Source organism: Cololabis saira, chromosome 17 (genome assembly GCF_033807715.1).
Source record: "Cololabis saira isolate AMF1-May2022 chromosome 17, fColSai1.1, whole genome shotgun sequence".
In the NCBI taxonomy this organism is placed as follows: domain Eukaryota; kingdom Metazoa; phylum Chordata; class Actinopteri; order Beloniformes; family Belonidae; genus Cololabis; species Cololabis saira.
The window spans coordinates 774,951-842,935 of NC_084603.1; the positions used below are offsets into that span (position 1 = coordinate 774,951).

At 45.3% G+C, this 67,985-nt stretch overlaps 4 protein-coding genes across 7 annotated transcripts in view; 2 read left to right on the plus strand and 2 right to left on the minus strand.

Annotated features, from left to right (window-relative positions):
* Positions 1-2,435, plus strand: part of dlk2 (delta-like 2 homolog (Drosophila)) — a 14,781-nt gene extending 12,346 nt beyond the window's left edge. Inside the window, exon 6 of the mRNA XM_061745022.1 lies at positions 938-2,435. Within this exon, the coding sequence (XP_061601006.1) occupies positions 938-1,571 (634 nt within the window). The 3' untranslated portion in view covers positions 1,572-2,435. The remainder of the gene's footprint in view (positions 1-937) is intronic.
* Positions 2,436-8,081: 5,646 nt separating this feature from the next.
* Positions 8,082-23,342, minus strand: lrrc73 (leucine rich repeat containing 73). 3 transcript variants are annotated; one of them, XM_061745387.1, is made up of 7 exons: positions 23,135-23,342; positions 21,547-21,880; positions 21,253-21,413; positions 20,300-20,422; positions 19,875-19,975; positions 18,342-18,618; positions 8,082-8,368 (listed from the first exon to the last, which is right to left on the minus strand). In XM_061745387.1, exons 2-7 carry the CDS (start codon positions 21,816-21,818, stop codon positions 8,304-8,306), a joined length of 999 nt encoding a protein of 332 aa, XP_061601371.1. In that variant the 5' UTR covers positions 21,819-21,880; positions 23,135-23,342; the 3' UTR covers positions 8,082-8,303. The 3 variants fall into 3 exon arrangements, with proteins under 3 accessions (XP_061601371.1, XP_061601368.1, XP_061601372.1); XM_061745384.1 differs by having other exon boundaries at positions 18,342-18,633; XM_061745388.1 differs by lacking the exon at positions 20,300-20,422 and having other exon boundaries at positions 18,342-18,633.
* Positions 23,343-26,837: 3,495 nt separating this feature from the next.
* Positions 26,838-32,321, plus strand: mea1 (male-enhanced antigen 1). Its single transcript, XM_061745585.1, has 4 exons — positions 26,838-26,949; positions 29,610-29,925; positions 30,865-30,973; positions 31,402-32,321. Exons 2-4 carry the CDS (start codon positions 29,620-29,622, stop codon positions 31,584-31,586), a joined length of 600 nt encoding a protein of 199 aa, XP_061601569.1. The 5' UTR covers positions 26,838-26,949; positions 29,610-29,619; the 3' UTR covers positions 31,587-32,321.
* A 1,885-nt stretch (positions 32,322-34,206) lies between these two features.
* Positions 34,207-60,600, minus strand: ppp2r5d (protein phosphatase 2, regulatory subunit B', delta). 2 transcript variants are annotated; one of them, XM_061745249.1, is made up of 17 exons: positions 60,230-60,600; positions 56,581-56,661; positions 48,487-48,697; positions 46,605-46,804; positions 46,352-46,462; positions 45,349-45,441; positions 45,068-45,198; positions 43,202-43,261; positions 42,799-42,907; positions 42,224-42,277; positions 41,252-41,422; positions 38,598-38,725; positions 37,344-37,445; positions 37,138-37,210; positions 36,530-36,577; positions 35,543-35,629; positions 34,207-35,198 (listed from the first exon to the last, which is right to left on the minus strand). In XM_061745249.1, the coding sequence occupies exons 1-17, from the start codon at positions 60,254-60,256 to the stop codon at positions 35,061-35,063; spliced, it is 1,824 nt and encodes a 607-aa protein (XP_061601233.1). In that variant the 5' UTR covers positions 60,257-60,600; the 3' UTR covers positions 34,207-35,060. The 2 variants fall into 2 exon arrangements, with proteins under 2 accessions (XP_061601233.1, XP_061601232.1); XM_061745248.1 differs by having other exon boundaries at positions 48,487-48,700.
* Between the last annotated feature and the right edge of the window lie 7,385 nt (positions 60,601-67,985).

Here is a 67,985-nt window from a genome sequence, read left to right on the forward strand (position 1 = left end):
CGTTACCCTGACCGGACCGTCACCCTGACCAGGCCGTTACCCTGACCGGGCCGTTACTCTGACCGGGCCGTTACCCTGACCGGGCCGTCACCCTGACCGGGCCGTTACCCTGACCGGGCCGTTACCCTGCCCCTCTCACTCCCACGCTGCAGGATCCGGTGTTGTGCATTCAGAGATGCTCTTCTCCACCGGCAGAGGATGCTGCAAACATGCACAAAAGAGAAAAAAGGGGGGCCAGCACAAGAAACTACAGGAACGATGAACAAAAACGATAGCTATGAGATATTTATAATAGATAAAAATGGTAATGGAGAAGAGAGGAAGGGAAGAGGAGAGGAGAAGAAGGGTGAGAGGCACCGCCCAGCGGATCATGTCGGTCCCCCCTGCAGCATAGGCCTATAGCAGCATATCTACCACCAAGCTATATTTGAGACTAACTATTATAGTCTTGTTCTATAGCTGCAACTATGACTACTGACTCTAACACACTAGAGTTTACACTACCTAGAGATTTACCAACACCAGCTAGAGGTTTACTAAACACTAACTATAGGCTTTACTAAACAGAAAGGTTTTAAGTTTAGTTTTAAAGGTGGAGGTGGTGTCAGCCTCCTTAACCCAGATTGGAAGTTGGTTCCATAGTAGTGGTGCCTGATAGCAGAACGCCCGCCCTCCAAATCTACATTTAGATACTCTAGGAACTACGAGTAAACCTGCACCCTGAGAGCGGAGAGCTCTGCCAGGAACATAAGGCACTATCAGGTCTTGTAAATACTGCGGAGCTAAGCCGTTTTGGGCTTTATATGCAAGTAATACAATTTTAAATTGGATTCTGAATTTTACGGGTTACATTAAATGTTTATATTTTTTTTTCCGATCTGCTGGAATTTGTCGCCATGTGACCTGCCTGACTCTACTTCTCTTCTTCTCCCCCCAGGTCTCCCTGCAGGAACGGCGGTCTCTGCGAAGACGCCGACGGCTTCGCGGCCGAGCTAACGTGCCGCTGCCTGGCCGGCTTCACGGGCCGGCGCTGCGAGACCGACGTGGACGACTGCGCGCTGAGCCCGTGTGCTAATGGCGCCACCTGCCTGGACGGCGCTAACCGCTTCTCCTGCGCCTGCCCGCCCGGCTTCAGCGGCCGCTTCTGCACCGTCAACCTGGACGACTGCGCGCGGCGGCCGTGCCGCCACGGCGGCCGCTGCCTGGACCGGGCCGGCGGGTTCCACTGCGTGTGCCGGCCCGGGTTCACCGGAGCCACCTGCCAGGAGCCGGCGGGCCGCCACCAGGCCGCCCCCCCGGGGCCGGAGGGGGGCGGGAACTCCAGTCTCCATGGCGACGAGCAGCTGAAGGTCACGGTTAGCGAACGCAGCGCCGCCGGACTCTCCGTCCTGCAGCTGGTTCTGGTTCTGGTGCTGGCCGGCGTCACGGTGGGCGTGGTCGCGCTGACCGCCGCCCTGGTCCTGGGGGACCGCTGCTCAGGCCACGCCCCCTCCTGCACAGGCCACGCCCCCCCGGCCGACGGCCCGGACGCAGCAGAACCACAGAAGAAGAAGCTCAACGTGGAGGTCTGATGATTGACAGCTGTGTGAGGGGGGGTGGGGGGCACCAGGACCCAGCATGCACCTGGACTGTGACATCATCACAGACAATGCACGCTCAGTTAGCCTCTGTTTCCCAGAATGCTCCTGTGGCGGCGGCTCAGAGAGACGTGGAGGACTCTGTGATGTCATCAGCTCCTGGAGGCGCTGACTCCGCCCCTTCTCTCAGCCAATCACACGGCGGCTACACGGCTAGTACTAGCCAGTGAACTCGTAGCTACGCTAACGACGGTCCCGCCCACCGGGCGTTTGAACAGGACCAGCGGTTCGCTGGAACACTTTACCTCCATCACTACACGCTAGCGTAGCCCCACCTAGCCCATGCTAAGCTATGATGCTAACCAGCATTAGCCTATGTTCATGACTGAATCCGTCCAAACAAACGAGCCTGGAACCTCCACACTAGGACGACTGGAGGTCCAGAGTCCGCCCCCTGGGTAGCAGGTTATCTGTCAGCTAGCTGGTTAGCTGTCAGCTAGCTGGTTAGCTGTCAGCTAGCTGCTGGTTAGCTGCCAGCTAGCTGCACCATCCAAGCATTAGTGGTTTTGATGTGTATTATCTGATGAAATGACGTAAACGTTTCCTCCCCTGAACCGTCGACACGGACGTGAACTCTGGAGAGTAATGAACCAGAATCCCGCTCCGACATGTTTTCAGGTTTCTAAAATGAATTAAATAAAGATGAAAAGCAGAAAAAGAAACTGATATTAAAATGTTTTAAGTCTTCATAATTCAATTCAATTCAATGTTATTTATAAAGCATCTATTACAACAGAAGTGTCTCCAGGATCCTTAAAAATTCCCCTTTAGGCACTTGTTTACTAACTACATATAGATCTGCCCTATATATATATATATATATATATATATATATATATATATATATATATATATATATATATATATATATATATGTATATGTATATATATATATATATATATATATATATATATATATATATATATATAAATATACATATATATATATATATATATATATATATATATATATACATACATACACATATATATATAAAATTAGAATATTGTGATAAAGTTCATTATTTTCTGTAATGCAATTAAAAAAACTAAAATGTCATACATTCTGGATTCATTACAAATCAACTGAAATATTGCAAGCTTTTTATTATTTTAATATTTATGGTTTACAGTTTAAGATTAAGATTCCCAGAATATTGTAATTTTTTGAGATAGGATATTTGAGTTTTCTTAAGCTGTAAGCCATGATCAGCAATATTAAAATAATAATATTTATACCGGTGGTTTAAATGTGTTTTTTTCTATTGCTACATTGTTCTCCGTTCTACTTGTAAATCCTAAACTCCACTGAAACAACAAGCATGGAGAGATGGGAGAGATTAGCCCACCAGCTCAGAGTCGTTTTTCATCTCCAGGACACGTATCGGGACTTTTTGTATCGCAAAATTTCGTGGCAGATATATTGTTACACCCCTAATGATGTGACAGGAATTTTGGAAAGTGTAATTTAAAGGGAATGGTGTCAAAACTTACAAAGAACCTACTTAAGGCAATACAGGTGACTTTACAGAACAAGTAGGAAGGAGGAACCTGGAGCTGCAGCCACGGCCGATCAATACTGGTCGCAGCTTTAGTTATTATTATTATTATTATTATTATTATTATTATTATTATTATTATTATTATTATTATTATTATTATTAATAATAATAATGATGATGTTATTATTATTATTATTATTATTATTACTATTATACTGGTCGCAGCTTTAGTTATTATTATTATTATTATTATACTGGTCGCAGCTTTAGTTGTTATTATTATTATTATTATTATTATACTGGTCGCAGCCTTAGTTATTATTATTATTATTATTATTATTATTATTATTATTATTATTATTATTATTATTATTATTATTATTATTATTATTATTATACTGGTCGCAGCCTTAGTTATTATTATTATTATTATTATTATTATACTGGTCGCAGCTTTAGTTATTATTATTATTATTATTATTATTATTATTATTATTATTATTATTATTATTATTATTATTATTATTATTATTATTATACTGGTCGCAGCTTTAGTTATTATTATTATTATTATTATTATTATTATTATACTGGTCGCAGCTTTAGCTATTATTATTATTATTATTATTATTATTATTATTATTATTATTATTATTATTATTATTATTATTATTATTATTATTATCATTATTATACTGATCGCAGCTTTGGTTATTATTATTATTATTATTATACTGGTCGCAGCTTTAGTTATTATTATTATTATTACTATTATTATTATTATTATTATTATTATTATTATTATTATTATTATTATTATTATTATTATTATTATCATACTGGTCGCAGCTTTGGTTATTATTATTATTCGCCTTAATTAATCGTCTTTTTGGACCCTTGTGTGTGCTTGAAACCTCACAAAATTTGCACACATCATGTGACACATCAGTTGCATCAGGCGTCATATAAAGTTACGTATTTTACAGGTATGGGTGTAGAGAAATGGGCTTGTTAGCGCCACCCACTTGACCTGATGATACGCTCGTTGGCGTCATTAAACCTTGTGATTCACCTCGTTAGCACCGACTGGATACTGATTTGTTCCCCCGGTAGTTTGATGGCTCCACCTCTGATTCTCGGAGGGTAAACTGAACATTACGGTGATTTTCTTCACCGTCAGTCTTGATGGATTTATCTCGTTGGTGTTCCATCAAACTTACTTTTGGTGGATGTGAAACAAGTTTACCACAAACATCAGATGAATTCATAATAACTCTGCAGGTTATTGTTGAAACTGAAACATACTCCCTGTTTTCTAATGATGTGATGATGAAATAATTCAGCAGGAAGTTTTTTTATTAATATTATCATTCAGGTGGTTCTGTTAAACCAGCGTATGTTTCTACCTCTGGATCACTTAGGCCAGTGATTCTTAACCATAGGGCCGCGGCCCACACTTGGGCCGCGAGCGCCATCTAGTGGGCCGCCAAAAAAATTCAGTTTTGTACGTGTGGGCCGCGGGGGCCGCGGGACTGCATAGCAACTCCCGACCAAATGAGGAGAAGAAGACACTCAGCTAGTACATGTAATAGTAAGAGAAATGGTGTGTATTTACAGAAAAAATCATTTATTTTGCACAGAGTTTGTTAAGATCCACCAGGATCAGGGATTCTACGGCGTAGGCTCTGCGTCGATTTACGCGGAACCATAATTCAGGCTTGAAGCCACCATGAGAAGGGGGAAGGGGGGCGGGATTTGCCAGTGATTGCCCGGCGGCGGCTCCGCAGAGGCGGGCCGGAGAGCGGGAGGAGCCGCCCGACTGAGCGGGAGCCGACGCGTCCCCGCGGCCGCGGAACCCGCTGCCGCTCGGGCGGCGGCGGGCTCCGTCGTTACTGCTGAAGGATGGTAGATGCGTGGGCTGAAGTGTCTGCTGGACTGGACTGTTGTTGCAAAAGAATCGGAAAGTGACTGGGCTGCAGCGCGGAGACCTGCGGGCTCGTCCCCGTCGCAGCTGATCAGGCTCGGATGAAGCCCGACACGCTGAGTCCTGACAACTGATTAATTTAATATCTTAAATAAATAAAATCTTAAAACACCCATGTTTGAGTCCAGATACAGCTGTGAGGCAGCTTTCTCCACAATGAACATAATTAAAACTAAATATGAGCACCTTCTCATGTGTATGAGAACCTGACAGCATCCAGACCAGATTTAAAGTCCTGACAGGAGAAATTAGAGCTCAGTTCTCTCACTCTGAACAACAGAAAGTGGGGGCATAAGATTATAAGAGGGGAAGAAAGACAAACTGTTCAATTGTTAAGATGTGTTATATTCATTTATTATAAAAATGTGTGAGACAAGTAACAAAGAAAAGGGGAAATTCAAACTGCTGGTAGAGAAATAAAATAAGATAGCATTTGAAAAATAAGATAAAATCAATTTTATTTTTAAGAGAAAAAAATATGTGTAATTCAAGTTACACATGTTAAGTGTTAAATATTTTTGAAATGTACTTTTTTTAATATAACAGTCAGATGCAGATGTGGATACAACTACTACATATATATATATATATATATATATATATATATATATATATATATATATATATATATATATATATATATATATATATATATATATATACATACATACATACATACATACATACATACATACATACATACATACATACATACATACATACATACATACATACATACATACATATATATATATTATGATGTTCTGGACCTTCGCTTGAGTAAATCTTCTCTAAATGGACCTCTTAAAGTTTTAGTTGAATACCCCAGCTATACAATTTTAATATTTAATGGGCCCCGGGCCACTCTGTACTGGAAAAATTGGGCCCCAAGGTCAGAAAGGTTAAGAACCCCTGACTTAGGCCACGTTTCCACGTAGCCGGTATTTACAAAAACTGATATTTCCCCCTCTACGTTTATAAAAATCCCATCATTTCCAGGAACCTGCATAAATATCTGTTAAGGTGCTATGAGCAGCCAAACCTACAGGGGGCAGTGTAACGAGAAGATAAAGTCATTTTTTCTTTTTTCTCGACTTTTTTCTCAATATTTCGACTTTTTTCTCAAAATTCTGACTTTTTTCTCAAAATTTCAACTTTTTTCTCGACTTTTTTCTCAAAATTTTGACTTTTTCTCGACTTCTTTCTCAAAATTTTGACTTCTCGACATTTCGACTTTTTTCTCAAAAATGTCGACTTTTTCTCAACTTTCTTCTCAAAATTCTGACTTTTTTCTCAAAATGGCGACTTTTTTCTCAAAATTTCTCAAAAACGGATATTTCCCCCTCTACGTTTCTAAAAATCCCATCATTTCCAGGAACCTGCATAAATATCTGTTAAGGTGCTATGAGCAGCCAAACCTACAGGGGGCAGTGTAACGAGAAGATAAAGTCATGCTAGCCAATCAGAATCCTGGAAAAAAACATCAACAAATGACACGAGTAACTTCCAGTTACTTCCAAGATGAACCAGAGTCTTTGGTTTGGAGTGACAGAGAAGTGGAGTTACTTTTAACTGTGACGTTTGAAAATATGGAATTTGTGAAAAAATATAACGGAATTTGTGAAAAAATAAAATGGAATTTGAGGAAAAATAAAATGGAATTTGAGGAAAAATAAAATGGAATTTGTGGAAAAATAAAACAGAATTTGTGGAAAAATAAAACTGAATTTGGGGAAAAATAAAATGGAATTTGTGGAAAAATAAAATGGAATTTGGGGAAAAATAAAATGGAATTTGGGGAAAAATAAAATGGAATTTGGGGAAAAATACTATGGAATTTGGGGAAAAATAAAATGGAATTTGTGGAAAAATAAAACCGAATTTGTGAAAAAATTAAATGGAATTTGGGGAAAAATTAAATGGAATTTGGGGAAAAATAAAATGGAATTTGGGGAAAAATAATATGGAATTTGGGGAAAAGTAAAATGGAATTTGTGGAAAAATAAAACCGAATTTGTGAAAAAATAAAATGGAATTTGGGGAAAAATCAAATGGAATTTGGGGAAAAATCAAATGGAATTTGGGGAAAAATAATATGGAATTTGTGGAAAAATAAAATGGAATTTGTGGAAAAATAAAACAGAATTTGTAGAAAAATAAAACGGAATTTGTGGAAAAATAACATGGAATTTGTGGAAAAATAAAACGGAATTTGTGGAAAAAATAAAACGGAATTTCGGGAAAAACAGGTAAAATACAAGAAAATATTGACGGTTACAAACTAATTGTAACCACAGGTGTCACTCATGACGCTGGTGACGTTTCTGTCTCATAATGTGACGTTCTGAAGCCTAAATGTCCGTTTCTCTCCGTTTACAAGCAAACGTGAAGACGGAGGTTTGAAAAATCTACACTTTGGCCGGAGTTTTCAGAAATTATGGTTTTTGGAGACTTTGAGCTTCGTTTTCGTGTAAACGAATCAACAAAACGCATGAAAACACCAGCGTTTCTGATACGTGGAAACGTGGTGTTCCATTTACCTCGGAAATCGGAACTGGGAACTAGGAATGGCAGCCATCTTGGAATGGTAACTCGGGGGTGGTGAAGCTTCTCCCACTTTCCCAGTAGGAAATCCCACTTCGAGGGACGTTCCAGTTGAAAATTCCGACTGGGAACTGGGAAATTCCGACTTCCGAGGACAAATGGAACGCGGCATTAGACACGTGGAAAAAGAGACGGTGACGGCTCCGACTGAACACCAAGTTGAAGGACAGGAAATCCCCACAAACATGACACAACCCCTTTTACGGTCAGAGTGAACTCAGGTGTGACCGCAGGTGAGGTCAGGGGTCACAGGTGAGGTCAGGGGTCACAGGTGAGGTCAGGGGTCACCTGGTCCACGTTTACCGCGTTTCAGGACAGAAACAACCAGAGCCCTGGGTTCTTAAGAAGTTGTAAACAGTTTTATTATTGTGACATCATAGCAGCAAACGAATCAACAGAAATGAAGGTACATTCATCAGGAACACACCTGTCCGCAGGCCCCGCCCCCTCCTCCCTGGAGGGGGCGGGGCCTCGCAGAGGGCGTGGCCGGCTGTCGTCAGGTGAAGTGCAGAGCAGAGAGACACATTCAAACCAGGACAACTGTCTGACAGGAAGTGGGCGTGTCTGTGGGCGGAGTCACATCTCAGTCTCGGCCAATAAACTCTCGCCTAGACCTGAGGTCAGAGTGACGGTGTGGAGGCCTGTGGAGTCAGAGAACGAATGTTTAATCTGGAGTCAGAGAACGAATGTTTAATCTGGAGTCAGAGAATGTTTAATCTGGAGTCAGAGAACGACACGTTTAATCTGGAGTCAGAGAACGTTTAATCTGGAGTCAGAGAACGATGTTTAATCTGGAGTCAGAGAACGATGTTTAATCTGGAGTCAGAGAACGTTTAATCTGGAGTCAGAGAACGACACGTTTAATCTGGAGTCAGAGAACGAATGTTTAATCTGGAGTCAGAGAACGAATGTTTAATCTGGAGTCAGAGAACGTTTAATCTGGAGTCAGAGAACGTTTAATCTGGAGTCAGAGAACGTTTAATCTGGAGTCAGAGAACGACACGTTTAATCTGGAGTCAGAGAACGACACGTTTAATCTGGAGTCAGAGAACGACACGTTTAATCTGGAGTCAGAGAACGTTTAATCTGGAGTCAGAGAACGTTTAATCTGGAGTCAGAGAACGACACGTTTAATCTGGAGTCAGAGAACGTTTAATCTGGAGTCAGAGAATGTTTAATCTGGAGTCAGAGAACGACACGTTTAATCTGGAGTCAGAGAACGAATGTTTAATCTGGAGTCAGAGAACGTTTAATCTGGAGTCAGAGAACGGACGTTTAATCTGGAGTCAGAGAACGACACGTTTAATCTGGAGTCAGAGAACGAATGTTTAATCTGGAGTCAGAGAACGAAACGTTTAATCTGGAGTCAGAGAACGAAACGTTTAATCTGGAGTCAGAGAACGAAACGTTTAATCTGGAGTCAGAGAACGTTTAATCTGGAGTCAGAGAACGAATGTTTAATCTGGAGTCAGAGAACGAACGTTTAATCTGGAGTCAGAGAACGTTTAATCTGGAGTCAGAGAACGACACGTTTAATCTGGAGTCAGAGAACGACACGTTTAATCTGGAGTCAGAGAACGACACGTTTAATCTGGAGTCAGAGAACGAATGTTTAATCTGGAGTCAGAGAACGAATGTTTAATCTGGAGTCAGAGAACGACACGTTTAATCTGGAGTCAGAGAACGAATGTTTAATCTGGAGTCAGAGAACGAATGTTTAATCTGGAGTCAGAGAACGAATGTTTAATCTGGAGTCAGAGAACGTTTAATCTGGAGTCAGAGAACGACACGTTTAATCTGGAGTCAGAGAACGAATGTTTAATCTGGAGTCAGAGAACGAATGTTTAATCTGGAGTCAGAGAACGAATGTTTAATCTGGAGTCAGAGAACGTTTAATCTGGAGTCAGAGAACGATGTTTAATCTGGAGTCAGAGAACGAATGTTTAATCTGGAGTCAGAGAACGAATGTTTAATCTGGAGTCAGAGAATGTTTAATCTGGAGTCAGAGAACGTTTAATCTGGAGTCAGAGAACGAATGTTTAATCTGGAGTCAGAGAACGACACGTTTAATCTGGAGTCAGAGAACGACACGTTTAATCTGGAGTCAGAGAACGACACGTTTATCTGGAGTCAGAGAACGACACGTTTAATCTGGAGTCAGAGAACGACACGTTTAATCTGGAGTCAGAGAACGTTTAATCTGGAGTCAGAGAACGACACGTTTAATCTGGAGTCAGAGAACGACACGTTTAATCTGGAGTCAGAGAACGTTTAATCTGGAGTCAGAGAACGTTTAATCTGGAGTCAGAGAACGACACGTTTAATCTGGAGTCAGAGAACGACACGTTTAATCTGGAGTCAGAGAACGAATGTTTAATCTGGAGTCAGAGAACGTTTAATCTGGAGTCAGAGAACGTTTAATCTGGAGTCAGAGAACGAATGTTTAATCTGGAGTCAGAGAACGACACGTTTAATCTGGAGTCAGAGAACGAATGTTTAATCTGGAGTCAGAGAACGAATGTTTAATCTGGAGTCAGAGAACGACACGTTTAATCTGGAATCAGAGAACGTTTAATCTGGAGTCAGAGAACGGATGTTTAATCTGGAGTCAGAGAACGACACGTTTAATCTGGAGTCAGAGAACGTTTAATCTGGAGTCAGAGAACGACACGTTTAATCTGGAGTCAGAGAACGACACGTTTAATCTGGAGTCAGAGAACGACACGTTTAATCTGGAGTCAGAGAACGAATGTTTAATCTGGAGTCAGAGAACGACACGTTTAATCTGGAGTCAGAGAACGACACGTTTAATCTGGAGTCAGAGAACGATACGTTTAATCTGGAGTCAGAGAACGACACGTTTAATCTGGAGTCAGAGAACAAATGTTTAATCTGGAGTCAGAGAACGACACGTTTAATCTGGAGTCAGAGAACGATGTTTAATCTGGAGTCAGAGAACGACACGTTTAATCTGGAGTCAGAGAACGATATGTTTAATCTGGAGTCAGAGAACGTTTAATCTGGAGTCAGAGAACGACACGTTTAATCTGGAGTCAGAGAACGTTTAATCTGGAGTCAGAGAACGACACGTTTAATCTGGAGTCAGAGAACGAATGTTTAATCTGGAGTCAGAGAACGACACGTTTAATCTGGAGTCAGAGAACGACACGTTTAATCTGGAGTCAGAGAACGAATGTTTAATCTGGAGTCAGAGAACGAATGTTTAATCTGGAATCAGAGAACGAATGTTTAATCTGGAGTCAGAGAACGACACGTTTAATCTGGAGTCAGAGAACGTTTAATCTGGAGTCAGAGAACGAATGTTTAATCTGGAGTCAGAGAACGTTTAATCTGGAGTCAGAGAACGACAAGTTTAATCTGGAGTCAGAGAACGACACGTTTAATCTGGAGTCAGAGAACATTTAATCTGGAGTCAGAGAACGAATGTTTAATCTGGAGTCAGAGAACGAATGTTTAATCTGGAGTCAGAGAACGAATGTTTAATCTGGAGTCAGAGAACGAATGTTTAATCTGGAGTCAGAGAACGGATGTTTAATCTGGAGTCAGAGAACGTTTAATCTGGAGTCAGAGAACGAATGTTTAATCTGGAGTCAGAGAACGGATGTTTAATCTGGAGTCAGAGAACGTTTAATCTGGAGTCAGAGAACGAATGTTTAATCTGGAGTCAGAGAACGTTTAATCTGGAGTCAGAGAACGACACGTTTAATCTGGAGTCAGAGAACGACACGTTTAATCTGGAGTCAGAGAACGAATGTTTAATCTGGAGTCAGAGAACGTTACGTTTAATCTGGAGTCAGAGAACGGATGTTTAATCTGGAGTCAGAGAACGTTTAATCTGGAGTCAGAGAACGACACGTTTAATCTGGAGTCAGAGAACGAATGTTTAATCTGGAGTCAGAGAAAGAACGTTTAATCTGGAGTCAGAGAACGTTTAATCTGGAGTCAGAGAACGGATGTTTAATCTGGAGTCAGAGAACGTTTAATCTGGAGTCAGAGAACGATACGTTTAATCTGGAGTCAGAGAACGACACGTTTAATCTGGAGTCAGAGAACGATACGTTTAATCTGGAGTCAGAGAACGATGTTTAATCTGGAGTCAGAGAACGTTTAATCTGGAGTCAGAGAACGATACGTTTAATCTGGAGTCAGAGAACGACACGTTTAATCTGGAGTCAGAGAACGACACGTTTAATCTGGAGTCAGAGAACGAATGTTTAATCTGGAGTCAGAGAACGTTTAATCTGGAGTCAGAGAACGACACGTTTAATCTGGAGTCAGAGAACGACACGTTTAATCTGGAGTCAGAGAACGACACGTTTAATCTGGAGTCAGAGAACGTTTAATCTGGAGTCAGAGAACGAACGTTTAATCTGGAGTCAGAGAACGACACGTTTAATCTGGAGTCAGAGAACGAATGTTTAATCTGGAGTCAGAGAACGTTTAATCTGGAGTCAGAGAACGAATGTTTAATCTGGAGTCAGAGAACGACACGTTTAATCTGGAGTCAGAGAACGACACGTTTAATCTGGAGTCAGAGAACGACACGTTTAATCTGGAGTCAGAGAACGACACGTTTAATCTGGAGTCAGAGAACGACACGTTTAATCTGGAGTCAGAGAACGAATGTTTAATCTGGAGTCAGAGAACGTTTAATCTGGAGTCAGAGAACGATACGTTTAATCTGGAGTCAGAGAACGACACGTTTAATCTGGAGTCAGAGAACGATACGTTTAATCTGGAGTCAGAGAACGTTTAATCTGGAGTCAGAGAACGAACGTTTAATCTGGAGTCAGAGAACGACACGTTTAATCTGGAGTCAGAGAACGATACGTTTAATCTGGAGTCAGAGAACGAATGTTTAATCTGGAGTCAGAGAACAACACGTTTAATCTGGAGTCAGAGAACGAATGTTTAATCTGGAGTCAGAGAACGTTTAATCTGGAGTCAGAGAACGAATGTTTAATCTGGAGTCAGAGAACGACAAGTTTAATCTGGAGTCAGAGAACGAATGTTTAATCTGGAGTCAGAGAACGAATGTTTAATCTGGAGTCAGAGAACGACACGTTTAATCTGGAGTCAGAGAACGACACGTTTAATCTGGAGTCAGAGAACGAATGTTTAATCTGGAGTCAGAGAACGACACGTTTAATCTGGAGTCAGAGAACGAATGTTTAATCTGGAGTCAGAGAACGAACGTTTAATCTGGAGTCAGAGAACGAATGTTTAATCTGGAGTCAGAGAACGAACGTTTAATCTGGAGTCAGAGAACGATGTTTAATCTGGAGTCAGAGAACGACACGTTTAATCTGGAGTCAGAGAACGACACGTTTAATCTGGAGTCAGAGAACGAATGTTTAATCTGGAGTCAGAGAACGACATGTTTAATCTGGAGTCAGAGAACAAATGTTTAATCTGGAGTCAGAGAACGACACGTTTAATCTGGAGTCAGAGAACGACACGTTTAATCTGGAGTCAGAGAACGACACGTTTAATCTGTGGAGTCAGAGAACGATACGTTTAATCTGGAGTCAGAGAACGAATGTTTAATCTGGAGTCAGAGAACGAACGTTTAATCTGGAGTCAGAGAACGAACGTTTAATCTGGAGTCAGAGAACGTTTAATCTGGAGTCAGAGAACGGATGTTTAATCTGGAGTCAGAGAACGTTTAATCTGGAGTCAGAGAACGACACGTTTAATCTGGAGTCAGAGAACGACACGTTTAATCTGGAGTCAGAGAACGACACGTTTAATCTGTGGAGTCAGAGAACGATACGTTTAATCTGGAGTCAGAGAACGAATGTTTAATCTGGAGTCAGAGAACGAACGTTTAATCTGGAGTCAGAGAACGAATGTTTAATCTGGAGTCAGAGAACGACACGTTTAATCTGGAGTCAGAGAACGAACGTTTAATCTGGAGTCAGAGAACGACACGTTTAATCTGGAGTCAGAGAACGTTTAATCTGGAGTCAGAGAACGAATGATTAATCTGGAGTCAGAGAACGTTTAATCTGGAGTCAGAGAACGTTTAATCTGGAGTCAGAGAACGTTTAATCTGGAGTCAGAGAACGGATGTTTAATCTGGAGTCAGAGAACGTTTAATCTGGAGTCAGAGAACGAATGTTTAATCTGGAGTCAGAGAACGACACGTTTAATCTGGAGTCAGAGAACGACACGTTTAATCTGGAGTCAGAGAACGACACGTTTAATCTGTGGAGTCAGAGAACGATACGTTTAATCTGGAGTCAGAGAACGAATGTTTAATCTGGAGTCAGAGAACGACACGTTTAATCTGGAGTCAGAGAACGTTTAATCTGGAGTCAGAGAACGAATGTTTAATCTGGAGTCAGAGAACGACACGTTTAATCTGTGGAGTCAGAGAACGATACGTTTAATCTGGAGTCAGAGAACGACACGTTTAATCTGGAGTCAGAGAACGACACGTTTAATCTGGAGTCAGAGAACGACACGTTTAATCTGGAGTCAGAGAACGACACGTTTAATCTGGAGTCAGAGAACGAATGTTTAATCTGGAGTCAGAGAACGACACGTTTAATCTGGAGTCAGAGAACGACACGTTTAATCTGGAGTCAGAGAACGACACGTTTAATCTGGAGTCAGAGAATGTTTAATCTGGAGTCAGAGAACGACACGTTTAATCTGGAGTCAGAGAACGACACGTTTAATCTGGAGTCAGAGAATGTTTAATCTGGAGTCAGAGAATGTTTAATCTGGAGTCAGAGAACGAATGTTTAATCTGGAGTCAGAGAACGACACGTTTAATCTGGAGTCAGAGAACGACACGTTTAATCTGGAGTCAGAGAACGAATGTTTAATCTGGAGTCAGAGAAGGTTTAATCTGGAGTCAGAGAACGACACGTTTAATCTGGAGTCAGAGAACGAATGTTTAATCTGGAGTCAGAGAACGACACGTTTAATCTGGAGTCAGAGAACAAATGTTTAATCTGGAGTCAGAGAACGAATGTTTAATCTGGAGTCAGAGAACGTTTAATCTGGAGTCAGAGAACGACACGTTTAATCTGGAGTCAGAGAACGAATGTTTAATCTGGAGTCAGAGAACGAATGTTTAATCTGGAGTCAGAGAAGGTTTAATCTGGAGTCAGAGAAGGTTTAATCTGGAGTCAGAGAACGAATGTTTAATCTGGAGTCAGAGAACGTTTAATCTGGAGTCAGAGAACGACACGTTTAATCTGGAGTCAGAGAACGAATGTTTAATCTGGAGTCAGAGAACGACACGTTTAATCTGGAGTCAGAGAACGTTTAATCTGGAGTCAGAGAACGAATGTTTAATCTGGAGTCAGAGAACGAATGTTTAATCTGGAGTCAGAGAACAAATGTTTAATCTGGAGTCAGAGAATGACACGTTTAATCTGGAGTCAGAGAACGACACGTTTAATCTGGAGTCAGAGAACGAATGTTTAATCTGGAGTCAGAGAACGACACGTTTAATCTGGAGTCAGAGAACGAATGTTTAATCTGGAGTCAGAGAACGAACGTTTAATCTGGAGTCAGAGAACGAATGTTTAATCTGGAGTCAGAGAACGAACGTTTAATCTGGAGTCAGAGAACGATGTTTAATCTGGAGTCAGAGAACGACACGTTTAATCTGGAGTCAGAGAACGACACGTTTAATCTGGAGTCAGAGAACGAATGTTTAATCTGGAGTCAGAGAACGACACGTTTAATCTGGAGTCAGAGAACGTTTAATCTGGAGTCAGAGAACGACACGTTTAATCTGTGGAGTCAGAGAACGATACGTTTAATCTGGAGTCAGAGAACGAATGTTTAATCTGGAGTCAGAGAACGAACGTTTAATCTGGAGTCAGAGAACGTTTAATCTGGAGTCAGAGAACGACACGTTTAATCTGGAGTCAGAGAACGAACGTTTAATCTGGAGTCAGAGAACGACACGTTTAATCTGGAGTCAGAGAACGACACGTTTAATCTGGAGTCAGAGAACGTTTAATCTGGAGTCAGAGAACGAATGTTTAATCTGGAGTCAGAGAACGACACGTTTAATCTGGAGTCAGAGAACGACACGTTTAATCTGGAGTCAGAGAACGACACGTTTAATCTGTGGAGTCAGAGAACGATACGTTTAATCTGGAGTCAGAGAACGAATGTTTAATCTGGAGTCAGAGAACGACACGTTTAATCTGGAGTCAGAGAACGTTTAATCTGGAGTCAGAGAACGAATGTTTAATCTGGAGTCAGAGAACGACACGTTTAATCTGTGGAGTCAGAGAACGATACGTTTAATCTGGAGTCAGAGAACGACACGTTTAATCTGGAGTCAGAGAACGACACGTTTAATCTGGAGTCAGAGAACGACACGTTTAATCTGGAGTCAGAGAACGACATGTTTAATCTGGAGTCAGAGAACGACACGTTTAATCTGGAGTCAGAGAACGACACGTTTAATCTGGAGTCAGAGAACGACACGTTTAATCTGGAGTCAGAGAATGTTTAATCTGGAGTCAGAGAACGACACGTTTAATCTGGAGTCAGAGAACGACACGTTTAATCTGGAGTCAGAGAACGACACGTTTAATCTGGAGTCAGAGAACGTTTAATCTGGAGTCAGAGAATGTTTAATCTGGAGTCAGAGAACGAATGTTTAATCTGGAGTCAGAGAACGACACGTTTAATCTGGAGTCAGAGAACAAATGTTTAATCTGGAGTCAGAGAACGAATGTTTAATCTGGAGTCAGAGAACGTTTAATCTGGAGTCAGAGAACGACACGTTTAATCTGGAGTCAGAGAACGAATGTTTAATCTGGAGTCAGAGAACGAAACGTTTAATCTGGAGTCAGAGAACGAATGTTTAATCTGGAGTCAGAGAAGGTTTAATCTGGAGTCAGAGAAGGTTTAATCTGGAGTCAGAGAACGAATGTTTAATCTGGAGTCAGAGAACGTTTAATCTGGAGTCAGAGAACGACACGTTTAATCTGGAGTCAGAGAACGAATGTTTAATCTGGAGTCAGAGAACGACACGTTTAATCTGGAGTCAGAGAACGTTTAATCTGGAGTCAGAGAACGATACGTTTAATCTGGAGTCAGAGAACGACATGTTTAATCTGGAGTCAGAGAACGACACGTTTTGAGCTTCATAGCAAAGTTCCGGGTCCAAACGTTGCTGAGTTCTTACTTTCAACTGGAAAAACTCACCAAGTCAGAACTCCGGTTCAGGAAGTCGGGGAACGACGGCTACGCTAACCTCAGAATCCAACATGGCTGCCGTTAACGACTCGTCAAACTAAGCTAATGTTCACTCACACACGTTAAATCTGTGGTCCAGTCGCTACGATGCTTCTGTCTCTGCTAATCGGGATTCCAAAATAACATTCGGCTCTCCTGTAAACATTGATCACGTGACCAGAACCTACGGGCCAGAGACGGAACATTTGATGAAGTTGGAGATTAAAACCCCGTCCACACGTAGCCGGGTATCTGCTAAACCGAAGATATTTTCCTACGTTTGGACCTGTCATCCACATGAAAACGCAGATCTTCGGTTATGTGTGGAAGGGTTTTTTTTTTTAAAACGATGTAATGTGGATACAAATTATTTTATAAACGGAGGGGGGAAACATTCGGTTTTAAAAATACCCGGCTACGTGTGTACATAGCCCAAAACGATAGATGAACCGGTGGGTCCGGGTCCTGTACTACAGAGTTTCTCACTGTACATTTAATGCTGGGGTGCAGCATGAAATGTATTTCTAATACGATTCTAATACGACTGATCAACAGTTGAATCAGCCAACGACCAGCCGTCATCACTTCCTGGTCGGTAGTCGTCATGCTACCACCGTTAGCTCGGCGGTAGTCGTCATGCTACCACCGTTAGCTCGTCGGTAGTCGTCATGCTACCACCGTTAGCTCGGCGGTAGTCGTCATGCTACCACCGTTAGCTCGGCAGTAGTCGCCATGCTAACACCGTTAGCTCGTCGGTAGTCGTCATGCTACCACCGTTAGCTCGGCGGTAGTCGTCATGCTACCACCGTTAGCATCAATGCTAAACACCTCGGTCAGTTCTAATTTCACCGTTAAACGTTTTATCGCCTGACGGAAAATATGAAACTATTTGAACGAGGTTCGGCTGGAAGGAGCTGCGAGCAAATCCGTCTTTGATTGACATGTGGTGGGCGTGTCCACGCCGGTCTCCATGGCAACGCGGCTGCAGCAAAGCCGGTCTCCACAAATCAGCGGGTCATGTGACCTGACGCTCCCTCAGTTATTTTTACAGTCGGGTTTTAAAGAGACAATAAACTCTGACGATTATTGATCTTCTAAAATTCTTATTCTTCATTTTTGGGGATAAATAAATAATAATAATAAATAAATAATCCAAGATGAAGCAACACAAGCATCTCACAGGAGACACGACCAGGTCTGTTCCAGGTCCAAACTGGTCCAAACTGGTCTGAACTGGTCTGAACTGGTCTGAGCTGGTCTGAACCGGTCTGAAGTCAGTAAAGGGGGACAGTCTTTAGGGGATTGGGGGTCTGGTCTGGGTTGGGGGTTTTGGGGGGTCTGGGTTGAGGGTCTGGGTTTTGGGGGGTCATCCCTTACTGCTGTGAGCGAGCCAGTTGGGCGGCTGGTACTTGTCTCTGATTGGCTGCAGCGCCCTGCTGGAGGCGGGGCGTCGCTGCAGGGGCGGGGCCTCCCAGTCCCGGTCCTGGTCCTGGTCCTGGTACTGGTCCTGGTCCCGGTCCTGGTCCTGGTCCGGGTCCTCGTCCCCCTCCAGCAGGTCTCTGATCTGCTGCTGCAGATCCAGACTGATCTGGTTCTCCACCAGGACCAGGACCCTCAGGCTGGTGGGGAAGTTCTGCACCATGTCCAGGAAGACCTGCAACCAGAGACCCTTTCAACCAAATAAATAATAATAATAATAATAATAATAATAATAATAATAATAATAATAATAATAATAATAATAATAATAATAATAATAATAATAATAATTAAAGCTGCGATCAGTATAATGACAATAACTAGACAATTTCCTCGCAGAAATTTGGAGAGTGCCACGGGGGGCTGCTGCCCATTTGTGTACATTGCTGCATCCCAGAGCTTTGCAGAGATCATTATTCATTAATTCATTCTCCCCGGTGGAAAGCTACGTTTGTAGCCACGGCTGCTACGTTTGTAGCCACAGCTGCTACATTTGTAGCCACAGCTGCTACGTTTGTAGCAGCTGCTACGTTTGTAGCCACAGCTGCTACGTTTCTAGCCACGGCTGCTATGTTTGTAGCCACAGCTGCTACGTTTCTAGCCACGGCTGCTACGTTTGTAGCCACAGCTGCTACGTTTGTAGCCACAGCTGCTACGTTTGTAGCCACAGCTGCCACGTTTGTAGCCACAGCTGCCACGTTTGTAGCCACAGCTGCCACGTTTGTAACCACAGCTGCTACGTTTGTAGCCACAGCTGCTACGTTTGTAGCCACGGCTGCTACGTTTGTAGCCACGGCTGCTACGTTTGTAGCCACGGCTGCTACGTTTGTAGCCACAGCTGCTACGTTTGTAGCCACGGCTGCTACGTTTGTAGCCACAGCTGCTACGTTTGTAGCCACAGCTGCTACGTTTGTATCAGCTGCTACGTTCGTAGCCACAGCTGCTACGTTTGTAGCCACAGCTGCTACGTTTGTATCAGCTGCTACGTTTGTAGCCACAGCTGCTACGTTTGTATCAGCTGCTACGTTTGTAGCCACAGCTGCTACGTTTCTAGCCACGGCTGCTAGGTTTGTAGCCACAGCTGCTACGTTTGTAGCCACAGCTGCTACGTTTGTAGCCACAGCTGCTACGTTTGTAGCCACAGCTGCTACGTTTGTATCAGCTGCTACGTTTGTAGCCACGGCTGCTACGTTTGTAGCCACAGCTGCTACGTTTGTATCAGCTGCTATGTTTGTAGCCACAGCTGCTACGTTTGTAGCCACAGCTGCTACGTTTGTATCAGCTGCTACGTTTGTAGCCACAGCTGCTACGTTTGTAGCCACAGCTGCTACGTTTGTATCAGCTGCTACGTTTGTAGCCACGGCTGCTACGTTTCTATCCACGGCTGCTAGGTTTGGACCTGGTCTCAGCAGGACCAGGTCTCAGACTCACCTGGGCCGACTGGTTGGTGAGTCCGGTTCCCTCCAGGTCCAGAACCTCCAGGGTTCTGCTGGACGCCACGGCAACCGACAGCATCCCTGCGATCGGGTCACCTGGAACCAGAACCAGAACCAGAATCAGAATCAGAACCAGAATCAGAACCAGAATCAGAACCAGAACCAGAACCAGAATCAGAATCAGAATCAGAATCAGAATCAGAACCAGAACCAGAACCAGTTAGGGCTAGAGACGCCGGGGGGTCGTTACCCAGAGGGTTGTGTGTGTGTGTGTGTGTGTGTGTGTGTGTGTGTGTGTGTGTGTGTGTGTGTGTGTGTGTGTGTGTGTGTGTGTGTGTGAGTGTGTGTGTGTGTGTGTGTGTGTGTATGGTTGCCGTGGTTACCCAGGGGGCCGTGTGTGTGTGTGGTTGCCGTGGTTACCCAGCGGGTTGTAGTCCAGGTTCAGGACCCTCAACTGGGAACTGTGGGCGACGGCGATGGAGAGACGAGCCCAGCCCTTGGAGCTGATCCCCGGGTTAGCGCTTAGCGTTAGCTCCCTCAGACCTGCACACACACATATAACCCATGAGTACTGATGGTTGTCATGGTGATCCAATAATCAGATCTACTGAGGAGTGACGGGTCTGCGGTACCAGCTGCTACGCTGCATGTTGTCTGAGTTTAGAAAACGCTCTCCAGGGAACGAGGTCTTTAAGGATTCATGACCTGAGGAGCCTCTGACTGACACCTGACACCTGGGCAGGTGTTTGGTGTCACCTGATGATTCAGGCTGGATCAGCAGCAGACCAGGGTTTAATGGCTGCGGTCCCCAAGCCCCCCCCCCCATTTTTTAGTGATGGAAACACCTTTTTCAAACACTCGGCTGTATTGCTAACAGAGGAGTTCCACAAGGCTCAGAACCGGGCCCTGCTTGTTTGACTCATCTGTTGGTCAAGTACCCGGGTTATTAACCCCGACCTCCGTCTGGGAGGCTCCTGGCGTGTGCTTGGTCTGGTGCAGGACCGAGTGGTGCAGGTGCAGCTACAGGTGCAGGTGCAGGTGCAGGTGCAGCTACAGGTGCAGCTACAGGTGCAGCTACAGGTGCAGGTGCAGGTACAGGTGCAGCTACAGGTGCAGGTGCAGCTACAGGTGCAGCTACAGGTGCAGCTACAGGTGCAGGTGCAGGTACAGGTGCAGCTACAGGTGCAGGTGCAGCTACAGGTGCAGGTCCAGGTGCAGGTACAGGTGCAGCTACAGGTGCAGGTCCAGGTGCAGCTACAGGTGCAGCTACAGGTGCAGGTGCAGGTACAGGTGCAGCTACAGGTGCAGCTACAGGTGCAGGTCCAGGTGCAGGTGCAGGTACAGGTGCAGCTACAGGTGCAGGTGCGGCTCACCTGACTTGGCCCCGTCGGGCGGCAGCATCCCGCAGATTAGCGCTAGCGCCTCGTCCCCCAGCATGCAGTCCCCCAGGTCCAGACAGACCAGCGCCGGGTGCGTTGCTAGCGCTGCGTTCAGGGCCACCAGGCCGGCGTCCAGTAGCGGGCTGCCGTGGAGGCTGGGGGCGGAGTCACAGGCTTCATTTCTATTTCAATTGACTTTATTTGTTGAACAGGGGCCGTACATATTAATGAACACGAGTGTAAATATTCACGGTTGTAGCCAGAGGTTAATTAATGCCTCGTACTCACAACAGCGTCTGCAGCGAGCGGTTGTTGCGCAGCGCGTCGGCTAGCTGGCGCGTGCGGCCGATGCCGGAGACGACGCCCAGGTTCAGGTTGAGCTGCGCTAGCGAGTGCGACTCGGCGACGCCGCGGCAGACGCGGCCGAAGTCGCGGTCCGACAGCTGGCAGCCGCGCACCGACAGCAGCCGCACGCCGTCCTCCTTCAGGCTCTCCACGATGTCCTGCACCTCGGCCGCCGACAGCAGCTCCCCGGTGATCTGGATGGAGGCCGGCAGCATCTGGAGAGGGGGGGGGGGGGCGGACCGGGACCAGGACCGGGACCAGGACCAGGAACCAGGACCTGCAGGGAACCAGGACCAAGTAATTTGCTGAATAGGCTCCAGCTGATCCAGAATGCAGCAGCACGAGTGCTGACAGGAATTAGCAGGAGAGACCACGTCTCTCCAGTGTTAGCGTCGCTCCATTGGTTACCCGTAAAATTCAGAATCCAATTTAAAATTTTATTACTTGCATATAAAGCCCAAAACGGCTTAGCTCTGCAGTATTTACAAGACCTGATAGTGCCTTATGTTCCTGGCAGAGCTCTCCGCTCCCAGGGTGCAGGTTTACTCGTAGTTCCTAGAGTATCTAAATGTAGATTTGGAGGGCGGGCGTTCTGCTATCAGTAGGGGTGTAACGATACACTAATATCACGATACGGTACGATACACGATATTGAGGTCACGATAACGATACGATACGATATTATAGCAGTATTTTTTAACAACCTTGCATGAGGAACATATGGCTGGAAAAAATTGTATTTTATTTGAAAGACACAAAATACAAAACAATCCTGTGCATTTGCCCTATTGTTACAGTTTGTAATGCTTTATAACTGTTTAGACCAGTTCAGACCAGTTCAATAAACCGATCTAAACCCACCAGAACCAGTTTCCCCAGCGGCGGATCAATAAAATACTTATGGTCATAAACATAAATAAATGTGCAAATTTGTAAGAAAATCTCCAAAGTCCAGATTTACAGTAAAAATAAAAATAAAACCAGAACTTCTAACTTGTAAGTTTGAAACAAAAAATTAAGACAAACTTTTAAGTTAAAAAATGTCCAAACTTGAGTTTTTGGACAAAATAAATCTGAATCTTTGCCAGAAAAAATGAAATAAAAAACTGATATTTTAACTGAGAAAAGCCGGTGACGTCACGGATCTCTTCAGCTCGTGCAGGTTCGTGTGTGAGTGACGTCACCCTCGTCAGGTCCCGGATGTGGCGCCTCCTGGCGGCGGCGGCGCGTTACTGCAGCTGTAATCCGGATCTATGTTCTAATCTATCAATGACGGTGTAATCAATAAGTGTTCACACTCACTGATCAGAAAAACGTGTTAAAAACATTTCAGAGGATCGATAGTCCGTCATGTTTGATTAAAAAAAAAAATAAAAAAAAAATGCACCTGCAACATGATCGGATCAATAAGAACTGATCATGTTACAGTCACGTGATCAATGGAAACCTGCGTGACAGCTGATCAATAACCTGATCAATAACCCGTACATGTCCAGAGCGGATCGATCGTCCCGACCAGAGTCTCCCTCACCTGATATGTGATCGATCAGCTCAGCGGGGATCGATGCTGTCAGGCTGACGTCATCACCTGGTCCGGTTCTGGTCTGGTCTGGTCTGACATCAGGGATTGATCCGGATCGATGCTCTGATCGGGGGTGCGGGTCCAGCAGCGGGTCCGCGGGTCTGCAGGTGACCGGGACTCGGTACTCCGGTGCTCCGTTACTCGTTACTCGTTACTACGGCAGAGATGCGGGAGGAGAGAGAGGATGCTCCACGAGGATTCAGGAACCGGGACGGTGACGTCACTGCGGGTTACGCAATATATATATATATATATATATATATATATATATATATATATATATATATATATATATATATATATATGAATGAATGAATGAATGAATGAATGAATGAATGAATGAATGATTTTATTTTCGTGTCCGGACATTTAAATGACCCATCCCTCATGGGATTACACACATTAATTACATCAAAATATAACATTCCGGTGTGTAAACCACCTATTATATATATATAAGCAGCAATAAATAATAATAATAAATAAAATTAAAATTAAAACAAAATAAAATAAAATATCCCACACTAGAAAATGAAAAAAAAATACAAAAAGAATTCCCCCAACAGAAATACCGCCCCACATGCACACAGCCCCCCATACCCAGGTCCAGAGCCGTCTGGGAGATTTGCGAGGCCCTGTGCGAAATGGCTCGGGGGGGCCCTCGTGCGTGAGCGCAGCGAGCGCGTGCAAAATTTTTGGGTTTTTTGGGTTTTTTGGGTCGGATCGGGTGTCTATATGCGCAATTTTAACTCTCCAATTAGCAAAATACTGGACACCTTCCCCTGCCTCATCATCATTTGCCTCGACGCGGGGCCCCACGGCTGCTTGAGACCCGGTTGATCGGTGATTTTTCTAACAGATTTATCAAACGAGCCTTTCAGAGAGACATTAAACTCTTCCATTTTCTTTAGTTTTTTTCTGTTTTCATCCCCTGATGGAAATTTCCTGAATCTGTCTCGTTCTCTCGACATTGTGTGACAGTTTGTTCCAACTCCACCGTCTGGATCAGAGCAGCTTGTGTCTGCGCTTGGTCTGAGCAGTTGTATTGAACCACAGACACGCGCATCATTGCACATATATTTTATTGATATGCACAGACTAGTACACATTTAGGTCTGTAATGGAATGTGACTTGATATTTATAAGGGAAAAAACGAAAAAAAAAAAAACGAAAAAAAAAAAAATTTTTTTTTTTTTTTTTTTTCAAAAACGGCCCATAGCGCGAAGCCCCTTGGGGCGCGAGGCCCCGTGCGGTCGCACGGTTCGCACACCCCTTGCGGCGGCTCTGCCCAGGTCCATAATTAGATCATAACTCACTCCACAACAGCCAAACCAACCCTTACAGACAATTAACCCATCCATACAATAATAATATGCAGTCCATGTCACAGAGAAACACACACACATTGAGGATTTTATCCCATATAAGTTTCCTTTCTCCTTCTATCCCAGGCTTTAAATAAAAACTCAGAAAAAACAAAAATATTTTCAAAAAGATATTCAGTTAAAACGCCTTCCTCCATACTTAACAGATCTAAATCAGGATTATAAATTATTTCAAACAAAAGGTGACGTAAATCATGATATAAAGGACAATATAAACGAAAATGAATTTCACTCTCCACCACATTTATTTCACAGTACTGACATATTATTTATTTTTATATATATATATATATATATATATATATATATATATATATATATATATATATATATATATATATATATATATATATATTATCTGTTTATTGATTTTATCTCAAATAACCAACATACAAAACATTCATAACAACAACCCCCCCCTCTCCCCCACAAGGTCCTCAGCAAAAATACTCGACAGAAAATATGTGAATACATAAAATAGATTGTAATAATAATCAAAAATAAAGAATAAAAGAAAATGTGAAAAAATAAAAGGACTTAAATCAAGGGGGAAAAAAAGAAAAAAAAGATGCAGGTATAAATACATATATACATACAATACAATCCATTTGTCAATTGCAATTAAAATTAGCCCATTTCCTGTATAAGAACAGCAAAGTCACAAGAAACTATCATACTAAACCGATCTTTATTCTTCAAAAAAGAGCGGTAAGGATTATCACAAAATCAAATTATAGAGAACCCTCAAATGAATTATTTATTAAATTAAGGGCATTTAAATTCATGGATTTAGTGGAATACAAAATAGCACTGATAATGTACAAAGTGTTCAACAGATTGTTACCTAGTAAAATTATAAGCATGTTTAAAATAAGAGTAAGTAGATATATATAATATATATAATAATATAATATGAGCTTCGAGGGAAACGTATGATTGAAAAACCAAAGTCTAGGACTAAAGTTAAAGATCAATGTATTACTGTAAATATTACTGTAAAGTGTAAATATATGGAAATTAAAGATCAATGTTTTACTGTAAATATTACTGTAAGGGCTGTAAATATATGGCATGCACTTGATGAAAAATTGAAGATGTGCCAGTCGATTCATGCATTCAAACGTTTGTTTAAGTTTAATGTGTTTGAAAAATATGAGGGATCCAGTAGATGAGACTATTACGGAATTATGTTCAGGATTGTCTAAAAAATATGATTTTTTTTTTTTTTGTATGATGTTTTGTATGTTTGATCTGAATAAGTTGATCATGTGAGAAGGGTAGGCGTAAATAAGCAATAGCTTCAGCCTATTCCTTTAGTTAGGTCTCTTTTTTTTTTATGTGAACTAATGCTTTCTGTTGGTGTCTACATTATGAATGACCTGACCAAAATAAATATATTTTCATATTTTTCATTTCATTCAGAAAAGGGGCTTTGAAAATAAACAGCAATTATCTGTCATCTAATCTTTGTTCATGAGAATCTTTGGGCAGATTGTCCATAAAATGTAAAAAGCGTGACCACATGTCATTAAATTCTTCAACTTCACCTCCTAGAATGTATTAGTTTGTGTTAGTTTCTCTAATACGAGGTGTGAAGACGTCTCTGTTAACCACTCAGTGGAATTAGGAACATCTTTCCACTTCAAGGCTATTACTCTTTTGACTTGTAACAAACTAAAATCTATGAGCTTTCTTTTCTTTGCATTTGCACCAAAGTCTTCAGGGTTTATATGTAATAGACATAATCCTGGTTCAACAGGAATTGTACACTGTTAATTTTGAAATGAGGCAAAGGGTGTCTTTCTAAAATTCCTGGAGTTTCTTACAAGGAGGATTATTCAAAAACACGTTATTCTTAACATAAATCTGCAACATTACTCAGTAACCAGAATAAAATAACTCTGATCAGAGTGGAACTTCCTCTGCCGGAGATCGTCTCTTCTCATCTACGTCACTTCCTGTATTAAATCCTTTTCTATTTACATTCATACAAATAACATTCAGATTAAGTTATTTTTAATTATCGTTCCTGGTGATTAATTAATATTAATTTTGATGAACCCGATATGTTGATGAATCTTTCTTAATCCGCTCAAACCAGTTTAATCCGGTTTAGTCAACGTTTCATTTTCCTGCTTTTACACTTAAATACATGAATAAACACGAGATTTCTGTTTTCTGCGGTTTTAATCAACAGCGGAGCTTGAAGTTTTTAAAGATTATTTTATTATTATCTTCTGCGTGACGTCGGTGGTCACGTGAGTCGTGACGTAGACGGAAGCGGAAGCGCCGGGCTGTTAGCAGCAGCTGCTAACGGGGCTAAACTGCAGCGGGACGGACAGACGGCTCACCTGGACAGGTGTTCCCCGGAAACACAGGTAGGACCGGGGTCTGTGTGGACCAGAACCAGAACCAGCAGGTCTGGTCTGGTCTGGTAGAACCGGGTCTGGTTCTGGTCCAGAGGTTTGATGGTAATGTAACTACAGCAGCAGCTTCAGTAGCTTCAGGTTTCAGGGGTTTCTCTGCAGCAACAGAGTCACGTGACCTGCAGGTTCCAGGTGTTACTGCAGGTTCCAGGTGTTACTGCAGGTTCCAGGTGTTACTGCAGGTTCCAGGTGTTACTGCAGGTGTTACTGCAGGTTCCAGGTGTTACTGCAGGTGTTACTGCAGGTTCCAGGTGTTCCTGCAGTAACACCTGGAACCTGCAGCATCACCTTTAATGGGTTTCATATGGAAAGCTGTTGTAACATTTAACAGCTGGACTGGATTTGTGTTGCAGATTATCCACAATTACATTCTTCCTGTCCACAATCGTCATTTCAGATTGATCAACAACTAACTACACAGTTGCAAAGCAGAATCAACCAATATGAATTCAGAGGAATATACAGGACTGTCTCAGAAAATTAGAATATTATGATAAAGTTCTTTATTTTCTGTAATGCAATTAAAAAAAAATAAATAAAAAAATGTCATCCATTCTGGATTCATTACAAATCAACTGAAATATTGCAAGCCTTTTATTATTTTAATATTGCTGATTATGGCTTACAGTTTAAGATTAAGATTCCCAGAATATTGTAATTTTTTGAGATAGGATATTTGAGTTTTCTTAAGAAAATTGCATTACAGAAATCACAATATTCTAATTTTCTGAGACAGTCCTGTATGTTCAGGAAAACAAACGATGATCTCAGTGACAGGATTAATGTGTGGAACAGCTGAGATACAGAAATGAAAATATGTAGCACGTTATCACAATTCAAAAGCACCTATAAATACGCAATTTATAATAAAGATTAAAGATTTATTAAAGATGAATAAATATAAAACAAAGGGATAACACACATACGCATGTACCTGTGGACATGTGTATGTATATATATATTTGTATACACAGTATGCGTGTGTGTATGTATATGTGTAGGTATGTGTATGTATTATTGTATTATTGATTGTACAAATACTGTATGACACTGTACTAGTTTATATAACTAACATTTTTTTGTGAAAAGTGTAGGCGTCATAAGCTTAGGCTTCTGTCAAATACACATGAAAGTAAGACGAGGTATAAAAAAGTATATCCTAAAAAAATTAGAATGAAATTAACCAATAAATAGCTAAATTATAAAAAAAAGAGCAATATAAAATGTAGAAAAAAAAGAGAAAATAGTAAACCCAAAAAACGGATAATATTTGCATGTGCAAAAAATACGTGAGATATTTAGAGGGCAAGGTTATTGCACTTTCAGAGAAACAGGTTATTATATATATATATATATATATATATATATATATATATATATATATATATATATATATATATATATTAGGGCTGGGCGATATATCGAGATTTTAATATATATCGATATATTTTCAAACACGATATGGTACGAGACAATATCGTTTATATCGATTTAAAAAAAAAAAAAAAAAAAAAAAATTCTCGTTTGCAAAAAAAAAAAAAAAATATAATTTTTTTTTTACATTTTTTTTCTTTTTATGATTTTGATATAGCTTATTTTGTGACAAATTGACTTGAATGTTTTATTTGAGATTTGCACAAATGTTTTGTTATTTGCACAACTGTCAACCTCAGTGGGAAAGTCTGCCTGTTACAGTCTACATTGTATTAATTACAGTGTATTTTAATTTAATTGTTATGCAGGAAAGGGATATTTGTTTTATTTTATTCAAGAAGCATTTTTATTCTATATATGCAGGCAGTTTATTTTTATTTAATTTGTTTTATACATGTTGATATTGTGCAGACCTCTGTTAATAAAGGAACCTGTGTGACATTTGGCACGAGGTTTTGGATTAAAACTGACTGTTTTTTTAAGAAATGATGCTAACAGAGATGCTAACAGAGATGCTAACAGAGATGCTAACAGAGATGCTAACAGAGATGCTAACAGAGATGCTATGCTATAATGCTTTGGGGGAAACCCCAATTAAGGCACAGAAAAAATATCGAGATAAATATCGAGTATCGACATTTAGCTAGAAAATATCGAGATATGACTTTTGGTCCATATCGGCCAGCCCTAATATATATATATATATATATATATATATATATATACAGTATATACTGCAACTATACTACTATAGCGTCCAAAAAAAGCTGCATGAACTCTAACATACCCCCCCCCCCCCCGCCCGAAATGAATAGGAAATGGAGAAAAGAGTTTTCCACTCGCTGTTTTAATTCCCAATTTCCATTTTCAAACACATCAATGAAATCGGAAAACGGATAATGGATAACGATCCGCTTTCCGTTTTTTATTTTCAAAACAAAAGATGGGAAACTGATTATTTTGGTTTATTTCTCTATTTTTATTTTGTCATTTGAAAACAAAAAACGGAGCCTTTACTGTAGTTTCCTGGTTAATCCAGATGTTTGTGGTCATGTGACCCAGTGGGTCCAAAGCAGACTGATGAGTCCTGTCCCCCCCCTTGTCCCTGACCTCTGACCCCCCCCCTAACCTTGCCCCCCCCCCCCCCCTAACCTTACTCCCCCCCCCGTCCCCCCCAGGCCTCCGTGCATGGCCGTGTGCAGCAGCAGCTCCTCCATGGGACCTGAGCGAGTATTTCCCAACTCCGAGGACGAGCTGGGGGGGGAGGACCACCCGGGGGAGGGGGGGCTGGTCCCGGGGGGGGCGGGGTGGGAGCACCCCGGGGTGGGGGGGGTGGTGGAGGTGGAGGGGGAGGAGGAGGAGGACGAGGAGGGGGGGGGCGGGTACTACTACCAGCCCCTGAACCAGGAGGAGGGGGGGGCGGAGGAGCAGGAGGACCAGGGGGGCCCGGGGGGCCAGGGGGCCCCCCCCACGGAGCCGCTGGAGAGGATACAGGTGAGATCATCTCCACTTCACACTACATTACCCACAATGCAGTGCACACTATCCTACCACGCGCAGAAAGACCGGAATTAATTTAAAGAGGAATGAGTGGATATATTTTTCTTTTCTTTTTATCTATTTATTTTATTTTTTAGTTATTTATTATTCATTTATTTATTTTTGAATGAGTCTATACAATTTTTTATTTTTTTTATCTTTTTTTATTCTTTTAATCAAATTTTTTTTATTTTATCTATTCATTTTTCTCTTTTTCTTATTTAATTTTATTTCTTTTAAAAAAAAAAATATTTATTTATTTTGAATGAGTCTGTACATTTTTTTCTTTTTTATTATTTCTTTTAATTTCATTTTTGTGGTGTTTGTTGTTTTATTTATTCTTATTTATTTTTAATTTTATTTAGTTTATTTTATTTATGTTTCTATTTATTTCTGAATGAGTGTGAATGTGTTTGTTTTATTTATTATTTATTTTAAATTTCATTTATTTTTTTATGTTTCTATTTATTTCTGAATGAGTGGGAATGTGTTTGTTTTATTTATTATTTATTTTAAATTTCATTTATTTTTTTATGTTTCTATTTATTTCTGAATGAGTGTGAATGTGTTTGTTTTATTTATTATTTATTTTAAATTTCATTTATTTTTTTATGTTTCTATTTATTTCTGAATGAGTGTGAATGTGTTTGTTTTATTTATTATTTATTTTAAATTTCATTTATTTTTTTATGTTTCTATTTATTTCTGAATGAGTGTGAATGTGTTTGTTTTATTTATTATTTATTTTAAATTTCATTTATTTTTTTATTTTTATCTATTTATTTCTGAATGAGTGTGTACATGATGGTGGATGATTCTCCTGTGATTTAAACCCCGCCCCCCCTGCATGATGGTGGATTATTCTACTGTGATTTAAACCCCGCCCCCCTGCAGATGCTGGGGCTCCACCTCCCCGAGGCTCCGCCCCCTGACAGTGACGAGGAGGAGGATCCTGAAGGAGCCGCCGCCCAGCGGAGCCGCGCCTCAATCCCCATGGACCAGGGTGAGCCCCGCCCCCTACTTCCTGTCTGGGACGTCACTTCCTGTCTCTGACCTCACCTCCTGTCTCTGACCTCACTTCCTGTCTGGGACGTCACTTCCTGTCTCTGACCGCACTTCCTGTCTGCTGTGTCAACTATGTAGTATACAGTCGGCTCGGTCAGTTCTGAAACAGGTCCACAGATGTTCCTGAGAGGGGAGGGTTAGTGGGGGCAGAGTCACCTTGTTTACATTCCACCAGGGAGATTGTGACCAGATGATCGGCCAAAACCGCCCTGTCAAGGCCAGATTATAGAATCAACAATTATATTGAAAACAGACTCAGTAATTTTCCGTCTGCCTTTTAGTCTCTGGTTCATCAATGGCGACTCCAATCAGACGAATTTGTGATCAATCTCTTCCTCTCTGACCTCACTTCCTGTCTCCTCCTAGACCACGTGGAGCTGGTGAGGAGGACGATGGCGGCCGTCGCTCTCCCGTCTCTGGTGGTTCCTCCGTGGGCCCGAGAGATCTCTGACGACCAGTGGAAGGACATGGTGGAGCTGACGCTGCAGAGCCGGCAGAGCGCCGCCGCGCTCAGGCTCAAGGGCCGGGGCGGGGGCCCCCCGGGGCCCTGAACGCACCACCACCACCACCAACCGACCGACCGGGGCCCTGAATGCACCACCACCACCAACGACCGACTGGGGCTCTGAACGCACCACCGACACCAACCGACAACCTACTGGGGCCCTGAACGCACCACCACCACCAACAACCAACCGGCCGGGGCCCTGAACACAGCACCAACAACCAACCGGGGCCATGAACGCACCACCACCATCAACCAACCGACCGGGGCCCTGAACGCACCACCGACCTGGACCCTGAACGCACCACCGACCTGGACCCTGAACGCACCACAGAAAACTAACGACCTGGACCGCGCTGATGCTCAAGGGCCAGGGCGGGGCCCCGGGGCCCTGAACGCATCACTGACATCTCCCGACCTGGACCTGGACCCTGAACGCCTCGTGACCGACCCCATGACTAAGCGAAGCCCCCGACCCTGAACGCACCATCCTGGGGTCCGACAGGCCCAGAACACTTGAACGCACCACGACCCCTTCAGGTGCAGCGAGTGCCGCTGGAAACGCCGCTGACTCGGAACTCACCTGAGTGGATCTGGACCCGGTTCTGGTTCTGGACCAGAACCGGGTCCAGAACCAGAACCGGGTCCTTGTACATTAATAATAATCAACGTTGTAACTCGTTACTGATCAAAGTGATTGATGTTTATCTGTATCTGTTCCTGATCAATCAACCCCATTGATTCTCATGATTTTCTTAATAAAATGTGCTGAAACTTTCAATTCAATTGTATTTATACAGTGTCTATTCCAACATAGTTGTCTCCAGGATGTTTCCAGAACCAGAACATGAACATAAACCCCCAAACAATTATTACATAAACTATGGAGGTAAAAACTCCCCTAGCTGCAGAACGCAGCTCCTGAGGCTCCGGCCTGCAAACATGCACAAAAGAGAAAAAAGGGGGGCCGGCACAAGAAACTACAGGAACGATGGACAAAAATGATAGCTATGAGATATTTATAATAAATAAAAATGGAAATGGAGAAGAGAGGAAGGGAAGAGGAGAGGAGAAGAAGGGTGAGAGACACCGCCCAGCGGATCATGTCGGTCCCCCCTGCAGCATAGGCCTATAGCAGCATATCTACCACCAAGCTATATTTTTGCGTGCGTTTTTTCGTACGTGTGTTTTTTCATGCGTTTTTTCGTACGTTTCTTTCGTACATTTTTTTTCGTACATTTTTTTTCGTACGTTTTTTGTACGTTTTTTTTCGTACGTTTTTTTTCTTGCGTTTTTTCGTACGTTTTTCCGTACGTTTTTTTTCGTATTTTTTTTCGTACGTTTTTTCGTGCGTTTTTTCGTACGATTTTTCTTGCGTTTTTTCGTACTTTTTTTCGTACGTCTTTTTGTACGTTTTTTCGTACATTTTTTCGTACGTTTTTTTCGTACATTTTTTCGTACATTTTTTCGTATGTTTTTTCGTACGTTTTTTCGTACGTTTTTGGTACGTTTTTTCGTACGTTTTGGATCATGTCGGTCCCCCCTGCAGCATAGGCCTATAGCAGCATATCTACCATGAAGCTATATTTGAGACTAACTATTATAGTCTTGTTCTATAGCTGCAACTATGACTACTGACTCTAACACACTAGAGTTTACACTACCTAGAGATTTACCAACAGCAGCTAGAGGTTTACTAAACACTAACTATAGGCTTTACTAAACAGAAAGGTTTTAAGTTTAGTTTTAAAGGTGGAGGTGGTGTCAGCCTCCTTAACCCAGATTGGAAGTTGGTTCCATAGTAATGGTGCCTGATAGCAGAACGCCCGCCCTCCAAATCTACATTTGGATACTCTAGGAACTACGAGTAAACCTGCACTCTGAGAACGGAGAGCTCTGCCAGGAACATAAGGCTCTATCAGGTCTTGTAAATGCTGCGGAGCTAAGCCGTTTTGGGCTTTATATGCAAGTAATAACATTTTAAATTGGATTCTAAATTTTACTTTCCGGCTTGATGACCCGTCAGAACCGGTCTAGAACCAGAACCCGAACAAACAGAGTCAGAACTGGGCTGCATGGTTTTATTGGTTCTGTACAAACCGACCGCGATGAAGCAAAACATTTAAACATTAAACATTTGTACAAGATGGCGGCGGTGAAGGGGCGGGGCCTCTGCTCCAGGTGGGCGGGGCCTCAGCCTGGAGGCGGGGCCTCTGCTCCAGGTGGGCGGGGCCTGGGCCTGGAGGCGGGGCCTCAGCTCCATGTGGGCGGGGCCACGAGCGTCAGGTGACTCGAGTCCAAAAACAAAGAAAAAGGTTGTCCATCATCCAGGGGGAGGAGCTATCGACCTGCGGAGGACACGCCCACTCCAGAGGGAAACAGGATGTCTGTGGGCGTGGTCCCGGGTGGGGGCGTGGTCCCGGGTGGGGGCGTGGTCCCGGGTGGGGGCGTGGTCACATGACGGCACACGGACGGTGAGGTTTGTGGTCATGTGACCTCCTGGATACTTTTGAAGCGAACAATCGATATCGACATTCAGACGAGCCGCCGCTGCAAAGCCTGGAGGCCCCGCCCCCAGGGCTGAGGCCCCGCCCCCAGGGCTGAGGCCCCGGGCCCTCGAGCTGGAGGCGGGGCCTCAGCCCTGGGGGCGGGGCCTCTAAGCAGCGGCAGGTGGAGGTGAGTTAGTGCATGAAGCTGATGTCCAATCACAGTGGAGCACGGAGACATGGTGGGCGGAGCCTCTACTGGTCACCAGGGGGCGGAGCCTCTACCGGCCACCAGGGGGCGGAGCCTCTACCGGCCACCAGGGGGCGGAGCCTCTACTGGTCACCAGGGGGCGGAGCCTCCTTTTTATTCATTTATTTTTGCTCCGCCCACTTGTGGTTCTCCACGACAGTGACTTCCTGGGGGCGGGGCCGGGTCAGAGAGCCTCCTGATTGGCCGTCAGGAACTCCTGGGGGCGGGGCCGGGTCAGAGAGCCTCCTGATTGGCCGTCAGGAACTCCTGGGGGCGGGGCCGGGTCAGAGAGCCTCCTGATTGGCCGTCAGGACCCCCTGGGGGCGGGGCCGGGTCAGAGAGCCTCCTGATTGGCCGTCAGGACCCCCTGGGGGCGGGGCCGGGTCAGAGAGCCTCCTGATTGGCCGTCAGGACCTCCTGGGGGCGGGGCCGGGTCAGAGAGCCTCCTGATTGGCCGTCAGGACCTCCTGGGGGCGGGGCCGGGTCAGAGAGCCTCCTGATTGGCCGTCAGGACCTCCTGGGGGCGGGGCCGGGTCAGAGAGCCTCCTGATTGGCCGTCAGGACCTCCTGGGGGCGGGGCCGGGTCAGAGAGCCTCCTGATTGGCCGTCAGGACCTCCTGGGGGCGGGGCCGGGTCAGAGAGCCTCCTGATTGGCCGTCAGGACCTCCTGGGGGCGGGGCCGGGTCAGAGAGCCTCCTGATTGGCCGTCAGGACCTCCTGGGGGCGGGGCCGGGTCAGAGAGCCTCCTGATTGGCCGTCAGGACCTCCTGGGGGCGGGGCCGGGTCAGAGAGCCTCCTGATTGGCCGTCAGGAACTCCTCCGCCCTCCTGTGAGCCTCCAGAGCTTTGATGGTGTAAACGTCCTGAGGAAGCTCCGACTTCCTCCTCGTCAGAACCTTGTCCTTCTTCAGGTCCTTCAGGCCCTGAAACACAGAGCACAGGTGTGGGCGGAGCTTAGGACATGTGTGGGCGGGGCTACAGGTGTGGGCGGGGCTACAGGTGTGGGCGGGGCTACATGTGTGGGCGGGGCTACATGTGTGGGCGGGGCTACAGGTGTGGGCGGGGCTACATGTGTGGGCGGGGCTACAGGTGTGTGTCTGAAACACAGACCGTTATGAACGTTACACCTTTAACCTTTAACCTTTAACCCCAGAGGTTGAAGCTTCATACTTTTATGAAGTATTTTATTAAAACATTAAACTATAATTGAGGTTGTTACAGATATTTAGAGAGTAAAACATGTTTAGATTATAAATAGATTATAAACCTGTGAAGCTTCTTTCTCCACCGTTTTCTTCAGCAGCTGAATGTCTTCAACGGTCGGAGTCTCCGAGTCCATGGAGTCACAAACCGGCTGATAACACACACACATAAACATATATACATGTTAGATACACACACCAGCAACACACACACACGCACGCACGCACGCACGCACGCACGCACACACACACACACACACACACACACACACACACACACACACATAATCATATATACATGTTAGATACACACACCAGCTACACACACACATAAACACACATTAGAGATACACGCACGCACGCACGCACGCACGCACGCACGCACGCACGCACGCACGCACGCACGCACGCACGCACGCACGCACACACACACACAGGTACACACACACACCACACACACACACACACAGGTACACACACACACACACACACACACACACACACACATAATCATATATACATGTTAGATACACACACCAGCTACACACACACATAAACACACATTAGAGATACACGCACGCACGCACGCACGCACACACACACACACACACACACACACACATAATCATATATACATGTTAGATACACACACCAGCTACACACACACATAAACACACATTAGAGATACACGCACGCACGCACGCACGCACGCACGCACGCACGCACGCACGCACGCACGCACGCACGCACGCACGCACGCACGCACGCACGCACGCACGCACGCACGCACGCACGCACGCACGCACGCACGCACGCACACACACACACAGGTACACACACACACACACACACACACACACACACACACACACACACACACAGGTACACACACACGCACGCACGCACGCACGCACGCACGCACGCACGCACGCACGCACGCACGCACGCACGCACGCACGCACGCACGCACGCACGCACGCACGCACGCACGCACGCACGCACGCACGCACGCACGCACGCACACACACACACACACACCAGCAGGAACTCACCTCTTCCTGTGGGCGGAGTCCCGGCCGGAGGGGGTGGAGCTTCTGACTCTGGAAACAGAAAAGAGGAGGAGCTTCTGAGACCACCTGGTTCTGGTTCTGGTTCAGAACCAGAACCAGTTCCAGACCACCTGGTTCTGGTCCAGAACCAGGACCAGAACCAGTTCCAGACCACCGTGGAACTGGTTCTGGTTCAGAACAAGAATCCTCCCATCAACTCCGTCCCCAGGTGATGACATCATCCCCTCCTGACTGAACCAGTTCTGGTCCTGAAGGACCCGGAGGTCAGAACCAGAACCAGACTGAATGCTGGCCCGCCCCCTTTTGGGGGCGGGGCCTGGTCTGGCCCGGGAACCCCCCAGAGATGCAGCTGTTGTCATGGTGATGGATCTGTTGTCATGGTGATGGATCTGTTGTCATGGATCTAGATCTGTTGTCATGGTGATGATCTGGATCTGTTGTCATGGTGATGGATCTGTTGTCATGGTGATGGATCTGTTGTCATGGTGATGGATCTGTTGTCATGGTGATGGATCTGTTGTCATGGTGATGGATCTGTTGTCATGGTGATGGATCTGTTGTCATGGTGATGGATCTGTTGTCATGGTTACCTGAGGGTTCTGACGGGCCAGTTCTTCGATCCTCATCCAGATTTCCTCTCGCTCCTTCACCTTGTACTTCTCCCTGATGGAAAGAGAGAGTATCGATCAGTGAGAGTATTGATCAGTGAGAGTATTGATCAGTGAGAGTATTGATCAGTGAGAGTACCACTACCGTAACAGAACTGGTAACTGCCGGGGTGTGTGTGTACTTGTACCTCTGCTTCTCAGCCTTGTACTGCTGGCTACAATCATCAAACAGCTTCTGGTTCATCTCCATGAAGAGTTTCAGGGCGTTGTAGATCAGACCGTGGATCGTCCTGGGGGGAGAGAGGACCATGAGGACCTGGTATGTACCTGGACCTAGACCTGGTCCTGGTCTAGACCAGGTCTAGGTCTGGGTCTAGTCTGAACCTTAAGGTTCTACGCTACACCAACGCAGAGCCTACTCCGTTGCCGGGACTCTGTTGCCGCAACGCCGTTGCCGCGACGCCGTTGCCGCAACGCTGTTGCCCTGACTCCGTTGCCGCGACGCCGTTGCCGTGACGCCGTTGCCGTGACGCCGTTGCCGTGACGCCGTTGCCGTGACTCCGTTGCCGTGACTCCGTTGCCGTGACTCCGCTGCCGTGACGCCGCTGCCGTGACGCCGTTGCCGCGACTCCGTTGCCGTAACGCCGTTGCCGCGACTCCGTTGCCCTGACTCCGTTGCCGTGACGCCGTTGCCGTGACGCCGTTGCCGTGACGCCGTTGCCGTGTCTCCATCGCCGTGTCTCCGTCGCCGTGTCTCCGTCGCCGCAACGCCGTTGCCCTGACTCCGTTGCCCTGACTCCGTTGCCGCGACGCCGTTGCCCTGACTCCGTTGCCCTGACTCCGTTGCCGCGACGCCATTGCCCTGACTCCGTTGCCCTGACTCCGTTGCCGTGACGCCGTTGCCGTGACGCCGTTGCCGTGACGCCGTTGCCGTGACGCCGTTGCCGTGACGCCGTTGCCCTGACTCCGTTGCCCTGACTCCGTTGCCGCGACGCCGTTGCCGTGACTCCGTTGCCGTGACTCCGTTGCCGTGACTCCGTTGCCGTGACGCCGTTGCCGTGACGCCGTTGCCGTGACGCTGTTGCCGTGAATCCGTTGCTGTGACACCGTTGCCGCGACTCCGTTGCCGCGACTCCGTTGCCGTGTCTCCGTCGCCGTGACGCCGTTGCCGCGACTCCGTTGCCGTGACGCCGTTGCCGCGACTCCGTTGCCGTGTCTCCGTCGCCGTGACGCCGTTGCCGCGACGCTGTTGCCGTGACTCTGTTGCCGTGTCTCCGTCGCCGCGACGCCATTGCCGCGACGCCGTTGCCGTGACTCCGTTGCCGTGACGCTGTGTGTGTACTTGTGTTTACTTGTGTGTACTTGTACATGTGTGTGTGTACTTGTACATGTGTGTGTATGTACTTGTACTTGTGTGTACTTATACATGTGTGTACTTGTACTTGTTCCAGTGGCTCTTGGAGTTCTTGTAAAGCGCCGGGAACATGATGGGGAGAATCTTGGCGGCGTTGTCGCTGATCAGACTCATGATGTACTCGTTGTTCCAGTAGTAGAGGGCCCGCTCCGCCACCTAAACAACAACAACAAAAAAAAAAAAAAAAAGAAAAGAGCTGTATGACACCAGGAAAAGAGCTGTTTGACACCAGGAAAAGAGCTGTATGACACCAGGAAAAGAGCTGTATGACACCAGGAAAAGAGCTGTATGACACCAGGAAAAGAGCTGTATGACACCAGGAAAAGAGCTGTATGACACCAGGAAAAGAGCTACATGACACCAGGAAAAGAGCTGTATGACACCAGGAAAATAGTCACATGACACCAGGAAAAGAGCTGCATGACACCAGGAAAAGAGCTGTATGACACCAGGAAAAGAGCTGTATGACACCAGGAAAAGAGCTGTATGACACCAGGAAAAGAGCTGTATGACACCAGGAAAAGAGCTGTATGACACCAGGAAAAGAGCTGTATGACACCAGGAAAAGAGCTGTATGACACCAGGAAAAGAGCTGTATGACTCCAGGAAAAGAGCTGTATGACACCAGGAAAAGAGCTGTATGACACCAGGAAAAGAGCTGCATGACACCAGGAAAAGAGCTGCATGACTCCAGGAAAAGAGTCACATGACTCCAGGAAAAGAGCTGTATGACTCCAGGAAAAGAGCTGTATGACACCAGGAAAAGAGCTACATGACACCAGGAAAAGAGCTGCATGACACCAGGAAAAGAGCTGTATGACACCAGGAAAAGAGCTGTATGACACCAGGAAAAGAGCTGTATGACACCAGGAAAAGAGTCACATGACACCAGGAAAAGAGCTGCATGACTCCAGGAAAAGAGCTGTATGACACCAGGAAAAGAGTCACATGACTCCAGGAAAAGAGCTGTATGACTCCAGGAAAAGAGCTGTATGACACCAGGAAAAGAGCTACATGACACCAGGAAAAGAGCTGCATGACACCAGGAAAAGAGCTGTATGACACCAGGAAAAGAGCTGTATGACACCAGGAAAAGAGCTGTATGACACCAGGAAAATAGTCACATGACACCAGGAAAAGAGCTGCATGACTCCAGGAAAAGAGCTGTATGACACCAGGAAAAGAGCTGTATGACACCAGGAAAAGAGCTGTATGACTCCAGGAAAAGAGCTGTATGACACCAGGAAAAGAGCTACATGACACCAGGAAAAGAGCTGCATGACACCAGGAAAAGAGCTGTATGACACCAGGAAAAGAGCTGTATGACACCAGGAAAAGAGCTGTATGACACCAGGAAAATAGTCACATGACACCAGGAAAAGAGCTGCATGACTCCAGGAAAAGAGCTGTATGACACCAGGAAAATAGTCACATGACACCAGGAAAAGAGCTGCATGACTCCAGGAAAAGAGTCACATGACTCCAGGAAAAGAGCTGTATGACACCAGGAAAAGAGCTGTATGACTCCAGGAAAAGAGCTGTATGACACCAGGAAAAGAGCTGCATGACACCAGGAAAAGAGCTGCATGACACCAGGAAAAGAGCTGTATGACACCAGGAAAAGAGCTGTATGACACCAGGAAAAGAGCTGTATGACACCAGGAAAATAGTCACATGACACCAGGAAAAGAGCTGCATGACTCCAGGAAAAGAGTCACATGACTCCAGGAAAAGAGCTGTATGACTCCAGGAAAAGAGCTGTATGACACCAGAAAAAGAGCTGTATGACTCCAGGAAAAGATGCTGCATGACTCCAGGAAAAGAGCTGTATGACACCAGGAAAAGAGCTGCATGACACCAGGAAAAGAGCTGTATGACACCAGGAAAAGAGTCACATGACTCCAGGAAAAGAGCTGCATGACACCAGGAAAAGAGCTGCATGACACCAGGAAAAGATGCTGCATGACACCAGGAAAAGATGCTGCATGACAGCAGGAAAAGAGCTGCATGACAGCAGGAAAAGACCTGCATGACACCAGGAAAAGATGCTGCATGACTCCAGGAAAAGAGCTGTATGACACCAGGAAAAGAGCTGTATGACACCAGGAAAAGAGCTGCATGACACCAGGAAAAGAGCTGTATGACACCAGGAAAAGAGTCACATGACTCCAGGAAAAGAGCTGTATGACACCAGGAAAAGAGCTGCATGACACCAGGAAAAGATGCTGCATGACACCAGGAAAAGATGCTGCATGACAGCAGGAAAAGAGCTGCATGACACCAGGAAAAGAGCTGTATGACGCCAGGAAAAGAGCTGCATGACACCAGGAAAATAGCTGTATGACTCCAGAAAAAGAGCTGTATGACTCCAGGAAAAGAGCTGCATGACACCAGGAAAAGAGCTGTATGACACCAGGAAAAGAGCTGCATGACACCAGGAAAAGAGCTGTATGACACCAGGAAAAGAACCGTATGACACCGGGAAAAGAGCTGCATGACACCAGGAAAAGAGTTGCATGACACCAGGAAAAGAGCTGTATGACACCAGGAAAAGAGCTGCATGACTCCAGGAAAAGAGCTGTATGACACCAGGAAAAGAGCTGTATGACACACGTCAGCTGCTGGAACAGCTGGTCCTGGTCCAGACCTGGTCCTGGTATAGACCCGGTCCCGGTTCCGTACCTGGAAGTGTGGGCTGGACACACACGTGGCCAGCTGCCGGAACAGCGGTTCCTGGACCTTGCAGAACTCGGAGGGCTCGATGACGTCCAGAATCTCCTCCAGCTCGTTCAGGAACATCACCTCCTTCGGGCTGTGGGTCTTCGGCCAGAACTTCAGCAGGCCCAGGATCACCTGGGGGTCAGAGGTCAGAACTTCAGCAGGCCCAGGATCACCTGGGGGTCAGAGGTCAGAACTTCAGCAGGCCCAGGATCACCTGGGGGTCAGAGGTCAGAGGTCAGGATCACCTGGGGGTCAGAGGTCAGAGGTCAGGATCACCTGCAGGGTCAGGGGACATACCGAACTATGGTTCTTCGCAGTTTTTCATTTATTTTGCCAATTTTTTCACCATTGCATAAATCAAATAAATGTGCAGTGAAAAACCCGCCAGTCACAATTTGTCTTACTGAACTTGTAACTTGTACTTTCTCATAATCCTTTTTCATTTTCTCCCGTTCAAATCCAGTTAATCGGGTTGCAGGGCTGATCTGCGCAATTTGAAGCCTTGTATAATAATTGTAAGATTGGAGGATCTGGTCGTATCAGTGAGGTTTCTCCACCACATCGGTACTACGGTTCCTTTTCTCTGCTGTGCGTCCGTCACCGTCTCCATCACCAGCACTTTCCCAAATCCAACTCAGCCTGGGTCATTTCTCCTCTGCTTTTTCCCACATCCCAGTAATGATCTGACATGTTTGCTGAATTTAACACCGCGTTTACGCCCCTCACTCCACGCTGTTCGCTGTTTGATTGCGTCATCACACGCCGTTATTAATTGTTCGGTTTCTTCCCCACTTATTCCACCTTAAGTGTTTTCGTGCTATTTTCGGCCGAACAATTCTGGTTACCGAACATTCGGTGCATCAATAGTTAGAGGTCAGGGGTCAGAGGTCACTCACCCCCCCCCCCAGTGTTGTCATGGTAACAGCTACTCACCGGCTCCGTCAGGCTGCTGTCCTTCTCCAGGAACTGGACCACGCAGTAGGCCAGCTGGAACAGAGAGGACCGGTTAGACCCGGGACCAGAGGGTAGTTCTGACCCGGTACTGGTTCTGACCCGGTACTGGTTCTGACCCGGTACTGACCCGGTACCGGTTCTGACCCGGTACTGGTTCTGACCCGGTACTGGTTCTGACCCGGTACTGGCTCTGACCCGGTACTGGCTCCGACCCGGTACTGGCTCTGACCCGGTACTGGTTCTGACCCGGTACTGACCCGGTACTGGCTCTGACCCGGTACTGGCTCTGACCCGGTACTGACCCGGTACTGGCTCTGACCCGGTACTGGTTCTGACCCGGTACTGGTTCTGACCCGGTACTGACCCGGTACTGGCTCTGACCCGGTACTGGCTCTGACCCGGTACTGGCTCTCACCCGGTACTGGCTCTGACCCGGTACTGGTTCTGACCCGGTACTGGTCCTGACCCGGTACTGGTTCTGACCCGGTACTGACCCGGTACTGGCTCTGACCCGGTACTGGTTCTGACCCGGTACTGGTTCTGGTGGTACCTACCTGCGGGTGGTAGACGCTCAGGGACTTGACCTTGTGCAGCGGCAGCAGAACCCGGATCAGGAACATCTTGTGTTCTTCTTTGAGCGGCAGAGCGAAGCCGTTGATGATGCTGCAACACAGAACCAGAACCGTGACCCGGTGACCCGCAGAACCACCAGAACCGTGACCCGGTGACCCGGTGACCCGCAGAACCACCAGAACCGTGACCCGGTGACCCGCAGAACCACCAGAACCTCGACGACACGCCGCCATTCTCACATGAACAAAAACATTCCAGGAATAAAATCACTATTTCATAAAGTATTCAATACTGATCAATACTGATCTATACAGATCAATACTGATCCATATTAATCCATACTGATCAATACTGATCAATACATGAGTGTTCAGGTGTTCTTACCTGCCCAGGATCTCCAGCAGTTCTGCGATGCCGTTGTGATGCTCCGTCTCATAGATGAACCTGCAGGACCAGCACAGTGTTAGACTGGGAACTCTGGGAACTCTGGGAACTCTGGGAACTCTGGGAACACTGGGAACTCTGGGAACACTGGGAACTCTGGGAACACTGGGAACTCTGGGAACACTGGGAACACTGGGAACACTGGGAACTCTGGGAACTCTGGGAACTCTGGGAACTCTGGGAACTATAGGAACTCTGGGAACTCTGGGAACTCTGGGAACTATAGGAACTCTGGGAACTCTGGGAACTCTGGGAACTCTGGGAACACTGGGAACACTGGGAACACTGGGAACTCTGGGAACTCTGGGAACTATAGGAACTCTGGGAACTCTGGGAACTCTGGGAACTATAGGAACTCTGGGAACTCTGGGAACTCTGGGAACTCTGGAACTCTGGAACACTGGGAACTCTGGGAACTCTGGGAACTCTGGGAACTCTGAGGGCACAGCACATCCAAGTGATCGCCGCGACTTCGTGGCGCTCGAAACCCGGAGACTGTTGGGGGGGCTGATAAGAGGGGGGGGGGGGGCGGGGAAGGCGTTGAGTTGAGGGAGGTGGTTATCAGTAAGTGTGTGTGAGCGGTAAGTCCGTGAACTTCACTCAGAGCTGCTCCTCAGCCAATGTCCTTGATGTTATCAGACGGCTCGGTCAGTTCTGAAACAGGTCCACAGATGTTCCTGAGAGGGGAGGGTTAGTGGGGGCAGAGTCACCTTGTTTACATTCCACCAGGGAGATTGTGACCAGAGTGATCGGCCAAAACCGCCCTGTCAAGGCCAGATTATAGAATCAACAATTATATTGAAAACAGGCAGCCTCAGTCATTTTCCGTCTGCCTTCAGTCTCTGGTTCATCAATGGCGACTCCAATCAGACGAATTTGTGATCAATTCCCACCAAGCCGAGCTTCCAACTTCTCCAAGGTCTTCTCCATCTTACCAATGAGCTCAAAGACGCCGCCAGCCTGAGATTCTGTTCAAGAATCACATCCAGCTTACGGCTTTGCTCCCCCAACGTTAAAGTCTGAGTGTTGATCACCTTGCTTGATCCTTCAGCCACGTCCGGCAGCTCTGAAAGAGCCAGAACAGCTGTCAACGACTTACGCGTTTGTCGGTAGACCAGGAATCCCCCTCCTCCGATCAGGAGAAATCCTGCTATCATAAATCCAATTATGCATCTTCAACGTCCTCGACAGACAGAATCACCAAACACAACGGTTTCCAATGTTTCCAGGAATCCATTGTGTATCCAGCAAAAAATGTCCCATCGGGGCAGGAGGGCTCCCTTACCCCCTGACTTCTTGTCGCAAAAATTTGGTCAATTGTGCTGAGAGACCAGTTAATCAATTCCATGATTGTAGAGTTTCGGAGGAATGAAAAGAAGAGACTGAAGACGAGACCAAAGCAGCAGCAGGTCAGATAGGGAGGGAGAGGAGCAGAAAAAGCGTCCGCCTTCGTCGAGAGTCGGAAGAAGAATCTCAAGTGATCGGGAGCTAAAACATCCTGATCGGGACAAACCTAGTGGGAGGTTCTGCAGCGATTAGCCAGGTGTGTGCAGGTGTGTGTAGGTGTGTTTACAGGTGTGTGCAGGTGTGTGCAGGTGTGTGTAGGTGTGTTTACAGGTGTGTGCAGGTGTGTGCAGGTGTGTGCAGGTGTGTTTACAGGTGTGTTTACAGGTGTAGCCAGGTGTGTGCAGGTGTGTAGGTACGTTGTTTCTCACTTGTAGAAGATGTTGTTGATCTGGCGGTGGATGTAGGTGTTTGCAGGTGTGTTTACAGGTGTATCCAGGTGTGTCCAGGTGTGTCCCTCACCTGTAGAAGATGTTGTTGATGTGGCGGCGGATGTAAGCCCGCAGGCCCAGGAACTTCCCGTAGATCCGGTGCAGGATCGTCTTCAGGAAGTCTCTCTCCCGGGGATCCTCGCTGTCGAACAGCTCCAGCAGCTGGAACACAGGTAACCACAGGTAACCACAGGTAACAGGTCAGGGGTCACCTGTCTCACCTGTCTCACCTGGGGGGGGTCACCTGTCTCACCTGTCTCACCCGTCTCACCTGTCTCACCTGTCTCACCTGTCTCACCTGTCTCTACTCACCGACATTACGAACTTCTGGTCGATGTATTTCTTGGCGACGTTTGCCAGGAAATCTGGAGACTCCAGGAACCGCAGGAAGAACTCGTACACGAGCTAAAAACACAATTATACTGGAATAAAAACACAATTATACCGGAATAAAAACACAATTATACTGGAATAAAAACACAATTATACCGGAATAAAAACACAATTATACCGGAATAAAAACACAATTATACTGGAATAAAAACACAATTATACTGGAATAAAAACACAATTATACTGGAATAAAAACACAATTATACTGGAATAAAAACACAATTATACTGGAATAAAAACACAATTATACTGGAATAAAAACACAATTATACTGGAATAAAAACACAATTATACCGGAATAAAAACACAATTATACCGGAATAAAAACACAATTATACTGGAATAAAAACACAATTATACTGGAATAAAAACACAATTATACTGGAATAAAAACACAATTATACTGGAATAAAAACACAATTATACTGGAATAAAAACACAATTATACTGGAATAAAATATAACATTTATGGAAGAACTCGAACACCAGCTGGAGAGACAGAGATTATTATGGGATATAATCTACTTAGATAACAATTATACAGGAATAAAATATAACATTTGTGCAGGTTTGGTGGCGGCGCCGGCGCTAACACCTACCTGGAGCTAACACCTACCTGAAGCTAACACCTACCTGGAGCTAACACCTACCTGGAGCTAACACCTACCTGGAGCTAACACTTACCTGGAGCTAACACCTACCTGGAGCTAACACCTACCTGGAGCTAACACTTACCTGGAGCTAACACCTACCTGGAGCTAACACTTACCTGGAGCTAACACTTACCTGGAGCTAACACCTACCTGGAGCTAACACCTACCTGGAGCTAACACTTACCTGGAGCTAACACTTACCTGCAGCTAACACCTACCTGGAGCTAACACCTACCTGAAGCTAACACCTACCTGGAGCTAACACGTACCTGCAGGTGCGGCCACGCGGCCTCCAGCGTGGGCTCGTCCTCCTCGGGGTCGAACTCGGCTCCGGTCGGGTTGGAGGACGGAGGAAGAGTCCGGAACAGGTTCACCGAGAACTGTGGAGACGAGCGGAGCGTTAGCCTCCAGAACCCACGTCGCTAGGAGCGTTAGCCTCCAGAACCCGCGCCGCTAGGAGCGTTAGCCTCCCGAACCCGTCGGCCCCTATCGGCCCCCGGCGGACCCGCCCCCCCCACCCACCATCAGCACGGCCTCCGGGTAGATGCTCTCCGTCACCACGTCGTTGCCGTGGGTGATGTACTCCACCATCTCGTTAAGCCCCGCCCTCTTCACCTCCTTGAACTTCAGGTCGCTGAGCGGGTCGCTCACGAAGTCGAACAGGACGCAGCACTGGCGCAGTTTCTGGACGAACAGCTCCTCCCGGTCCGGGGGGGGGGAATCTGGGGGGGGGGGGGGATCAGGGAGGGGGCGGTGGTGATGTCACAGGTCAGAGGTCACGCAGGTCGCTACATCTCCTGCAACCTGATTGGTTGTTAACTGTGGTATCATGAGCATATCATTTTTCATTCCAATGTATACAGTATACTGTTTATATTTCATAATTAAATATTTTTTACTCTTTCCCTGCATGTGTGTGTGTTAACTGTACGCCTGCTGCACAAAATGAATTTCCCCATTGAGGGAGAAATACAGGATAATCTTATCTTATCTTATCTCAAATATCTCAAAATTGTGACTTTTTTCTCTACTTTTTTCTAAAAATTTTGACTTTTTTCTCAAAATTTTGACTTTTTTCTCGACTTTTTTCTCAAAATTTTGACTTTTTTCTCAACTTTTTTCTCAACTTTTTTCTCAAAATGTTGACTTTTTTCTCAACTTTTTTCTCAAAATGTTGACTTTTTTCTCAACTTTTTTCTCAAAATTTTGACTTTTTTTCTCGACTTTTTTCTCAAAATTTTGACTTTTTTTCTCAAAATATCAACTTTTTTCTCAAGATTTCAACTTTTTCCTGCAATCTGATTGGTTGTTAACTGTGGTATAATGATCTGATTGGTTGTTAACTGTGGTATAATGATCTGATTGGTTGTTAACTGTGGTATAATGATCTGATTGGTTGTTAACTGTGGTATAATGATCTGATTGGTTGTTAACTGTGGTATAATGATCTGATTGGTTGTTAACTGTGGTATAATGATCTGATTGGTTGTTAACTGTGGTATAATGATCTGATTGGTTGTTAACTGTGGTATAATGATCTGATTGGTTGTTAACTGTGGTATAATGATCTGATTGGTTGTTAACTGTGGTATAATGATCTGATTGGTTGTTAACTGTGGTATAATGATCTGATTGGTTGTTAACTGTGGTATAATGATCTGATTGGTTGTTAACTGTGGTATAATGATCTGATTGGTTGTTAACTGTGGTATAATGAGCTTATACCACGGCTTCTATTCTAAAGCCTCATCACAGCAGATCATTCCACGTCAGGGAAGCAACAATGTTTCCAGCTGCCGGACGTGGCTGAAGGATCAAGCAAGGTGATCAACACTCAGACTTTAACGTTGGGGGAGCAAAGCCGTAAGCTGGATGTGATTCTTGAACAGAATCGCAGGCTAGCGGCGTCTTTGAGCTCATTGGTAAGATGGATAAGACCTTGGAGAAGTTGGAAGCTCGGCTTGGCGGAAATTGATCACAAATTGGTCTGATTGGAGTCGCCATTGATGAACCAGAGACTGAAGGCAGACGGAAAATTACTGAGTCTGTCTGTTTGCAATATAATTGTTGATTCTATAGTCTGGCCTTGACAGGGCGGTTTATGCCGATCGCTCTGGTCACAATCTCCCTGGTGGAATGTAAACAAGGTGACAACAACCAACTGGTACAGATTTGTTGACGGTTACAGCAGGGAGCAGAAAGTAGCTGGTGGTAAAGTTATCCCCGTCTGGTTAGTTTAATTAGTTTCGGTTACCTTTGAGGGCGGGTCTGACCCGGTTTGACCCGGTTTACCTTTGAGGGCGGGTCTGACCCGGTTTACCTTTGAGGGCGGGTCTGACCCGGTTTACCTTTGAGGGCGGGTCTGACCCGGTTTACCTTTGAGGGCGGGTCTGACCCGGTTTACCTTTGAGGGCGGGCAGCTTCTGCAGCTCCCGGTTCCGGGTCAGGCTGAAGCGGGAGGAGCTCTGGCGCCGCTCCTTCTTGACCAGCTGGGGGCCCCCGGAGTACTTGATCTTGTTGAGCTGGGTGGGGGGGGGCGTGCTGCTGGGCCTCTGGGCGGGGGGGGGCGTGCTGCTGCTGCTGCTGCTGGTGCTGCTGGCCCGCTTGCTGCCGCCCTGCTGGGGAGGGACAGATATAGACCCGGTTCAGACCCAGAACGTTGGAATTCACTTAAAAGGTTCAATATAACAGAACTGAATGTTAATTTGCATAAAAGTTGTTTTCTTGATCAGCAAATTACGGACGACACTTGGCACAAAATAATACAGGGAATTTTTTCATCTTCCATCTGTCTTAGACATGCTGTCATTCAGTTTAAAATTGTACATCGTCTGCACTGGTCTAAAGTAAAGCTCTCTAAGATCAGTGTTGATATCGACCCCACTTGTGATAGGGGCGGGCGAGATCCAGCCACTCTCCTACACATGTTCTGGACGTGTCCAAAGCTTTTTGCTTTCTGGCAGCTCATCTTTGAGACCTTTTCTAAGATCTTTGCAAAAAGGCTTGCACCGTCTCCATTCATTGCACTTTTTGGTGTACCTCAGATAGACTCCCAGCTAGAGATGTGGGAAAGAATGATGGTGGCTTTCTGCTCTCTCCTAGCTAGGAGACTGATATTACTGAAATGGAAAGACCCAGCACCTCCAACATACAGTCATTGGGTTCGGGAAATCATGTACCATATCAAGTTGGAGAAGATCAGATACACAATAAGGGGGTCTACTACAACATTTTAGAACATTTGGCAGCCTTTCTTAATGTTTGTTGAAGATATGGAGGCAGACAGTATAGTACACTAAACCTCTGTTGCTGTCCTCAGTCATCTTTACTATTGTATCTCTTTTGTTGCTGTTTGTTTGTTTTTTGTTATCTGGCTATATGAGCACTGAATGCTGAACTATGTATTTCCTACTGTGAACTCTATATGTCTGGTATTTTGTTTTCTTCTTGTGTGTTCTGTTGAACTTATGTTAAACTGTAAACTATAACTTGTAAAACTAAATAAAAATACCTCATAAAAGTTGTTGTTTTCTTGGACTGAATGCACCTTTCTTTGGAGAGAAAGGGTCACTAAACGCTGTCTCCTCCCGCCCCGCTGCCCTCATTGACAAAACAAACGTCCACCTGCTATACGGGCTCTGCTAGTTGACTATTAACACAAGATACGTCTATATGCAGATGATGTCTTGATATTTGTTTCCAATCCAGAGATGTCAATACCAGCTCTACTTGACATTATTGATCTATTTAGCATATTTTCTGGGTATAAATTTAATTTGACCAAATCTGAAGCCATGCTGTCGAAGAATAATATAACATCCAGTTCAGAAGTCGCTGTGGTGTATTTAGTTTTAGTCTGTGGTGTATTTAGTTTTAGTCTGTGGTGTATTTAGTTTTAGTCTGTGGTGTATTTAGTTTTAGTCTGTGGTGTATTTAGTTTTAGTCTGTGGTGTAGAGAGTTTTAGTCTGTGGTGTAGAGAGTTTTATTTTTTTTCGTACGATTTTTCATACGTTTTTCGTGCGTTTTTTCGTACGTTTTTTCGTACGTTTTTTCGTACGATTTTTCGTACGTTTTTTCGTGCGTTTTTTCGTACGTTTTTTCGTAGTTTTTCGTACGTTTTTTCGTACGATTTTTCATACGTTTTTTCGTGCGTTTTTTCGTGCGTTTTTTCCTACGATTTTTCGTATGATTTTTCGTACGTTTTTTCGTACGTTTTTTCGGGCGTTTTTTCGTACGTTTTTTCGTGCGTTTTTTCGTACGTTTTTTCGGGCGTTTTTTCGTACGTTTTTTCGTGCATTTTTTCGTACGTTTTTTCGTGCATTTTTTCGTGCGTTTTTTCGTGTGTTTTTTTCGTATCTTTTTTCGTACGTTTTTTCGTACAGTTTTTCGTACGTTTTTTCGTACGTTTTTTCGTGCGTTTTTTCGTACGTTTTTTCGTGCGTTTTTTCGTACGTTTTTTCGTACGTTTTTTCGTGCGTTTTTTCGTGCGTTTTTTCGTACGTTTTTTCGTGCGTTTTTTCGTATCTTTTTTCGTATCTTTTTTCGTACGTTTTTTCGTACATTTTTTTTGGAACAGTTTTTCGTACGTTTTTTCGTGCGTTTTTTCGTACGTTTATTCGTGCGTTTTTTCGTACGTTTTTTCGTATGTTTTTTCGTGCATTTTTTCGTATGTTTTTTCATGCATTTTTTCGTGCGTTTTTTCGTGTGTTTTTTTCGTATCTTTTTTCGTATCTTTTTTTCGTATCTTTTTTCGTACGTTTTTTCGTACGGTTTTTCGTACGTTTTTTCGTGCGTTTTTTCGTACGATTTTTCGTACGTTTTTTCGTGCGTTTTTTCGTACGTTTTTTCGGGCGTTTTTTCGTACGTTTTTTCGTGCATTTTTTCGTACGTTTTTTCGTGCATTTTTTCGTGCGTTTTTTCGTGTGTTTTTTTCGTATCTTTTTTCGTACGTTTTTTCGTACGTTTTTTCGTGCGTTTTTTCGTACGATTTTTCGTACGTTTTTTCGGGCGTTTTTTCGTACGTTTTTTCGTGCGTTTTTTCGTACGTTTTTTCGTACGTTTTTTCGTATGTTTTTTCGTGCGTTTTTTCGTACGATTTTTCGGGCGTTTTTTCGGGCGTTTTTTCGTACGTTTTTTCGGGCGTTTTTTCGTACGTTTTTTCGTGCATTTTTTCGTACGTTTTTTCGTGCATTTTTTCGTGCGTTTTTTCGTGTGTTTTTTTCGTATCTTTTTTCGTACGTTTTTTCGTACAGTTTTTCGTACGTTTTTTCGTACGGTTTTTCGTACGTTTTTTCGTGCGTTTTTTCGTACGATTTTTCGTACGTTTTTTCGGGCGTTTTTTCGTACGTTTTTTCGTGCGTTTTTTCGTACGTTTTTTCGTACAGTTTTTCGTGCGTTTTTTCGTACGTTTTTTTGTACAGTTTTTCGTGCGTTTTTTCGTACGTTTTTTTAGGCGTTTTTTCGTGCGTTTTTTCGTGCGTTTTTTCGTACGTTTTTTTTGTAAAATTTTTCGTACGTTTTTTTTTTTTTTAGTCTGTGGTGTAGAGAGTTTTAGTCTGTGGTGTAGAGAGTTTTAGTCTGTGGTGTATTTAGTTTTAGTCTGTGGTGTAGAGAGTTTTAGTCTGTGGTGTAGAGAGTTTTAGGGTGCGTCCCAATACTCCCCCTCGCCCTCCTTTTCTTCCCTAACCCTAACTTTTGCGCGTTCCCGTGAAGGTAGTGGTGTCCCAATTCCTCTTTTCACCTAGGGGGAGGGGGCATAACGAGGGCTAGGGGCTGAGAATAGCCCCTTCAAATCGAGGGATTTCAGATGCTGACTTGGCGAGCGAGGGGGTATGAAAAAAAGAGGCTCTGCGTCGATTTGACTCGCCGACCGAAGGCAAACAGGCAGACTGGTCTCAGAGAAATAGAGAGAAATAATCCTGTGACTCGTCAGATTTGTTTTGGATGTTTCTGATATAATAGTCTTCAGAAACCACAAAGTAATCCAGCTGTTATCTGGGTCATTTACACACTTTCAGATAAAGTTGCGGAAGATCACGCCAGAATAAAGGGATTTATGGTTCCGCGTTACACCAACGCAGATCCTACGGCGGAGGTTACGCAACCTACGCCGTAGGCTCTGCGTCGATTTAACGCGGACCCAAGCTCCGGACCCGGCAGACAGAAATCTCTAAATTTCGGAGCAAATTTCTTAACAGGCGTAGCTACAACTGTTAGATTTCATCTATTAAACCAACATATTCCTAAATGATTTATTTCAGCCGGCGTGATTCTCAACAGAGCTGCGTCCCGGGAGAGAGTGTCTCTCCCGGGGCTGACGGAGCAGCCTGACCCGGCGGAAACGTCTCTTCTCGGGCTGTGAGCTGAGGCTGCTCCCCGGGGCCGGCGGCTCTTCTCATCTCCGAAAACATCGGGTCAAATTTCTTAACAGGCGTTATTTGGATAAACTGAGCCCCGGTTGGGGATCTTAAGGTTACCATTATACCTGAAAAAATATTAAAACTTAATAAAGTGCCATATTAACAGCGCTACAGCTGAAATTAAAACAGCTTTTGGCTCTCAGCTTCCTGATCAGGGAAGGGATGAAAACGAGGGGTAGGGGGAGAATTGGGACAGGCACCTGGGCCAAGTGCCCTAGATCTCAAGTGCCCTAAAATCTCCCCCTTCTTTTTTAGGGCTTAGGGAAGAAAAGAAGTGCAAGTGGAGAAAAGAAGGGCGAGTGAAGGAGAATTGGGATTGGGCCTTTGTCTGTGGTGTAGAGAGTTTTAGTCTGTGGTGTAGAGAGTTTTAGTCTGTGGTGTAGAGAGTTTTAGTCCACTGTGGTGTAGAGAGTTTTAGTCTGTGGTGTAGAGAGTTTTAGTCTGTGGTGTAGAGAGTTTTAGTCTGTGGTGTAGAGAGTTTTAGTCTGTGGTGTAGAGAGTTTTAGTCTGTGGTGTATTTAGTTTTAGTCTGTGGTGTAGAGAGTTTTAGTCTGTGGTGTAGAGAGGTTTAGTCTGTGGTGTAGAGAGGTTTAGTCTGTGGTGTAGAGAGTTTTAGTCTGTGGTGTAGAGAGTTTTAGTCTGTGGTGTAGAGAGTTTTAGTCTGTGGTCTAGAGAGTTTTAGTCTGTGGTGTAGAGAGTTTTATTCTGTGGTGTAGAGAGTTTTAGTCTGTGGTGTAGAGAGGTTTAGTCTGTGGTGTAGAGAGTTTTAGTCTGTGGTGTAGAGAGTTTTATTCTGTGGTGTAGAGAGTTTTAGTCTGTGGTGTAGAGAGTTTTAGTCTGTGGTGTAGAGAGTTTTAGTCTGTGGTGTAGAGAGTTTTAGTCTGTGGTGTAGAGAGTTTTAGTCTGTGGTGTAGAGAGTTTTAGTCTGTGGTGTAGAGAGTTTTAGTCTGTGGTGTAGAGAGTTTTAGTCTGTGGTGTAGAGAGTTTTAGTCTGTGGTGTAGAGAGTTTTAGTCTGTGGTGTAGAGAGTTTTAGTCTGTGGTGTAGAGAGTTTTATTCAGTAGCCGGCGGTGAGCAGACCTACAGAGCGTGTCTGGGTTGGTGTGCTGACCCAGAGTGGTTGGAATCATGACTTTTATACAGTAAGTTCAAAGCACAAAAGGCAGGAATAAATGAGCCAAGTGAGAGACAAAAACATTTACAGTCAGATGTATCTGTGGCCAAATACCGTTATCAGGCATTTGTCATGACTGTCACTAAGTTGTAAATTACCCCATAGGGAGTTCTCGTGGTTCAAGTCTGTGGACAAATGAGTTGGTATTAACATATGAGTCAGTCAGGAACTTCTCAATCTCAAAATCTCGACTTTTTTCTCCAAATTTCTACTTTTTTCTCCAAATTTCTACTTTTTTCTCAAAATTTCGTCTTTTTTCTAGATTTTTTTCTCAAAATCTCAACTTTTTTCTCAAAATTTCGACATTTTTTCTCAAAATTTCGACTTTTTTCTCAAAATTTAGATTTTTGTCCCAAAATTTTGACTTTTTTCTCAATTTTTTTCTCAAGATTTCGTCTTTTTTCTCAAAATTTAGATTTTTGTCCCAAAATTTTGACTTTTTCTCGACCTTTTTCTCAAAATTTCGTCTTTTTTCTCTTTTTTTTTTTCTCAAAATTTCATCTTTTTTCTCTTTTTTTTTCCTCAAAATATGGAGTTGGTATTAACATATGAGTCAGTCAGGAACTTCATCATATGGAGTTGGTATTAACATATCAGTCAGTCAGGAACTTCATCATATGGAGTTGGTATTAACATATCAGTCAGTCAGGAGTTGAAAGGTGTCGTCCTTGCAGGGGGAGGAAGCTGGAGTTTCTCGTCAGCCGCGGTGTCACAATGCCTCATCAATTCCAATGGGGAGTCTTTATTTGACACCAGCTGCTTTACCTTCTTTTCCATTTAGCAGGTTTTGTTTACTTAGGTATATTCATAACTCCTACATTTAAGCAGATGTATAAAGCCAACTTTGTTCCTCTGTTGGAGAAGGTGAGGCAGGATTTGGAGCGATGGAACTCTTTGCCGGTCTCCTGGTTAGGGCGTATATGTTAGTTTATGAATACACTGCCTGGATTCAGTTCAGATCCATCAGCACCATGGAGAGTTCCTTTAGATCCATGGAGATCCATCAGCACCATCAGAACCATGGAGATCCATCAGAACCATGGAGATCCATCAGAACCATCAGAACCATGGAGATCCATCAGAACCATCAGAACCATGGAGATCCATCAGAACCATGGAGATCCATCAGAACCATGGAGAGTTCCTTTAGTTCCATGGAGATCCATCAGAACCATCAGAACCATCAGCACCATGGAGATCCATCAGCACCATGGAGAGTTCCTTTAGTTCCATGGAGATCCATCAGAACCATCAGAACCATCAGCACCATGGAGATCCATCAGCACCATGGAGAGTTCCTTTAGTTCCATGGAGATCCATCAGAACCATCAGAACCATCAGCACCATGGAGATCCATCAGCACCATGGAGAGTTCCTTTAGTTCCATGGAGATCCATCAGAACCATGGAGAGTTCCATCAGAACCATGGAGATCCATCAGAACCATGGAGATCCATCAGAACCATGGAGATCCATCAGAACCATGGAGAGTTCCTTTAGTTCCATGGAGATCCATCAGAACCATGGAGATCCATCAGAACCATGGAGATCCATCAGAACCATGGAGATCCATCAGAACCATGGAGATCCATCAGAACCATGGAGATCCATCAGAACCATGGAGAGTTCCATCAGAACCATGGAGATCCATCAGAACCATGGAGATCCATCAGAACCATGGAGATCCATCAGAACCATGGAGATCCATCAGATCCATCAGAACCATGGAGATCCATCAGAACCATGGAGATCCATCAGAACCATGGAGATCCATCAGAACCATGGAGATCCATCAGAACCATCAGCACCATGGAGAGATCCTTTAGTTCCATGGAGATCCATCAGAACCACAACGAGGCCAGTAGTAAACGGACAATAACCAGATGTGCGTATTGATCGTATTGATCGTATTGATCTGATTCTATTGATCTGATCGTATTGTATTGATTGTATTGATCTGATCTGATTGATCTGATTGTATTGATCTGATCGTATTGATCTGATTGTATTGATCTGATTGTATTGATCTGATCGTATTGATTGTATTGATCTGATCGTATTGATTGTATTGATCTGATCGTATTGATCGTATTGATCTGATCGTATTGATCTGATCGTATTGATTGTATTGATCTGATCGTATTGATTGTATTGATCTGATCGTATTGATCGTATTGATCTGATTGTATTGATCTGTTCGTATTGATCTGATTGTATTGATCGTATTGATCTGTTCGTATTGATCTGATTGTATTTATCTGATTGTATTGTATTGATCGTATTGATCTGTTCGTATTGATCGTATTGTATTGATTGTATTGATGGTATTGATCTGATCGTATTGATCATATTGATCGTATTGATCTGATTGTATTGATCATATTGATCGTATTGATCTGATCGTATTGATCTGATTGTATTGATCGTATTGATCATATTGATCTGATCGTATTGATCGTATTGATCTGATGGTATTGATCTGATCGTATTGATCTGATCATATTGATTTGATCATATTGATCTGATCGTATTGATCGTATTGTATTGACCTGATCGTATTGATCGTATTGATCTGATCGTATTGATCTTATCGTATTGATCTGATGGTATTGATCTGATCATATGGTATTGATCTGATCGTATTGATCTTATCGTATTGATCATATTGATCGTATTGATCGTATTGATCTGATCGTATTGACCTGATCGTATTGATCGTATTGATCTGATCGTATTGATCGTATTGATCTGATTGTATTGATCATATTGATCGTATTGATCTGATCGTATTGATCTGATCGTATTGATCTTATCGTATTGATCTTATCGTATTGATCATATTGATCGTATTGATCGTATTGATCTTATCGTATTGATCATATTGATCGTATTGATCGAGGACTCACCTCCTCCTGGTTCTCCGGACCTCCATCTTTCCCGCCGCTGCCGCTGGTTTTCCCGCCACTTTTACTGGATTTACTGGTTTCCTGTTTGGAGAAAGAAACGGATTAAAAACAGTTCTGATACTGGATACTGGACCAGAACCGGTCCAGAACCCCGGTCCAGAACCGGTCCAGAACCGGGACCAGAACCGGTCCAGAACCGGGACCAGAACCGGTCCAGAACCGGTCCAGAACCGGTCCAGAACCGGTCCAGAACCGGTCCAGAACCGGTCCAGAACCGGTCCAGAACCGGTGCAGCAGGGTCACGGGGGTCTGATGGAGAGCAGGGTCATGGGGGGGTCTATCTGCTGGAGTGAGAGGACAGGTCACCCGTCCATCACAGGGACACATATACAGACAAACAACCAGACACACTCACGCTCACACCTACGGGTGATTTAGAATCATCAATTCACCTAATATTAACCTAATTAACCTAATATTAACCTAATATTAACCTAATATTAACCTAATATTAACCTAATATTAACCTAATATTAACCTAATATTAGCCTACTAGCATGTTTTTGGACTGTGGGAGGAAGCCGGAGTACCGGGAGAGAACCCACACAAGCACGGGGAGAACATGCAAACTCCACACAGAAAGACCTGCTGGGCCTGGGAGTCGAACCGGGAACCTTCTTGCTGTGAGGCAACAGTGCTGACCGCTAAGACACCGCGCTGCCTTTACTGTAATAAACCTGTAATAAACCATCTATTTTCTATTTGAATGCATATTGTGTGAAGTTGATACATTTTTAAAAGGTTCTGCGTTTTGTTGTGTTTAGACCAGCGGTCGGCAACCTAAAATGTTTTAGATCCATATTGGACCAAAAACACAAAAAACAAATATGTCTGGAGCTGCAAAAAATGAAAAGTCTTGTATTAGAATAAAGGCAAATGGTGAAAGGCAAAATGTCGAAAAAAGTCAAAATATTGAGAAAAAAGTCAAAATGTTGAGAAAAAAGTCAAAATGTTGAGAAAAAAGTTGAAATGTTAAGGAAATAGTCAGAATTTCGAGAAAAAAGTCGAAATGTCGAGAAAAAAGTCGAAATGTTGAGAAAAAAAGTTGAAATGTCGAGATTAATGTTGAAGTACAATCTCGAGAAAAAAGTCAAAATGTCGAGAAAAAAGTCGAAATGTCGAGATTAAAAAGGAAAGGAAAAAGGAAGAAAAAAAGAAAAAAAAGGAAAAAAAGGTCAAACATTTTTGAAAAAGCTCCAGGAGCCACTAGGGCGGCGCTAAAGAGCCGCCCTAGTGGCTCTAGAGCCGCGGGTTGCCGACCCCTGGTTTAGACCGTCGTGTCTATTTTCTCTTTATAGATCTCATTAATGCCATTATAGACAATTGTGTCTATATTCTGAATATATTGTGTAATTGTAGTTTACATTTTATATTTAATCTGTATTAAAGATGGTTTGGCTCAGACTCTGAGTAGATTTTCCTTTCAGAAATAGAAATAAAGGAAGCTCCGATTTCAGCAGCGCAGGAGTAAAAAAATAAAAACATCCCCAAAACTTCTAAACTGCATAGAAATGTATTTATTTTATATGAAAAAACTAAATGCTTTGATTTAAAGTTTAAAGTAGCATTAAACTAGCATGACTGTACAGACAGACAACCATGTAGCAGCTGAACTAGCCTGCTATGCTAGCAGCTGAACTAGCTTCCTATGCTAGCAACTGAACTAGCCTGCTATGCTAGCAGCTGAACTAGCCTGCTATGCTAGCAGCTGAACTAGCTTCCTATGCTAGCAGCTAAACTAGCCTGCTATGCTAGCAGCTGAACTAGCTTCCTATGCTAGCAACTGAACTAGCCTGCTATGCTAGCAGCTGAACTAGCTTCCTATGCTAGCAGCTAAACTAGCCTGCTATGCTAGCAGCTGAACTAGCTTCCTATGCTAGCAACTGAACTAGCCTGCTATGCTAGCAGCTGAACTAGCTTCCTATGCTAGCAACTGAACTAGCCTGCTATGCTAATATGCTACGTACGTAACATCAGCCCAGATGTATAAATAGTTACAGGTGAAGAATATGGTGTAAAAGTTCATTTATTTCAATAATTCAACTTAAAAGGTAAAACTAATATATTACATAGTCTCATTACATGCAAAGCAAAATGTGTTAAACATTTATTTGTTATAATTTTGATGATTGAATTGTTTATTGATTTTATAATATAGAGATTTTTTATTTGGGGTTTTCATAAACTGTGAGCCATAATCACCAAAATTATAACAAATAAAGGCTTGAAATATCTCACTTTGCTTGTAGTGGGAAATAATATCCATTATGTGGATTGGATTAGCCTTGACTTGATGTGCAGGGGAACCAATCAGGTGTTTGGAATCCGCCCACTGAGTTTGACGAGTGAAACTGACAGTTTTACATTTACATTTCATGATTCACGAAATCATTAATTAAATGTGCCATTAATTAATTAAATGCTGAAATAATAAATATATATTTTTACTTAACAAACTTACAAACAATGAAGAATGCACACATGCATGAGATAAAATGACAACTTAAATTTGTTTTGCCGGTTTCCTTAGCATCTTTTCACTTTCTGTTTTCAGAACTATCATTATTATTACTATCATATTATTGCTATTATTATTATTATTATTATTATTATTATTATTATTATTATTATTATTATTATTATTATTATTATTATTATTATTACTATTACTATTATTATTATCATCACCATCATTATTATTATTATTATTATTACTACTATTATTATTATTTTGTGTGGACTTATGATACTTCATTTGTTTTTTTGTATATTCTATTCTGTTAAAAGGTGGGCAAGATAAGCTTTATGCTTCAAGCCCAGACCTTTTCGGTCAAATAATCACAATGTTGACCAGGGAAAAACCTGTGTTATCTTGTTTGTTGATTTTTGTTTGTGATTGACCGAAATAAATATTTACTAACTAACTAACTAACTTAACTTAAAATTAATTGTATTTTAATTTATTAATGACATATTTCATTATAATTTTAATTAATTAATGACATATTTAATTAATTAATTATATATTTAATTCCCATTTTAATTAATTAATTATGTATTTATTTATTTAATTTTGGCACAAAAAATCCTCCATACACCTGAATATTATTACATAAAAAAATAAGAGCATAATAATAAATGTCTGTATTGGTTCAATACGCAACTTTTAATTCTCAATTACGGAACAATTCTGTATTTTAAGGGTCGGGTGACGTCACCACGCTGACCTGAGTCTCTGTCTGACTCATCGTTCAGCACCAAGGACAGCGACTGTGATTGACAGCTGTCAGTGTGTGTGTGTGTGTGTGTGTGTGTGTGTGTGTGTGTGTGTGTGTGTGTGTGTGTGTGTGTGTGAGAGTTGTTAAGGTAAAATAATGATCATTAGGCCGTTGAGAATGATTGAAGCTCCGCCCCCGAGTACCGGTACTGGTACCGGGTCCAGTACCAGTACCAGGTCCGTTAGCAGCTTAGCTCCCGTGAATCAGACTGCAGTTCTCCCCGGTACCGGAACCAGGTACCGGGACCTGGTTCCGGTACCGGTACTGACCCGGTGCCGGTACCGGTACCGGTTCCGGGGCCTCCAGCTCACCTTCTCCTTCTTGGTCTTGTTGGGCATCTTGCCGGTTCCGCTGCCGGTTCTGGTTCCGTCCAGCCGGTTCCTCCCAGCCGGTTCCGCTGCCGGTCCGTCCAGCTGCTGGTTCTGGTTCCGTCCAGCTGATTCCGTCCCCCTAGTTCCTGGTTCTCCTGGTTCTGGTCCTGGTTCTCCTGGTTCCAGCCGGTTCTCCGGTTCTCCCCCCCGGAGCTCCGTCTCGTCTCTCCCCGGGTCTCGGCTGGTTTCGTCCCGCTGGTTCTCCCCGGAGCTCCGCTGGTTCTCCCGGTTCTCCGGTTCTCCTCCCCGGAGCTCCGTGATTCTCTCCCCGGGTTTGGGGCTCCGTCGGTCGGTCTGTCTCCGCGCTGCGCCCCGCTGCCCCTCCGGAGCAGGTGATTGGCTGGTGACTGTCTGGCCCCGCCCACTTCTGCCTAGCAACGCGCGGAGGGATTTTTCTGATTGGCTGAGAGCGAGCTCCGCGGAGAGGGCGAGACCGGGGAGTCTCCCCGGCAACACCAGCACCTCGGACCCGGTACCGATACCACCGACCCGGTGCCGACCCCCCTGGGGGCCAGAACGGTCCGGAATCGAACCCTGCCGGTCCGGAACCCGCACATCTGCCAGGACGTTCATTTCCGAACCAAGAACCACCAGAGGAAATCCAAAAATACTCACTAGTGTCACATGTCAAAACAAATTCACAGGTTTCTCTAAAATGTAATAAAATTTTAAAAAACAAATCTGATTATTCATCGATTGATTTATTTTTGTATTTTCTCTTCTTTTTTTTTCTTTTTTCTCTTTTTTTATGTAAAACAATCCCCGAGTGATTCTGTAATGATGGGAATCTTGTATAATTGACTATTTCTTCAATAAAAAGTTTAATAAAAAATTTTTTGAAAATAGGAACTTGTAGTGGGTTACATAATTCACTTAGGAACCCTCTGCGGGTTAATGTGGTTCCGCCCGGATAGGGCGCAGTGACGGACGTTACGCTTCCGATTCAGTGTTGTTGTGGTTTGAATGGCTGATGTTAATAAACGGCTCGCGCCTGCTTTCAACATTCATACTCCGCCTCCGACTCCCGTTCTTCGGCACCACACTGGTGACCCCGACGTCAGTCTCGCTGAAGACTCAGAGACTGAACCGAACATGGCAAACAATGCTACTTTTCTGAAGTTGCCGGAGTTTTGGGAGACATCAGCGGCGGCATGGTTCGCCCAGACCGAGGCGCAGTTCGCGCTCCGCAACGTCACAGACGACGATGCACGCTATTACCACGTTGTCTCGGCGCTGGGGAGTTCCACCGCGACCAGGTCGGTGAGTTTCATCACCACCCCTCCAGCCCGGAATAAATATGAGGCTTTTAAAGCTTACCTCCTCAAGACTTTTGAGCTGTCGCGGGCAGAACGGGCCAGACGGCTGTTTGCAATCCAGGGACTTGGGGACAGCAAACCTTCTGAGCTGATGGAGGTGATGTTGAACCTGCTGGGTGCAGAGGAGCCCAACTTTCTTTTTGTTGAGCTGTTCCTCCGCCACATGCCTCCTCGCGTTCAGACATCTCTGGCCAACACTGTTATTACGGAGCCCCGCGCCCTGGCCGAGGAGGCTGATCGTTTTTTCCTGGCTGCTCAACGTTGCACCCCGGAGGTGCTGGCCCTGACACGCAGCTCTGCACCTGCGGGTGTTGACACGCCGACCAAGAAGGGACTCACTGCTGCTGACGGCGGCGCCGGCTCTGGTATGTGCTATTACCATGCACGCTTTGGCGCTAAGGCGAGCAAGTGCCGTCCCCCCTGTACCTACGCGGCGGGAAACGCCAGAGCCTGCGCTCAGTAGCAGCCGTGAGCGCAGGCACGACGAACCGGCTGTTGTTTGTCCGAGACGCCATCTCTGGACTCAAGTTCCTCTGCGACACCGGCGCACAGCGGAGCGTGCTGCCGGCTACGGCGGACGACACCGCCGGTGGTTCCCAGGGGCCGCCACTGACGTCTGCAGACAACACCCCTATCCGCTCCTACGGCACGAGGACCGTGGACTTGTGTTTTGGGGGTCAGCGATTCACGTGGGACTTTGTCACTGCTGACATATCTTTCCCCCTCGTCGGCGCTGATTTTTTGTGCGCGCACGGTTTGCTGGTGGACGTCAAGAACGGCCGCCTTGTTGACGCGCTGACTTTCTCCACGATTGCGTGTGTTTCTGGGGAGGCGACCTGCAGTGGGCTCTCCGGCTCGCTCTCGGAGGGGGACAACTACCAGATCCTCCTCGGTGAGTTTCCCAGCCTGACTGAACCCACCTTCTCTGCGGCCACGACCAAACATGGTGTGGAGCACCACATCGTGACCGAGGGCCCCCCGGTCCATGCTAGGGCCCGGCGGCTCAACCCCGAGAGGCTCGAGGTCGCCAGGTCTGAGTTCGCCAACATGGAGCGCCTTGGCATCGTTCGGCGTTCGGACGGCCCGTGGGCGTCGCCGCTCCACATCGCCCCCAAGCCAGGGGGTGGGTGGCGGCCGTGCGGCGATTACCGCCGTTTGAATGACGCCACTACTCCCGATCGCTACCCGGTCCCGCACATCCAGGACTTCTCCGTGCACCTGGCGGGTAAGCTGATTTTTTCTAAGGTGGACCTGGTGCGTGGTTACCACCAGGTCCCCGTGCATCCCGCTGACGTCCCTAAGACGGCCGTAGTCACGCCGTTTGGCTTATTCGAGTTTCTGCGCATGCCGTTTGGACTTAAGAATGCGGCTCAGTCCTTCCAACGGCTGATGGACTCGGCGCTCAGGGACATGCCAGCTCCTCGGAGGGGGAGCACCTGGCGCACCTCCGGGGCCTCTTCACACGGCTCAGCGAGCACGGCCTCATCGTGAACCCGGCTAAGTGCCAGTTCGGGTTGCCCTCAATCCACTTCCTTGGGCACCTCATCAACAAGGACGGGGCCGCCCCCCTTCCGTCGAAGGTGGAGGCCGTTGCTGCTTTTCCCCGGCCGGATACCGCCAGGGCGCTCCGAGAATTTCTCGGGATGGTGACATTTTATCACCGGTTCATCCGCCGGGCGGCCCACACCATGCGCCTGCTGTACGAGGCTCTCAAAGGCAAGTCCGCCAACCAGGCCGTCGACTGGACGGCCGAGAGGGAGGCCGCATTCGAGGCCACCAAGGCTGCCCTGAGCCAGGCGGCTCTGCTGGCTCACCCGGCACCTGGGGCCCCGGTGGCAGTCACAACTGACGCGTCGGATTACGCCGTCGGCGCAGTGCATGAGCAGTGGGTCGGAGGCGCCTGGCAGCCGCTCGCCTTTTTCAGCCGCCAGTTGACCCCCAGAGAGCGTAAATACAGTGCGTTCGACAGGGAACTCCTGGCCCTCTTCCTGGCAATCCGCCACTTCCGTTTCCTCCTGGAGGGTCGGGAGTTTACGGCTTTCGTGGACCACAAACCCCTCACGTTCTCCATGTCTAAAGTGGCTGAACCGTGGTCTGCCCGCCAGCAGCGCCAGTTGGCGTTTATATCGGAGTACACCACCGACGTCCGACACGTCGCCGGTAAGGACAACGTGGTCGCGGACTGCCTCTCCAGGGCGGTTGTAGGGGCGGTTCAGTTGGGCGTCGACTACGCCGGCATGGGCGCGGACCAGGCCTCGGACCGCGGGATCCAGGCCCTCAGGGCCTCCGACACCGGGTTGCGCCTGGAGGAGGTCGCGGTCGGTGACTCGGGTGTCAGACTGTGGTGTGACCTCTCTACTGGCCAGCCTCGACCGCTGGTTCCTGCTGACTGGAGGCGGGGCGTTTTCGAGGCAGTGCACAATCTCTCCCACCCTGGCAGGAAGCCGACCGTTAGGTTGGTTTCTCAGAAGTTCGTGTGGCAAGGGCTGAAGAAGGACGTGAGGGCGTGGGTCGACGCGTGTGTGGCCTGCCAGCGGGCTAAGGTGCACCGTCACACCAGGGCCCCCTTTGAAACCTTCACTGTTCCCGAGCGGAGGTTCGACCACGTTCACGTCGACCTGGTTGGTCCGCTGCCCCCTTCGCAGGGCTTCACCTATCTCCTCACGGTGGTCGACAGAACGACGCGTTGGCCCGAGGCCATTCCCCTCACCTCGACAACCTCTTCCGACGTGGCTCGGGCATTCATCGGGACGTGGGTTGCGCGTTTCGGGACCCCTTCCGACCTCTCCTCGGACCGCGGCCCGCAGTTTACTGCGGAGCTATGGAACGCGGTCGCGGACGGTTTGGGGGTCAAACTACACCGCACCACGGCCTACCACCCCCAGGCGAACGGCCTGGTGGAGAGGTTCCACCGTTCGATGAAGGCAGCCCTCCGCGCGAGCTTAACGGATGGCAACTGGGTGGATAAACTCCCATGGGTCCTCCTGGGCCTGAGGTGCGCCCCCAAGGAGGACCTGCAGTCCTCTTCTGCTGAGTTGGTCTACGGGCAGACCCTGCGGGTTCCGGGGGATTTCATCCCGAGCGCCACTGCCCCCTGGTCGGCAGCCACGCAGCGCGCCGCCCTGCTGGAGGCCGCTGGGGCGTTCACGCCCATCCCTACATCACAGCACGGCTCCCCCGCCTTCAAGGTGCCCACCAGTCTGCGCTCGACGGATTTCGTGTTCGTTCGCCATGATGCCCACCGCGGCCCCCTGCGCCCTCCCTACGACGGGCCGTTTAGGGTCCTGCAGCACGGGGTTAAGAGCTTGGTTGTGGACATGGGCGGTAGGCCTGAGACTGTCTCTGTGGATAGGGTTAAGCCGGCCCACGTGGACATTTCCCGGCCATTGGAGTTGGCACAAGCCCCTCGTAGGGGCCGGCCCCCTGGGCCCTCGTCCCTGCCCCCGGTTGAGAGGCCCGCGCCGCTGTTGGCGCGTCGGCCCCCCGGCTCTGCGGTTGGTGCGGCCGCACCTTCGACCCCGCCCCCCTCGACCCCGGTTTTTCGCACCCGTAGGGGTCGGGCTGTCGTTCCCCCGCGGCGGGGGGATTTTGACTATGGGTGAATTCTGGGGGGGCTGGTGTAGTGGGTTACATAATTCACTTAGGAACCCTCTGCGGGTTAATGTGGTTCCGCCCGGATAGGGCGCAGTGACGGACGTTACGCTTCCGGTTCAGTGTTGTTGTGATTTGAATGGCTGATGTTAATAAACGGCTCGCGCCTTCATTCAACATTCATACTCCGCCTCCGACTCCCGTTCTTCGGCACCACAACTATTATTTTTACTGCTAAAGTTACAAGAGTTCTCTCTCTCTCTCTCTTTCTTTTTCTTCCTTTTTATTTTCTATTTTTTACTTTTTCTTTGTTTTGGGGAGTTTTCTTTTTTTTCTCCCTTTTTATTCATCTATTTTTTAAATTATACTGTGTAGCTTTAATACTTAATTATTATTCAAAATAATTTTCAGTTATTTATCATTATTATTACTTTCGTTGAATTATGTAACGTTCTGTCCTTAAATCCAGAAAAACCTCCCAGGAGGTCGAGACTGTAAATCTGTCTCTCGTTCCATCGAGATGCTCAGTATTTTTATGGTCAAATATCCGGTATATTGTAGATTAACATACAGAAATAACGTGATACTTTCAAAAAGTACAAAAGTTACCTCTTTTTAAAACCCAGTTTGCGTTTATAAACACATTAAAACGAGTCTGGTTATAAAGTTTTATGCAAGTACAAGCAGAAATGAGCAAATGTTCATTTAAAGTCTCCTAAACTCTGCTAAGCTTTATTTATAAAGCACTTGAGAAACAACAGAGGATTCAAATAAAAACCATAGAACAATTAGGAGAAATAAAATAATCAGTTTTATTCATAGAGCGCTTTTAAAAGATTTCAAAGACGCTTAAAACCACAAAACGTTCAGGTTCATCAGACGAACCGAAACCATGACTGGTTTATTCAACATGAGACTCACATTCAGGCCACGTTTCCACGTAGCTGGTATTTACAAAAACGGATATTTCCTCCGTCTCCGTTTCTAAAAATCCCATCATTTCCAGGAACCTGCATAAATATCTGTTAAGGTGCTATGAGCAGCCAAACCTACAGGGGGCAGTGTAACGAGAAGATAAAGTCATGCTAGCCAATCAGAATCCTGGAAAAAAACATCAACAAATGACACGAGTAACTTCCAGTTACTTCCAAGATGAACCAGAGTCTTTGGTTTGGAGTGACAGAGAAGTGGAATTACTTCTCAAAATTTTAACTTTTTTCTCAAAATTTCAACTTTTTCTCGACTTTTTTCCTCAAAATTTCGACTTTTTTCTCAAACTTTTGACTTTTGTATCAAAATTTTGACTTTTTTATCAAAATTTTGACTTTTTGGGGCTTCCGGTTGGTGAGCAGATGGAGTAGACGTGTTTCGTGAGTGCTCCCGTAAATGCCAAACTTTTTAAACCACCAAGCCCTCAAACTTTCAAACTTTTTCCTTTAAAAGGGATTCCCTGTTGCTGTTTTTCTTTGTTTTTGTCTCGAACGAGCCCACTTACCTCCGAGATGGCTTCGAAGAGCGGCAAGTCGGGCAGGAGGGACGATGCTGGCGCTGTCTTAACCCTGGCGGCCATTACCACGTTGCTGGAGGAACACCGCGCTGCCCTGGCCGCCGAGTTCAAAAATACTTTCAGTCAGCTCGACTCCAAACTCGACCAAACGCGGCTCGCGGTCGAGGACCATGGCCAACGTGTTTCGTCCCTTGAACTCGCCACAGAAGACCTCAGCCAGCGAGTTACGGACCTTGAAGGCATCTGCTCGACTCTACGGGATGATAATGCTCGGCCAAAGGCCAAGGTGGTGGATTTGGAAAGCCGAAGCAGAAGGCAGAACATCCGTATCCTGGGTTTACCGGAGTCGACCGAGAGCGCGTCTCCAACGGCTTTCTTCTCCAAGCTGCTGTGTGAGGTGTTCGGGAACGATACGCTGCCGTCACCGCCAGAGATAGACAGAGCGCACCGCTCGCTCGCCGCCAAGCCGGCCCGGGACAGAGACCGCGTCCGGTCATCATCCGCCTTCACCGGTACCAGACGAAAGATCTCCTCATCAGGGAGGCGCGCCGTAGAGGAAAGGTGGAATATCGCGGCCACCCCATCCGGGTCCTGGAGGATTACAGCCCCGAAGTTGCCAGCCAACGAGCGGAATACAGCGGAGTCATGTCGGAGCTCTACCAGCTGGGTCTGAGGCCGGCTCTGCTCTTCCCCGCCCGGCTCCGGCTCACGCTGTCCGGGGGGGCCAGGAAGTGGATCGGCTCCGTGGATGAGGCGCGCAAATTCATCACGAGTCGCAGCAAAACTTCAAACCCGCCGTAACGGGACTGTTGGAGGCTTTCACGGCTCCGCCTGCAGCCCGGTGCGGCTCACTGACGCTCACGGACTGACTTTTTTTTCTCTCTCTTTTTTTTTTTTTTTTTTTTTTACGTGAGCCACATTATTCCTGAGGGGAGGGTGAGTAACCCCGCGACAACCAGTATTTTCTCTGTTGTTAGTTTGACTGCCCTTTTGTAAATATTATTAATTTGCAGTTCTTTTTGGCTATTTGAGGGAAGGGGGAAAATAAGTGGTGAAGAGGGAGAGAAAAAAAAAAAAAAAAAAAAGAAAAAGCTTTTCCGATTTACCTATAAGTTTTGTAATAATTGTAAGCTGTTAACCTTACTTTTACGCTGCTTAAGTCGGACGTTTTATATTTTATATTTTTGTACAAATATTTCTGGGCTCATATCGGGACTTACAGGTCAAGATTTGAGAGGGTATTCCTTTTTTTTATTTACATCTACACGTTTTAAGGTGCTAA

Excerpts from the sequence above, each read along its gene's own strand:
- lrrc73 (XM_061745384.1), bottom strand. The coding sequence starts at position 21,818 with ATGCTGCCGGCCTCCATCCAGATCACCGGGGAGCTGCTGTCGGCGGCC. Across the intron at positions 18,634-19,874 it reads TCACCAACCAGTCGGCCCAG|GGTCTCTGGTTGCAGGTCTT; the intron begins GTGAGTCTGAGA and ends TTTGGTTGAAAG. Across the intron at positions 8,369-18,341 it reads CAACTGGCTCGCTCACAGCA|GCCTCCACACCGTCACTCTG; the intron begins GTAAGGGATGAC and ends CTGACTCCACAG.
- mea1 (XM_061745585.1), top strand. The coding sequence starts at position 29,620 with ATGGCCGTGTGCAGCAGCAGCTCCTCCATGGGACCTGAGCGAGTATTT. Across the intron at positions 29,926-30,864 it reads AGCCGCTGGAGAGGATACAG|ATGCTGGGGCTCCACCTCCC; the intron begins GTGAGATCATCT and ends GCCCCCCTGCAG. Across the intron at positions 30,974-31,401 it reads CTCAATCCCCATGGACCAGG|ACCACGTGGAGCTGGTGAGG; the intron begins GTGAGCCCCGCC and ends GTCTCCTCCTAG.
- ppp2r5d (XM_061745248.1), bottom strand. The coding sequence starts at position 60,256 with ATGCCCAACAAGACCAAGAAGGAGAAG. Across the intron at positions 42,908-43,201 it reads CTGCTGGAGATCCTGGGCAG|CATCATCAACGGCTTCGCTC; the intron begins GTAAGAACACCT and ends TCTGTGTTGCAG. Across the intron at positions 42,278-42,798 it reads TGAGCGTCTACCACCCGCAG|CTGGCCTACTGCGTGGTCCA; the intron begins GTAGGTACCACC and ends TCTCTGTTCCAG.